The sequence below is a fragment of the Leucoraja erinacea genome, chromosome 27, assembly GCF_028641065.1.
Source record: "Leucoraja erinacea ecotype New England chromosome 27, Leri_hhj_1, whole genome shotgun sequence".
Classification (NCBI taxonomy): domain Eukaryota; kingdom Metazoa; phylum Chordata; class Chondrichthyes; order Rajiformes; family Rajidae; genus Leucoraja; species Leucoraja erinaceus.
Window position 1 is genome coordinate 16,717,020 of NC_073403.1, and position 72,089 is coordinate 16,789,108.

The 72,089-nt window shown below is 42.6% G+C and overlaps 1 protein-coding gene across 1 annotated transcript; it reads left to right on the forward strand.

Annotated features, from left to right (window-relative positions):
* The first annotated feature begins 10,283 nt into the window (after positions 1 to 10,283).
* dhx8 (DEAH (Asp-Glu-Ala-His) box polypeptide 8) lies at positions 10,284 to 53,100 on the forward strand. The gene is made up of 23 exons (XM_055657189.1): positions 10,284 to 10,517; positions 13,620 to 13,705; positions 16,734 to 16,809; positions 18,387 to 18,472; positions 19,555 to 19,655; positions 21,362 to 21,697; positions 24,015 to 24,159; positions 24,885 to 25,088; positions 26,203 to 26,290; positions 27,278 to 27,375; positions 28,923 to 29,070; positions 30,733 to 30,914; positions 31,960 to 32,154; positions 33,359 to 33,544; positions 34,044 to 34,254; positions 35,905 to 36,086; positions 38,239 to 38,379; positions 39,383 to 39,538; positions 41,588 to 41,725; positions 42,879 to 43,007; positions 43,555 to 43,751; positions 45,381 to 45,560; positions 51,564 to 53,100. Exons 3-23 carry the CDS (start codon positions 16,773 to 16,775, stop codon positions 51,781 to 51,783), a joined length of 3,360 nt encoding a protein of 1,119 aa, XP_055513164.1. The 5' UTR covers positions 10,284 to 10,517; positions 13,620 to 13,705; positions 16,734 to 16,772; the 3' UTR covers positions 51,784 to 53,100.
* Positions 53,101 to 72,089: the final 18,989 nt, after the last annotated feature.

A 72,089-nucleotide genomic window follows, 5' to 3' on the forward strand; every position in this document is an offset into this window, starting at 1 on the left:
ATACTCCATCAGCTCACTCTTCCATTAGAAGGCTCCAATTTTTAGAGGGATGGAGAAGTTTGGGGAAGGACAGGGGATTACACTTGAATTCAGAGTTAGCGAAGTAGAGATATCAGAGAGCTCATCACAGGAAGAGGTGATAGACATGGGAGAGTTGAGGCCTGGAAGTCACTTGGAGGAGAGCACGACGTATCTGGCATATGTGAGCATGTCAGGAGAAAATAAAAAGAGATGCGTGTTCGTTTTAATGTAGAATAGATTCTGTTTTGCAAGTTCCATGCAAGTTCAAGACATCAAACAGATGGGCACTTAAAAAAAACTCTGCTCAAGGCTGAGTTGAGTACAAATCCAAGAAACAGAGTTGTACGGCACAGAATCAAACCCTTCAGCCCAAACCCATCCATGCCGATCAAGATGCACCATCTCCTGTATTAGTCTCATTTGCCCACATTTGGCCCATATCGCTCTAAACCTTTCCTATCCATGGAGTGGCTGAAAAATACAGGAAATATGAATACAGGAAATCTGTTTTGCCTCCTTTAATAGAAAATGCTGGAAATACTCTGCAGGTGAGGCAGTATCTGGAGAAAATGAAATTCGAGTTATTGTTCAGGAAGGAACTGCAGATGCTGGTTTATACCGAAGATAGACACAAAATGCTGGAGCAACTCAGAGTTACTCCAGCATTTTGTTTCTATCTTCAGAGTTAATGTTTCTCTTCCTCAGAACCCGCCCAACCTTCTGAGTGTTTCTGGCATTTTCTATTTTTAAATATGCAGAGGACTTTTTGTTTGCAAGAAATGTAAATATTTTGTTGCCATCCAACCTTGATGTGAGATCTCTGACATGCTGCCAGTTTTCAGGGCAATACGCATCTATTTCACATCAGCATAGCATAATAAACACATTCACCATTTCAGGTGACCCCGAAACATCACCCATTCCTTCTCTCCAGTGATGCTGCCTGTCCCGCTGCGATACTCCCAGCATTTTGTGTCTACCTTCGATTTAAACCAGCACCTGCAGTTCTTTCCTTCACCAATTCAAATTCTCCTTGAATACATGCGCTCAAATTTGTTCTCGGAAATGTAATGATGCATTTGCCATTGAGATGCCTTTACTTTTGATTGAAAAGTTAGAATCGATCACGGAATGATACAGATCCTAATTAACACTGTGCATTCCCCATTTTATTTATTGACTTTGCATCGATTTTACCGTGAAGCATGTTTAAACAAGTGGCTGTAGGATTATACCATTAATGTACAATGTGGGCAGAGAAAATTAACTAATGTTTTTCCTCTTTTATGTGACTTTTGTATGTCTTTTCATTTCATTCATTTTGCGATTGACGTCAGTAATGTGAGCTCAGGAGAAACTGAGACCCCTTCAGCCTGTTCCACTCCATAGATCAGGTGCAAAGTGCAAATGTCACAGGCGCAGCTGCTGCAGCCTGTAAGAGCAAATAATACCCTGCCCTCATGCAGACTAAGACCTAATTGAATCCCTAATTAATATGCCAATACCAATAAATTATTCACTGAGGCAGGCAAACATTTTGACATAATCTGCCAAAGTGTAGCAAACACAACGAGCAAACTGGCGCAGAGGCAGAGTTGCCAGAGTGCTGGGTGCAATCCTAACCACGGGTGCTGTCTGTATGGAGTGTGTATGCTCTCCCCGTGACTTGCGTGGGAATTCCCCGGGAGCTCCGGTTTCCTCCCACACTCCAAAGACGTGCATGTTTGTAGGTTAATTGGCATCGGTAAAAAACATTATAAATTATCCTTAGTGTGTAGGATGGTGTGAATGTACGGGGTGGTCGCTGGTTGGCATGGACTCGGTCAGCTGAATGGCTTGTTTCTGTGCTGTATCTCTAAAGTCTAAAGTAAAGTCTAATGCCCCTGTCCCACTTAGGAAACCTGAACGGAAACCTCTGGAGACTTTGCACCCCACCCAAGGTTTCCGTGCAGTTCCCAGAGGTTTTTGTCAGTCTCCCTACTTGCAACCTCCGGCAACCACCTGCAACCTCCGGGAACCGCACGGAAACCTTGGGTGGGGCGCAAAGTCTCCAGAGGTTTCCGTTCAGGTTTCCTAAGTGGGACAGGGGCATAAAACTCATGTAGCAAATGCTGGTTTAAACCGAAGATAGACTAAAAAACTAGTGGAATCAAGGGACATGGAGAGAAGGCAGGCACGGGTTATTGATTGGGGACGATCAGCCGTGATCACAATGAATGGTGGTGCTGGCTCGAAGGGCCGAATGGCTTCCTTCTGCACCTATTTTCTATGTTTCTATCTATGTTTCTATGATTTCTTAGGCTTGTATCCACCAGGCTGTGCATAATGAGCAGTAGTTACAGACTTGTGCGAATTAACAAAGGGCTTACATTAAATCAAAAGGGCACAAAGTGCTGGTGTAACTCAGCGGGTCAGGCAGCAACTCTGGAGTAACATGGGTAGGTGACGTCTCGGGTCAGGACCCTTCCTCAAACTCATATCAAATCACTTCTTTCAAATAGCCTTGACAAGAGAGTCAACCACTTCCAAAAGTAACCATTTGGAAAGGCTTGTCACCTGTCCGATGTGTGCTATGTGACACTGTAATATGTTGATATATTAACACCTGCACATTTATTATATAGAAGGGAGATGCTCTGGAGAAGCCATTTGCTAAGGATGAGCTCTAAAAGGTGTGGATACAAATGAGAAGTTGAATTGGACTGCAGGCATTCCTAGTAAAGAACAAAACTAGGTCCGTTTTAATTGAATTCATGTGTGTAGAAGGAACTGAAGATGTTGGTTTATACCGCAGAGAGTGCTGGAGTAACTCAGCTTGTCAGGCAGCATCTCAGGCAGCATCTCCGAAGAAAAGGAATAGGTGGCATTTCGGGTTGGGATCCTTCTTCAAACATACGTTGCTCTCTACATTATCATCGCACAGACTCATGAGTTCTTCCATTGTTTTTCAGCATCTTATTGTCTACAATGACCTTTCATTTCAGGTGTCTCATAGAGTGATAGAGCCACACAGCACGGAAATGTGCCCCCAGCCCCAACGAGTCTCTGCTGAGCAAGATGTCCCATCCAAACTAATATGCAAACTCCACACAGACTGAGGTCAGGATTAGAGTCATAGAGTGTGGAAACAGGGCCTTAGCCCCAACTCGTCTGTACTAACTAAGATGCCACACCTAAGCTAGGCCCATTTGCCCATGTTAAGCCTTTCCTCTCCCTGTACCTGTGCTAATGTCTTTTAAATGTTATTATTGTATCTGTCTCAATTACTTTCACTGGCCGCTCATTGCATATATTCACCGCCCTCTGCATGATAAAGTTGTCCCTCAGGTGCCAATTAAATCTTTCCCATCCCGCGGCACCTTAAACTGTGCCCTCTAGTTCTTGGTTTCTTACCTGAAGAGAAATGTTCTGTTTATTTATCCTATTTGTGCCGTCATGAATTTTTATATCTTTACATGATCACCCATCATCCTCCAGCACTCCGAAGAATAAAGTCGCAATCTAAAACTAAACACTATCCTCCCAGTGCTGCATCACCAATGTCTTATACAATGTTCTGGTTCCATCATTGCCGGGGCTGAGAGATTTAAAGCTCCCACTCGCTTGCAGATTTTAAAAACCTTATAATGAATTTCTCAGCACAAGCATGCCTCACTTGATGAACACAATATTCATTCCAATCGAAGCCTCGGATTGAAATATCTCAGGTTTAGCCACAGACCTCCACATGTACATCCGTTATTCTTCCTGATGCAGTTAATAGTTATTAAAATGTATTTAATTCTCTCCTTATTTTAGCTGCCTGTGTAATCTCAGTTAGTCTTAAACAGCTTTCCAGTTTCAACTGGTCAAATTCAGGTCTAATTATTTGCAGTTCAATATCATTTGTCAAAAGCTGCAAAATCAACTCAGTTTAGTTTAGAGATACAGCATGGTAACAGACAAAGTCTGCGCCTAGCAGCGATCACCCATACAGTAGTTCTATCCTACACACTAAGGACAATTTACAGAGGCCAATTAACCTGCAAACCCGCATGTCTTTGGAATGCGAGAGGAAACCGGAGCAGCCAGAGAAAACCTACACTGTCACAGCAAGAATGTACATACTCCGTACAGCCTGCACCCGTAGTCAGGGTCAAACTGTGTCTCCGGTGCTGTGAGGCAGCAACTCTACTGCAGCGCCATTGTGCCGCCCCTGTTATTTTTTCCACAGATGCTGTCTTATTCGCTGAGCATTTCCAACATTTTCTGTTTAAATTTCAGTTTTACACCACCTGCAGTTATTTTTGCTTTTCTTTTCCAGTTTAGGCCCCTAATTCCAAAAGGTTGGCACAAACCTTCACATGCTCTCCAACCTACTTTGCTGTTTAAAAGAAGATAGACACAAAAAGCTGGAGTAACTCAGCAGGACAGGCAGCATCTTTGGAGAGAAGGAATGGGTGACATTTCGGGTCAAGAGCCTTCTTCAGACTGGTTAGGGATAAGGGAAACGACAGATATAGATGATGATGAAGAGAGATAAAGAACAATGAATAACAGATATGCAAAAAAATAACGATGATAAAGGAAACAGGTCATTGTTAGCTGTTTGTTGGGTGAACAAACCAGCATCTGCAGTTCCTTCCTACATATTTTGGTTGCTGTTTAATGGGCTCCATTCTTGCCTGAAGGGTAAAAAAAAGGAGAGCTTTCATTGTCCCAGCCCGGCCAATGATGGAATGGACACCTGCTATGAAAGGTCAGTATTTTTACGGAAGCTTTTATAACCTCAGATTATTTCAAAGTGCTTTCGAGGCTGTGTCCTACATTTGCAGTCAATGCTGGACTGTAGCAGATTATGCAACCAGAGTGTGAATAACTTCTTGTCTGATGAACTGAATGCCCCTGGCCCTTTCCTATAACAATCATGGCCATTCCACTTATACTGTAGCAATTTATTTTATGCACAGATAATGCAGCTAACTGTTTAGCATGAAATCTGTATAATCTATCATAGGATGATATTTGTTTAATCTTTGTTCAAAATCTGTAGATTATGAACGCTACTGTAAAATACTGAGCTCACGTTTTATTTGGATATGCAGGGAATGGAAGGATAAGGATTATGTGCAGACAGTTAAGAGTTGGTTTTGACATCATTATCGGCACAGACCTTGTGACTGAAGGGCCTATTTCTGTACTGCTCTATGTTCAATGTTCCATAATCGGTGATTACTCCAGTGGTGTCTATTTCTAATTGTTGCCAATATATAAGTGAGTATAAATTAGTGTTTACAATCAGCAAAATAGAGGAAAAGTCTCAGGAGGCTTCACAGTTAATTAATTATTGAGTCTTCATTAGCTTTAACAAATGGTTCTGATCAGGAAATTACTGGGGGAATTTGACCACGTCCATAAAGTTGCACAGTTGCTGCACTCAGGATATGATGCCTGTATGATTTCACAATGGGCACATGCGCAAGTTAATATTTTTTATATAAAAATTAAAAGGGTTATGTACAAAGGATTGTTCCTGCTTGTAGCAATTTAGCTACCTTTGTTTAACAATCAAAGTTATATTATATTCTCCAACATACTATGGGAGATTAGGGGAGATCAGATGGTATTTTTAAAAGGAATAAACTCATTTTGGATCATTACACATATCTGAGAGTGTACATATCTCAGCTGTAATCTTGGTTTAATTACAATTCTATATTTGTTTAATGCTACTTCCGTTATGCTTGAAGGTGGGAGATTTGGCAATCAGCTGAGATTCTCAGATTTATTTTGGTTATATATTATATATCTATCTCAGAAAAATATTTAGATTTATTTCAGTTGATAGATGAAATGATGAAATGATGAAATTTGAATTAATACCATTTATTGCCATTTAATATCTTGTCACTGATAAAGTGTGTTACAAATTATTTTTTAACTTGGAAGTGCTAAATTAAAACGATTTCAAGGAAATTCAACATGCAAGTGCCAATATCCAATGTAAGGTTAATGAGCTGGGGATCCATCAGCTGTAATTTTATATAAACATATCCACCTCCATCTGCAGGAGTGCAACCTTAAGAAATAAGGAACATAATAAATACATTATATTTTATGAGTCTCAATTATATCCAGTATTATTTATGTGGACATAAGTTAAACATTTTTCTACAGTACTCATTGTAAAAAATAATCTAAATAAATATTTTTAATATCATTGATCTTAAAAAAGTTTAGTCTTTTATGCAGGTGTTTTTAAACATAAATGTACTTCAGTGTTTGATTTTTCTATTTATATTTCTCATAGTCAAACTTTCCTTTCGATATAAAACTTATGTTGTGACTATGGGGATGAGATGAAATAGGTAATTGGCTCGAAAATGAACTTGAAATTCATAATCAACTGTGATTACATTATAGACAGTAGGAACAAGGAATTGCAGATGCTGGTTTACAAAAAAAAAGACACAAGTGCTGGAGTAGTTTAGGGGGTCAGGCAGCATCTCTGGAAACAGGGATCGGCAACATTTCAGGTTGGGACACTTTTTCAGACTGGCTTTAAAGGTTTACATGTGTTATTGTCACTATACCTCGGTACGGTGAAAAGCTTTTTTTTGCATGTTATCCAATCAAATCAGATACTATGCATAAATACAATCAAGCCAAACTCAAGTGTAATAGGTAGAGTGAAGGGAAATATACAGAGTGCAGAATCTAGTTCTCAACTTTGTAGCACAACTGTTCCACAGTCAAAGTCCAGTCTACAATTGGGTAGAAGTGAATCGGACAGTATCCTAACTTATGGAAGGACCATCCCAGAAGCTTGATAACGGAGTGGAAGAGGCTGTTCCTGAATCTCCCTGAGATCAGGGCCGGCCTTAGGAGGTGCGGAGCCCAATTGGGAACAATTTTCATATAAATATAAATAAAAAATTATAAATGAGTCGCGTGTCGTGAGTAATATGATAAAAAAGTCTTAAACCGCGCATGCGCAGTTTGTTCTCCTCATGTAAAAATAAAAATAAAAATAAATAAAGTAGCAATTCAATTTGACCAAGGCTTCCAAATCTCCTTCTTTCTGAATTACTGAATGGGTGGGGTGTGGAGAGGGATGGCAGGTGGAAAGATGGTGGGAAAAATGGGAGCACACGGGGACAAGTTGAATCAGTTGTCATGTTACTGAATGACAATACTAATTCAAGGGACCAATTGGGGGAGAGTTCCTTTCACAGCGTGTGGGGAGTCTGTGTCAGAGGTAAAGCTGCGGGGAGGGCGGGAGCGTTGAGAAGGAGGTGTTCGGGTTTATGCCAGTAACCCACTCACTCACCGCTGCCGCGGTGCTCTGGGCGCGGAGCCACCGCATTGTGGCCGGGGAGGGAAGCAGCTCGCGTGGCTACGAGCGGCCGCCATCACCGGACAGTGGACCGACTGCCATCTCAGCGCCTTCTGCCAGCCCGCTCACCTCTGGCAGTGCTCTCCGTCTGAACAGTAAGTGGACCAGCTCAAGAGTAGAGATCATAGAGCGGAGTAGGTCAGCGGGGATGGATAACATTACAGCGGGCAGTGGAGCTTACTCCTGTGTAAGCACGAACAAGGGATCAATTGAAGTTACTCGCATTGACATATGGAGTAAGCTCTACCACCCACTATCCTGTTATCCATCGCCCGCTGACCCGCTCTTGAGCTGGATGCTGGCTTGATCCCCGACCGCCTCCTTCTCAACGCTCCTGCCCTCCCCGCAACTTTACCCCTGGACAGACTACCCACACGCTGTGAAAGGAACTCTCCCCCCCCTGTCCTTTTACAGCCGCTTCCCACTTTACAGTCGCTTCCCATCAGCTGCTAGCAATGAGGGATAGACTTGGCTATCCCTCAGTACAGCAACATCGTTCTTGATGTTGCTGTACAGAGGGATAACAAAGTCTATATTTCTTGGCTAACAACCTTACCTTCGGCCTCCAAGATGCAGGTACATTGTCTAGCAATGTTACAAAATTTTGAGATTAAAAAAATCAAGTCTGCAATGTATCCCATCGAATAAAGCATAAAAATAAGTTTAATTTGACACCTAATTCACTTTCATATCTTCAGTATTAAAAATGTTATGGCTATTTTCATACTCAAAAATTAGCATCTTGTTCCCTATTGTTTTTCCATTGGCTTAACACAAAAGCTGTGTTCGAGGACAGTCAAAAGCCCATAGCTTTCTTAAAAATTAAGAGAACTGAATGAAATGTTTCAGTTATTATAGATTGAAGCATTCTGAAACAAATATAAAACATCTTACTTGGATGACCTGAAATTAAAGCATATAATTAGGTAATTACCAAATTGTAGCTAATTACAAAATTGACCGTTGTGACGGAAATAGTAATAAACACCCAGACTGCCTAGACCCTATAAGCCCCCCTATGAGAAATTTTATCAAACTCTGGAATTGAAGATAGACAAAAGCTGGAGTAGCTCAGCAGGACAGGCAGCGCAGCGACTCTGGAGAGAAGACCCTTCTTCAGACTGAACTGAACTCTCGTTGGTTGTGATTGTCTGAAGAAGGGTCTCGACCAGAAACGCAACCCTCTTCCCAGAGCCCCTGCCCATCCCGCTGAGCCACCACAGACAGGGAGTTGAAGGTGGACACAGGGGGGTCCATCGGGCCGGGTCTGAAGAAGGGTTTCGATCTGAAACGTTGCCTATTTCCTTCGCTCCATAGATGCTACCTCACCCGCTGAGTTCTGGAGGAACTCAGTGGGCAAGGCAGCACCGGCGGAGGGAACATATGACTAATCAGGAGCCACCAAGGGCCAGGACTCTCCCTCCTGCCCCCCCCCCCCCCCCTCAACAGAAAGGAACCGCAGATGCAGCCGTCACCGCAAAACGTCTAAGAAGGAACTGCAGATGCTGGAAAATCGAAAGTAGACAAAAATGCTGGAGAAACTCAGCGGGTGAGGCAGCATCTATGGAGCGAAGGAAATAGCCAACATTTCGGGCCGGGTCTGAAGAAGGGTTTCGATCTGAAATGTTGCCTATTTCCTTCGCTCCATAGATGCTACCTCACCCGCTGAGTTTCTCCAGCATTTTTGTCTACCGCAAAACGTCAATGATTCCAGGAATGCTGAGAAAGCTAGAGAGAGACGAGATGGGGAGCGGGAGAGAGAGAGCAAGAGGGAGGGAGAGAGAGTGAAAGACAGAGAGACACAACGTGGGTCGGTAGGTAAATTGAATGACTAACCTGCTGCACACCAAGAAGAAGCCATCAATCATGATGGTGAGTTTTAAGAAATTCCCAATGTGTCATCAATGCATCAATCTCATTCCTTAGTAAATGCAATGGTGTTTTGAACAAGTATTAATGAAGCCGCGTGAATTGTATTCAGAGGCACGCAGCGTATTTAATACTTGTTCAAACCACAATTACATTTACTGAGGAATGTGGATTGATGCATTGATGACACATTGTATAACTACTTGTTAACTACTGGCTGTTAACAAGTGCTACAGTAGTAGTTAACAAATCGTTTGTGTCTGATGTCCGTGCAGCGGTTATCCATGTCCATGTTCGTTTTGTAAAAATATCTGTATGGCCAATGTTTTTTAAAAAATCTTTATTTAACAAAGCGAATCTGTATTTCCGTATGAAATACGGGAAATTAATGCAGGGCCCCCCTTAGGCGCGGGGCACAATTGGGAAAAATCTGTCCAATTGGCTTAAGGCCGGCCCTGCCTGAGATACACGCCTCTATGTTTTGCCCCATTGGTGGAGGGAGAAGGTATAACCAGGGTGGGAAAGGTCTTTGATTGGGAAGGAAATCTGAAGAAGGGTCTCGACCCGAAACATCACCCATTCCTTCTCTCCAGAGACGTTGCCTGTCCCACTGAGCTATTTTGTGTCTATCTAAGGTCTTTGGTTATGTTGGCTGCTTTCTTGAAAGAGCAGGAATGTAGATGTGTAGTGGTGGTGGGGACTTTGGTCTGAGAGATGAACTGCTTCATATAATTACAGCTATTATTTATAAACTACAACTAATAATTATAACTTGCAGCAATAGTTTTGCAAACTCTTGGTCATGTCCCATCTAGGAATCTTGCACATGCTAGTCCGCAGCGACCCCTCGCGGTTGCGAATGGGAACTTTCTTCCCGAGGATGTCCGGACGGAGCCGAGCTCTGGGCCGAGGATGTCCGGACGGAGCCGAGCTCTGGGCCGAGGATGTCCGGACGGAGCCGAGCTCTGGGCCGAGGATGTCCGGACGGAGCCGAGCTCTAGGCCCCGAGCGATCGGCGGCCGCTTCGTCAGGAGGTGAGAGGTGAGAGTGGGGTGGAGCGTCCCTGGGAGAAGATGGCGGCTCGGTGAAGACAGTCGGACCTCAAGGGTTTCTGCGGCGGGTAATCTGATCGATGAAGAGCGGGGAGATGGCGCTGGAAGAGCTGGGCAAGCTCGAGTACCTGTCACTGGTCTCCAAGGTCTGGTCTGCACCGAGCTGGACAACCACCTGGGCATCAACGACAAGGATCTGGGTGAGGAGCCGCGCCGTCCTTCCCCATCCCCCCTTCACTCAGAGTCAGATAGCAAATAAACTTGCCCTTTATTCCAACTCGTCCATGCCCTCCAAGTTGCCCCATCTAAGTCAGTCACATTTGTCTGCGTTTTCTCCCCATATCCCTCTAAATCTGTCCCTTTGATCAGTCGTTTTCACACCTTGCCCTTCCATATCTCGGTGTCTTCCCCGACTCTCAGTCTGAAGAAAGGTCTCGACTTGAAATGTCACCCATTCCTTCCCTCCAGAGATGCTGTCTGCTCTGTCCCACTGAGTTACTCCAGCAATGTGTCTATCTTCGGTGTAAACCAGCATCTGCAGTTCCCTCCTACACTTCAAATCTTTTCTAACTAAGTACCTGTCCAAATGTCATTTACATGTGTTTAAGAGGGAACTGCAGATGCTGGAGAATCGAAGGTTACACACAAAAGCTGGAGAAACTCAGCGGGTGCAGCAGCATCTATGGAGCGAAGGAAATAGGCAACGTTTCGGGCCAAAACCCTTCTTCAGTCTGAAGAAGGGTTTCGGGCCGAAACGTTGCCTATTTCCTTCGCTCCATAGATGCTGCTGCACCCGCTGAGTTTCTCCAGCTTTTGTGTGTAACCCTGTCATTTACATGTTGTTACAGTACCTGTCTGAACTACCTCCTCTGGCATCCTGTTCCTTTTACGTTTATCAAAAACACCTCAACGAAACAAGAATTACAAGTTTAACATTGAAACTTTGATTAGTAAACTCTTTACTAATTGAGAAGGATGCCATATCCCTCTAAACCTTTCCTATGAGACCTTGTCCTGTCTCAGCCTCCTGCACTACAATAAACTCCTAGCCTGTCCAACCTCTCCTTAAAACACATACCCTAGGGTCCTGGAAACGTACTCATAAATCTTCTCTGCACTTTTTCTCGCTTAATGGCAACCTTCCTAAAGCAGGCAGACCAAAACTGACCACACTACTGCAAATAATGTCTCACCAATGTATTCTACACCTGTAACATAATGTCCCAACATTTATACTGACTACCCTGATCGATTATGGTCAATGTACCAAAAGCCTTCTTTACCACCCTACTTACCTGTGATACCACTTTCAGGGAACTATATTCTGCTCTACAGCACACCCAAAGGCCCTAACATTCATTGTGAAGGTGCTGCCCTCGTTTGACTTTCAAAATGAAACACCTCGCACTTATCTGCATTAATCTCTATTAGCCATTCCTCAACCCACTTGCCCAGTTGATCAAAATCAAGCTGTAATATTTGATAACCATCTTCACCATCTACTATACCACTTACTTTTGTATCCTCTGCAAATGTACTAATCATATATTTGAGCAGGAGGCTAGTTTATCTTGGCCAGGACATTGTGGCCCTAAGGGCCTGTTCTAGGCTGTACTATTCTATATAGTTAGAACATTTCTTCCAAGTAACTTCCAAGAACAATGACTGGTGGAAGAAAATGTTGGAAGTGCTTAGTAAGTTGGGCAGCATCTGTGGAGCGAGAAACAGTCAATGTTACTGGTTATGGAGACAGGTCCTTCAGCCCACAGATTCCACAGCAACCACCCATTTTAACTGAATTCTACACGTCCATTTTATTGTCCTTCCATTCCCTCTCCCTTCCCAACCAATAGGTAAAATTGTAAAATTTACAGTAATCAATAGAGAGAAAAATAGAGGAAGAGGCAAGGGTATCTCAAAAGCCACTTTGTTAAGGGCTGAAGGACTCTTTGCATGCTGCCTGACCAGCTGAGTGTTTCCATGAATTTCTCACTTTCTGATTTCCTGAATCTGCGTTTTTTTTAACAAAAATTCTGGTCAGAATTTGCCAGGAGTTTGCAGAAAGAGGTTTTGAGCACATCCTTCAGTTAATTCCTCTGGCAGTACTACCCGCTGCACGATGCTACTTGGGAATCTGCATGTACAATTTGCAAGGAGGCAGAAAAGACTGCAGAGGCTGGAATCTGTAGCAAAAACAAAGAGAGCACCTCAGGGCGGCACATGTTCCGCAATGGTAGAGTTGCTACCTTACAGGGCCAGAGACCCGAGTTCGATCCTGACTATGGGTGTTGTCCGTATGGAGTTTGCACATTCTCCCTGTGACCACGTGGGTTTTCTCCAGGTGGTCCTGTTTCCTCCCACATTCCAAAGACTTGCAAGTTTGTAGGTCAGTTGGCTTCTGTAAATTATCCCTAGTGTGAAGGATCGAACATGTGTACGGGTGATCGTTGGTTGGTGTGGGCTCGGTAGACCAAATGACCTGTTTCCATGCTGTATCTCTAAGCTAAAAACCTGGAGGAACTCAATGTGTCAGGCCACATCTATGCAGGGCAATAGGCAGAGCACAAGAGACTTCAGGTGCTAAAATCTACAGCAAAACTGCAGATGCCGGAATATGAATCAAGGCCTTGATGAAGCGTCTCAACCCAAAACAATGTCTGTCCTTTTCCTCCTTCGATGCTACCTGACTCGCTGTGTTCCATCGACTGCCCTGTTTTCTTTTAACACAATTTGCAGTGTGAATGTCCCAGAAATGCCACTGAGCCAGAAGGTCATAGCTTACAGAGATCTGAGCACAAATCTAGGTCTCCAGCCTGGCCCAGTGTGGTGTATAGAGAATGTTGTACCGGTGAAAGTCTTTCATTCGGGTGATGACATCCTGGCTTTTACTGCCTCTCAGATGCTGAAGATTCCTTCACATTATTTCAGAGAAGATTAGTGGGATCATTCTTGATGTTCTCATCAATATTTGTCACTCAACCAACATCACTGAGTTCAGATTAGTTTGTTGCTGATTTTTGTGGGACTTTGGGTGCTGTGACTTTAGCTACCCTTCAGAAAATAGTTAATTGATTGAGTAGTGGTTTGTCACATTGGCTTGTTATGTTTTGAATGAAAGTTTGCTTTTTCTTTGGATTCGATATTAGTGATAGAATCAATAAAGACCATCATTGTTTCTTCATAGTAAAATCATTATTATTTAGTGTTTTCAAACATAAGGATGAATGTGATTTGCTTCCAGTCAGATGTGTGCAATATAAAATGTTGGATCTTTTAATGTTATGGTGTTTTTCTGTTTCCAGCTGAATTTATCATTGATTTGGCTGAGAAGTACATCACTTTCGATACTTTCAAAGGAGCACTGCTAAAGAATGGAGCCGAGTTTACGGTAAGGTCCATACAGGACAATTATAATCTGTTCCTTACTTGTATAACAATCCCTTTTGCCCAAAGGAATTGCAGATGTTCCATCTTCTTATCGAGTCTACATCACAAGATTAGAAATTGTTCAGCCAGAGGTGAACACACTTCTCGGCATCTGCATTCAATGGCGTCTTGCGCTTATTGTGCTTCTTGTGCGTAGTGGTGGAAACAGGGCCGCAACGTGAATGCTCTTTCCTTGACCCTAGATGTTTCATAAATTCCCAAGATAATCTGACAAAAGGGGTCTGATTTCAACTGTCTTTAATCAATACAAGTCTTCCCATAACTAACCAGTCCGCCCTTTAGTGGGACACTAAAATATTTTTTTGGATGCAAGCATTAGTGAAACAGTGCTTTGTATAGTTTAAATATATATTTGATATTTCAAATTTAAGAGTCAAGGGTGTTTTATTGTCATATGTCCCAGATAGAACAATGGAATTCTTACTTGCAGCAGCACAACAGAATATGTAAACATAGTGCACTGTAAACAATATAAATAAAATAGAGAGAAAAGAAAACTTCAATGTGTGTATATATACACATACTCACATATACACATTTATATTGATTGTGTGTGTGTGATTGTATTGATTGTGTGCACACATATGTACACACAAAAAAATGCAAGAATAGTGCAATAATAACAATAACACTCTGTGTAGCTTACTTGAGGTTGTAGTGTTTAATAGCCGAATGGCGGTAGGGAAGAAGATGTTACAGTTTTCAGTCTCCTGTACCTTCTTCCCAGTGGCAGGGGCGAAATGAGTGTACGGCCAGGGTTGTGTGGGTCTCTGATTATGCTGGCTACCTTTTTGAAGCAGTGATTCCAGTAAATCCTTTTGATGGTGGGGAGGTCAGAGCCTGTGAAGGACTGGGCAGTGTTCACAACTCTTTGCAGTCTTCCTCGTTCCCGGGCGTTCAAGTTGTCGAACCAGGCCGAGATGCAACCAGTCAATATGCTCTCTACTGTATACCTCTAGAAGTTGAGGAGAATCCTCTCTGACATACCGAATCTCCGTAATCTTCTCAGGAAGTCAAAGTGTTGAAGTGCTTTCTTTATAATTGTGTGCTGGGTCCAGGAAAGATCTTCAGAAATATGCACGCCCAGGAATTTAAAGTTTTTGACTCTCTCCACCATTGTTCTGTTGTTATAAACGGGATTGTGGGTCCTCATCCTTCCTTTTCCAAAGTCCACAATCAGTTCATTGGTCTTACTGATATTGATAGCCATGTTGTTGTGCTGGCACCATTTGGTCAATCAGTCAATCTCACTTCTATACTCTGACTCATCATCATCTGTAATTCGTCCAACAACAGTGGTATCGTTGGCGAACTTGAAGATGGAGTTCGCACTGTGTCCAGCTATACAGTCATGACTTTAGAATGAGTAGAGCAGGGGGCTGAGCACACAGCCTTGAGGTGGTCCCGTACTGATCGTTATTGGGGGAAGAAGTGTTTCTGCCAATTTGAACAAACTGCAGTCTGTTGATGAGAAAGTCGAGGATTCAATTGCGGAGGGATGCGCAGAGACCCAGTTCCGTGAGCTTGGTAACCAGCTTTTTTTAATTTTAAATCAAAAATATTTATTCAAATATTTATTCAAATAAAATAGTATTTACAATACAATAAACCAAAACACCACCATAATACAAGACAAACAAATATGCTAAGCAACTTCTAAACAACTATATTGCAATCCTTGTACAGGATCCATTCAACCCCCCTCGGTGCCCAGCGGTCGCGGAACTCCGTCAGGGTGCCCGTAGACAGGGCGTATTCCCTTTCTATGCGCACCCGGGCACGGACGTATCCCCGGAAAAGGGGCAGGCAGCCGGCTCGGGTAGAGCCCTCCACCGTCTGGCGCCTTGAATCTCGGATGGCCAACTTGGCCAGGCCCAGGAGCAACCCAACCAGGACATCTTCAGCCCTGGTAACCAGCTTAGAGGGGATGATGGTATTGAACATCGAGCTGTAGTCTTTAAACAACAGCCTGACGTGTGTGTTTTTATTGACAAAGTGGTCCAGTGCAGAGTGGAGAGCTAGTGAGATCACATCCTCCGTTGACCTGTTGTGGCGGTAGGCAAGCTACAGTGAGTTGAAGTTCTTGTTGAGGAACGAGTTGATATGCACCATAACCAACCTCACAAAGCACTTCATCACCACGGACGTTAGTGCCACCGGTCGATAGTCATCACCTTACTCTTCTTGGGCTCCAGTATTATTGATGTCCTCTTAAAACAGGTGGGAACCTCACACATCAGTATTTGAGAGGTTGAAAATGTCCGCAAAAACTCCAGCCAGTTGGTCTGCACAGGTTGTGAGAACTTGACCGGGCATACTATCTGGTCGGGATGCTTTCCGAGGGTTCACGCCCCCCCCCCCCCCCCCCCCCCCCCCCCCCCCCCCCCCCCCCCCCTTGTGACGTCGGTGTCTGTAACTTCTCTCCAGAGATGCAGCCTGTCCTGCTGAGTTACTCCAGCCTCCAGCTTTTTGTGTCTATCTTTGGCAGATAGAACCAGGTGTGGTGAGTGGATGGGGAGATGAACAAAGGGAGAATAAAACCAGATGGCCCGGTGCATCTGTATGGGTGGTGAGCACACAGTATGGATAGCTTGAAAATTGTAAAATTCACTATCAATACCAATGGGTTGTAACTGACCCAAAGTGGAAGGTGAGATGTTCTTTCAATTTGTGTTTGGCCTCTCCATGGCAATGGCAATATACTGGGAATCTTTCCTGTTCCCTCCTGATATAGTATCTTGACCCAAAACGTCGATCTGCAGTTTTGCCTCCACAGATGCTGATTGACCTGCTGAGTTCTTCCAACCTTCTGATTTTGTTCTATATTCCAGCATTTGCAATCTCCTGTGTCTTCACTAATGTATATGTGTTGTACTGATGCTAAGTGTAATTCCCCCCAAAATTTAGTTTTGTTGTAGATTCTAATTCTTCGCACTGACTAATGTTCATAACTTTTGTTGTTTTTCTAGGATTCACTCGTCAGCAATTTGTTACGTCTTATACAGACTATGCGACCTCCAGCCAAACCATCAACTTCCAGCAAATGTAAGGAATGCAGCATGTTCTTTTTTGTACACACACAGTTGATTGGATTTTCATAGATTTATTGAATTTCCAAACACAAAAAGAGGCTGTATACCCATCCCAGCTGCACTGACTCCCTGAAAAACGGTTACTTTTCTCGTTTCCTTTTTCATTCTTTATGTTGAGCAAAACACACAGTGCTGGAGAGACTTAGCATTTCAACAGCATGTGGAGAAAGTGGACAGACGATGTTTCAAATCTGGAACCTTTTATAGACTGATAGGATAGAGGAAAGAAAGCTGAAAAAGAGAGGTGGGGGTGTGACGAAGCCCGGCAAGTGACAGGTGGATACATATGGGGGGGGGATGATTGGTAGATGGGTAAATGTAAGCGACACAGGCTAGAGGTAAGGAGACAAAAATGTCTCCGGAAAACAGGTACTAGCCTGTGACCTGCGAGCTCCCGACGATGTCGCCTGCTGGCCCGCAGCTGAGACCCGGATTCAGGTCGCCGCCGCCTCAGCCACCGGAGCACCGTCCCCGCGCTAGGCCGCCCTCAAGGGAGCGCCGTCTCAGCCCCGCGCCGGACCACCCTCACGGGAGCGCTGTCCCAGCCCCGAGCCGGGCCGCCACAGCCACCGAATCTCTGTCCCAGCCCTGGGCCGGGCTGCCCTCACGGGAGCGCCGTTCCAGCCCCGGGCCGGGCCGCCACAGCCACCAGAGCGTCGCTCCAGCCCCGAGCCGGGCCGCCCTCACGGGAGTGCCGTTCCAGCCCCGAGCTGGGCCGCCACAGCCACCAGAGCGCCGTTCCAGCCCCGAGCCGGGCCACCCCCACGGGAGTGCCGTTCCAGGGCCGGGCCGCCCTCATGGGAGCGCCGTTCCAGCCCCGAGCCGGGCCGCCACAGCCACCAGAGCGCCGCTCCAGCCCCAAGCCGGGCCGCCCCCACGGGAGCGCCGTCCCAGCCTTCGAGTCGTGCCGCTGCCACCGGAGCGTTTCAGCCCCGCGCTGGGCCGCCCTCACCGGAGTCCTGAACCGTGCTGCTGTCCGAACGCCGCCAGCCTCGCGTTAGTGAGTCTTGGCTGGCTCTACCTCCAGAGCCTCGCGGTCGGTTGCAGGTTGGAGGCCGCCAGCTCCGCCATTAGGCCTCAGCGCGGACGGAGGCAGAGAAGGGGGATACGACAAGAAAAAGTCGCATTCCCCCGAAGGGAGAGACAGAAAGCCCTGTTTTAGCTCCCCCCACCCCCCCCGCCCCGCACATAACACAACCTAAAAAACAAAAATTTAACTAAACAAGACAAAAAAAACAACACAAAAAAGTAAAAACAGATGGACTGCAGGCGAGCCGCAGCCGTACAACAGCGCCGCCACTTCCGGATTCAATGTGGTCATGGCTGAAATCTAGGACTCCGGGATGTGTGATGAGCATATGGGGAAGGGTGAAAGAGCAAGGTGACTGGGGGTGGGGTTAGGAATAATGTGTCTGCCCTGAGGGAGAATGGGAGGTGGCAGGGGAGGAGGCAGGGCAAGAAGTATTCTTAACGTTTAACAACATTCTTAAATTTTATTCATTCTTGATTTTTCTTGTTTTTTTTCCACAGTGGAATTACCAAAACAAAAATCAGAAAAAGAGAAGATGAAAGAGTTATACCCTGCCCTTTGCATGCCGGATAACCTATCAATAAGGGTAAGTTTGACATTTGCTTCGCTCTAAGATCCCTTCATGGAAATTTAATTTCTGATTTTTTTCAGTCTATAACTTCTCTCTCATTTAGCTGAGATTGTGACATTCATTTGAGGATAACTTTGCTCGACAGGCTAATTTTCATCTTTGAATGGAAATTGAAACGAGAAATATTGAATGTGGACAGGGTTGGGATTTGAGAGCGAAAATGCATAAACATTTGAGGGTGGCTTTTCATCAGAGCAGAGTTTAGATTTGAAACACTTCGTATTTCTTTACTAAGTACACTTATCTCATTCTCAAATCAGACAGTCGACATCTTAGGTATTTTGAAGGAGTTTTTGGAATATTAGTCATATATATTAGCTAATATTATCATTGATATAATACTAGATTTACAAAAAATGAAGCTTTGGTCCCTGCTTTTGGATCATCTTAGCTTTGTTTCTTGGGTATAATTTTGGACTAAACTCTCTCTCACGCAATGTCACTTCTAGTCTCAGAACTCCAGAGTTTAAGGGGATACCTAATGGAAGTATATAAAATTATGAGAGGCATAGATAGGGTGGACAGTCATCACCTTTCTCCCTGGACGGAAAAATCAAATACTAGAGGGCATAGCTTTAAGGTGAGAGGGGCATAGTTTAAAGAAGATATGTAGGGAAACATTTTTTACATAGAAGGTGAGGAGTTCCTGGAACGTTCTGCCAGCATTGTTGACAGAGGCAGATATGATAGTGGCATTGAAGAGGCTTTTGGATAGGTATATGGATATACAAGGAATGGAGGCATAAGGATTATGCATAGATAGATAAAAGATGGTCTTGGCATCATGTTCAGATGAAGAAGCCTGTTCGTCAGCTGAACTGTTCTATGCAAGTCAAATTGTTGTCTTTTTAGGTGTTCACAAATAAAATCATTGGAGAAATCCCTGCATCTAATGGTATTCTATAAATACAACATCTGCCTGTGCAATATGTCCAAACAATACAATATTCTGTACGAATCGTAGAAAGGTGTTCTCCCATGATTCTGCGTTCAAAGTACTCAGTTGTTAGAAACTAAGCCTGCGATTTGTTTTGCAGCCTTTTATGGATGAAGCTGATATGAAAGTGGCTGCAGATGCATTGAAAGAACTTGAGGCTTTGATGCCAACAAAGAATGATATTAAAAAAAGCAAACACAGGTATTTTTTTGCAGTTTCCTTTTAAATGTTTTTTAATAACTTGCTTTTCTTAATAGATCAGGAGAAACATACATCAAATAATGTGCAATAAGAGTACAGACTGAATGTCCTAGGTCAGTTTACTGTTGTACTGAGCTGCAGTGACAGTGGGGTAGCTACAGCTTTGTACCATGAAAGTTGGGCACATGGGTAACAAGATGGAACTCTGCCTGGATTCCTGTTGTTCAGTGAATGTAATCAAATAGTGTATTTTCAGTCACTGGGAGATGGTTAAAGTTTTCCACATTTGACTAAATGCCCTGCAGAGCATGAAAGTTAGTTCTCTGACACCTCCTCATACTTCCCTATGGACCATTGTCCCAACAGCAAACATCAACCCATTGTCTCACAGGCAGGGTTTTCCCTGGTCCCAAGCAACTCATTTTCACCACAGATGTTTAATTCTTCTACATCACCACCTCACTCTAGAATTGCATAAGGACTCTTTAAACAAAGATCTAACCAGTTCCTCTTCGACACAACTCTATTTTTGCTTGGTTGAACTCATTCTCATGAACAATATAACTTTTAACACCACTCTCTTTAAATCATATTTATTATGTGCACGTAAAAAGTAGAGTGACAGGCAGGGCTCAAGCAGACAGGGACACAAAGTGCTGGAGTAACTGAGCGGGTCAGGCAGCATCTCAGGTGAAAATGCATAGGTGACATTTCTGACCGAGAAAAGCTCCACATCCTGGAAAACGCAGAACATTGATGTGGATGTGAACAGCTGGGGAGGTGATGAGGTGGAATTGGTGATGCTCCTCTTGGCAATAATGGAGTCCCCGGTCTCTGCCACGCAAAGGTCGGGCGCATGGTGAGTTCCAGCGGTGAAGCCTCGGGCCTGCGGGTGGTCGAGTTGAGGAGTGGCGGAAGAGGGACCTGTCCGGAAGGGGGCAAGCTTGTGATCCTTAATAGAGCAGAAGCAGCACGCAGTTGAGAAGCAAAACGTACCAAAATCATATCTGAAGCTTTCTTTCAAATTAAGTCATTTTTGGATCGGGTCACTGAAAGGAAGACATGGAAGGAATAAAATAAAGAAGAAATCCAGGGTGTTATTTCGAATGATAAATAAATTATGATGGTAGACTATTGTTCAACTCAGCAAAGGACCTATTTTGGCTTTTATCAGACAGTTTTTCTTCAATTAATGAGTGATTGGAACATGGAATATAATTTCTTCGAGAGTAGTTGATGCAAATTTTAAGAATCTCACATCTTCTTGTACGCTGTTATTGGGGTGACCTTAAAATGTAAGTACATTCTGTTACATTCTGTGTGCCATGTGGCAAACCTGTGTTGTAAATTTCCATAGAAATATGGATGACTCTAAGTTGAAACCATTTCAGCATGTTCACCTTAAGCACTTGGTTCACAAATGAGGTATAAATCGGTATATGGCTGGTGATCAAATGTTGGCCAACATAATGAAGTTTACCTAAATATTACCTGTAATCTCAGAGATTTTGCCTCTCAATGAGGGTGTTACACTGATTTTCCCACCTTAAACTGGATTTGGAGTTGTTACTCAGATCAGCTACATGAAAGAATAAATGTATATTTTGGACCTTTCGCGTGTCTCTCTAATGTTTTTCAATGTCCTTTCAACGTTGTCATGATTTATTTTAATTTATTAAATGTGGAATTGTGTTTCTCATTCACAGCTCTCATGAAAAGGGAAGGAGAAGGAAAAGGAGTCGCAGTCGTAGTCGTAGCCGAGACAGAGACCGAGACCGGAAACGCCGACACAGGTCAAGGTCTAGATCACACTCCCGAGACCGAAACAAAGGAAAAACCAGCAGGCGGTCCAGAAGCAGAAGTCGGAGCCCGAGCCGAGATTATAAGGAACATGTCAGAGTCAACGAGAAGAGCTCTGAGAAAAGGAAAGAAAGACACGTCGACAGGCCTCCACCTGAGGAGCCATCCGTGGGGGAAATATACAATGGCAAAGTCACTAGCATCATGCAGTTTGGATGTTTTGTACAGCTGGAGGGTCTGAGGTATGGTGTAGCACTAAAGAAGCAATGGGTATCGTTGCAACAGTCTTGAAGCTTGATAAGAAGGATGAGAATGATGGGAATATAGTTTTTCAAACTATGGCGGTGAGGGGGGGAGGGGGGGGGGGGATGAATCAAACATGTTGAGAAATGTTCAAAGATATTGACACTGACATTTAGCATTGCATTGTTAAGACACCACTCAGAACTTTCCTTTTCCACCAGTTTCCTGCAATTGTGTACAATTTGCCAAATCACTTGTCAGTGTTTTAATTTCTGTCAAATAGTTTCTTACAGTTATTGCTGCAAGGAGGAGTGTTTTCCTTTCATGTTTATTGCTCAGCCAATACTTCCCAAATTCTGGATGGTGTAAGGAGGCATCAGAAGCGCTTAGAACAATCAGAAGTGCTTTGTGAAATGACAACCATGTTGCCTCCTTGTTTACTCAGGGTCATTAAAATAATAGATTTTTTTTGAAAATGATGCAAGAACTAATAATTAAAGCTGAGGGTAGTGCCATGATTCTTGCAATTTTATACATTTACAAGGCTCAAAACTGCACAATATTAATTTCTACTTGTATTAAGATGGCGGATGTGCAGGAGTGGGCGCCGTCTGTATGGCAGCCTGCCCGCAGTCCGTCTCTTCACCTTTTTTTATTTTAAGTCCTGTTTAAAAAAAAATGTTTGTTAGTTAGTTGGAGCTCTTTTATGTGGCCTGCCATCGAGAGTGGAGCGGCGTTTCCTGTCGGGACCGGCCGGGACTACAGCTTCGGAGGCGGTGCAGCGCTGGGATACCAACAGGGAGCGGGCGATGCCTTACCGGGTTGCCGTGTGGTAAGCTCCGGAGCGCTGTGGCCGCCGACTCCCAACATCGCGGAGCTGGGGCTGCGGGCGTACGGCCGCGGGCGGCGCTGGATTTGGAGCGCCAGGGATCGAGTTCGCCGGGGTCGGAGCTCCAACCGGCGCGGCCTGAGGGCTACGAGTGCTCCGGTCTCCGGTCTCCAGGGATGAGGCAGCCGCTCCAGACTTTCCAAGCCGCTTGAGGAATTGTTTCACCTGACGCCGGAGTTCCATCTTCACGGCAAGAGGACCCTGAAAATCATCGGACTGGCTGCAAGGCCACAAATGGGCCCCGACCTCGGGTGTTTCAGAGGAAGAGGACTTAACTTTCTGGTGCCTTTCCCCACAGTGGAAATTTTTGATTCTGCTGTGGGGGGACGTTTGTGTTGAACTCTATATAATGTGTTGTGTCCATTTTCTTTATTTTTTTGTTAACCATTTTCTATGGTATGGAAACTTATTAGCTATTTTATGTAAAGCACTTTGGTGTCAATGCGAGTTGACTTAAAACGTGCTATATAAATAAAACTTACTTACTAGTTTTTTTTATTACATTAAAAATATTTTAGTTTCTTTGAGAAACACTGCCTTACATACAAAGCTTCTGGAGGGTGCAGGGGCTGCTGTTAGGGTGTTAGGTGGGGAGTGAGAAAGGGTAGGGTGAGAAACGAAGCATGCCATACTGTGACTGAAGTACATCAGGAAATTATGCAAGTTCATTTCTCCACCATCTATTAATAATAATATAATAAACTTTATTACGGACTCGAGGTCCATACAAGGGGCAACATTACATTAAAAAAATGCATTGCATATTAAATATCATAAAGTACATATCAAATCTTAGTATATCACATAAAAGCATCATAAATTATATATTTTTAAAAACACAATACATAAGTTAAAAATCCAGAATAAAAGAATGATCTATGTCCTACAACGAGACAACGATACCAGTGTCTCCACAGCTGGGATTCGTAGCGTGTAGTGCTAATCCTTATGTTTGACAAGGCCACAATAATTACATTTTTAGTCATTTATCCTGCAAATGAATTTATACATGTGATTTCTTAGGATAGCTTCTAAAGTACTGACTCCTGCAGCCACAAACATATTTTAGATCTATTAAATCTGTTCTTGATATCATGATTGAGATATGGTGTTCTATTCCCATGCTTCTTGAAGCTTGATATTAGAATTTATACAGGATTATGTAGATCATGTCTCTAATTATTATTATTACTAATTTATGGAAACACTTAAATCGCAAACCTACCTATTGATTTTTTTATCTGTGTTTTTCTTGGATGTTTCAGATACCAGCCATTCCTCAGGTCTGTGTCAATGCATGAACTGATTTAAAAAAAATGTAGTTTTTCTGTTTTTATTCAAAAAAGCTGTAATGCGTATTGTATATAGATGTGTATTAATCATTGCGTTGTCGCTGTGCCAATATTTTTTTTTTGCACTTTTTTAAGAAAACGCTGGGAAGGCTTGGTCCACATATCCGAGCTGCGCCGAGAGGGGCGTGTGGCGAATGTTGCTGATGTTGTTAGCAAAGGTCAAAGAGTAAAGATTAAAGTGTTATCGTTCACTGGGTCCAAAACAAGCTTGAGTATGAAGGTAATTACAAATAATTTCTAAATGAAAATCTTTGAGAGCAATTTTTAAACAATGTTCAAAACTAGATAAGGCTTGTTGCATGTGTCAGGGTAATAAAAACATAGACCATCTTGAGCAAAACTTAAAGTACTCGAGCAACTCAGCAGGTCGGGCAGCATCAGTGGAGGGAATGGACAGGCGGTGTTTCATAGAAACATAGAAAGCAGGTGCAGGAGTAGGCCATTCGGCCCTTCGAGCCTGCACCGCCATTCAATATGATCATGGCTGATCATCCAACTCAGTATCCCGTACCTGCCTTCTTTCCATACCCCCTGATCCCCTTAGCCACAAGGGCCACATCTAACTCCCTCTTAACTATAGCCAATGAACTGGCCTCAACTACCCTCTGTGGCAGAGAGTTCCAGAGATTCACCACTCTCTGTGTGAAAAAAGTTCTTCTCATCTCGGTTTTAAAGGATTTCCCCTTTATCCAAAGTTTCGGGTCAGAACCCTTACTCAGCCCATTTTGGAGAAGGGTCCAGACCCAAAACGTCACATGTTCATTCCCTCCACCGAAGCTGCCTTACCTGCTGAGTTCCTCTGGCATTTTATTTTTTTGCACAAGATTCCAGTATCTGTAGTTCCTTGTGTCTCATTAGACCATCGTGATTGTAGCTTGGAGTCTAATTTTGGGGAAAAGAACGAACTTCTGCTCTGAGTTAATATGAATCTGGTTTAATCGTTAGGATGTAGATCAAGAGACTGGCGAGGATCTAAATCCAAACCGGCGGCGTAATGTTGGTGGTGAAAGCAATGAGGAAACTGCCATGAGGAACCCTGATCGACCCAGCAACTTGTCACTAGTCAACACTCCCGAGGTAGAGGATGATGTGCTGGAACGCAAGCGGCTCACTAAAATCTCCGATCCAGAGAAATGGGAGATCAAGCAGGTGGGTCCTCACTAAGAAATTAACCTGTCAGATGGCAAACATAATATTATTGGAGTTTGTTTAATAAATACCTTTTGAAGCTAGTGTTGAGCTGGTATTTCAGAAATAATTAATTAACAAAGAGACGATGCCAACAACTTTCCTGTGGTTGTGATTTCCTTCATAATTCATAATGTATGATCCATAATGAGTGGCACGGTGAGGCAGCTGCCAGAGCCGCTGCCTCACAGCACCAGAGACATGGGTTTGACCCTGACTGTGTAGAGTTTGTAGGTTCTCCCTTTCTCTGTGTGGGTTTCTTCTGGGTGCTCTGGTTTCCTCCCACATACCAAAGACATGTGGGTTTGTAACTTAATTGCCCTCTAAGTTGCTCCCAATGTGTTTGGAGTGGATGCAAAAGTAGAACTAGTGTGAATGGATGATCGATGGAGAGCGTGGACGGTGGACCGAAGGACCTGTTTCCATGCTGTTTCTTTCTTTCAATCAAGTAATCATTGGTTTCAAATGGATAGAAGCCACATGGCCACCTGAAATCTCCAGTTGCCTGTACTTCCTGGAATGGATGCAGAGGGTGTGAGGTGCTGATTCCTGAGGTGTATCAAATAAGCCTCTAGTAGCATAGTGCTGAGGCCCTGCCTCTGCAACACTCTCACAGTGTTCAGTAGAATCAAAGCTGAGGTCTGATGCATGCCTCCCATGAAAACTGTAAAGTTCAATTATATTTAAAAAAAATCAGAAACCTATAAAATTATCAACTTTTCATTGCTCACTAATTTTCATGCCAGGAGCTACCATTCTAAACACTGGGGTCTCTAGTTGTGTGCCGGGTCTGTAGGGCAGAGGAACCGAGGGATGGATACCTCAGAGTGATGTTGGGGACTGCTATTGGGACATGGCTCCACTCTTATGAGTTCAGCTGTGCAGCAGAGTGCTTGATGCACTGGGATCTGTCTATCTGAGTGAGACTGCCAGAGTGTGGGCGTCACTGAATGCCATTGTTTCCCTTTGAAGCTGCCAGCAAAGTTTGATCCATTGTATTTTTCAGGAACAAATTACATTTGCAAGCAAGATTTTTTGTCTAACATTTTTTATGCGTGAACATTTAATATTTTAGATGATTGCAGCAAATGTTATCTCAAAGGAAGAGTATCCTGACTTTGATGAAGAAACAGGAATCCTGCCTAAAGTTGATGATGAAGAAGGTATGATGCATTTTTCCTGGTGCAGGGTCTTATCCCAAAACCTCAACCATCCCTTTGTCTCCCACTGATTTCCTTTTGAAGCTTATATTTTGCTTTGTGATCCAATGTTCATTTCATTGAGTGGAAAATAAGCACTAATTGTTAAATCTCAGTTTTGTGTTTGGTGCTTCATGCTTGGTGATCAGTTCACAGCCATACCTTCAGCTGCCTGAATCTTAAATTCGGGAATTTTAGTCTCAGTTCTAATTGAACCACAACCTCTCCTCCCCATCAGTCTCGTCGCCATGCTGCCTTGATCTTTGCATGACAACTACCCTGTCTGATATGTACACACTCTCTCTTGTCACCTACTTTGCAAGATTTATCTGTGGATCATTGCATTTTCTTGCCGTAATGATCATTTTTACAAACGTTCCTATTAAGTGGCTTGACTTGGAGCTACAAGAAACTTCAGATACTGGGCGGTGAGGGATGTTGTTTGTAGGCTAATTCTCTAAAATTGGAGAATTCAATATTCATACCATTAGGTTGTACAATACCTAAGTGCTGACTATGAGGTGCTGTTACTCTGGTTTTCTCACTCTAGAGGCACTGGACAGAAAGATCAATATGGGAATGGGAGTTAAAATGGTTAGCAACTGGGAAATCAAACCAAACGTAAATGTTTGGCGAAACAGTCGCCTAATCTTTGCTCGGTGTCGCCGGTGTAGAGGAAGACACATCAAGAACACCCAATATAGTAGATGTGGTTAGAGGAGGTGCATATCTTAATGTGGTGGATCATGAGGCACCTGAAAGGACACTGATATATTGATGACTGCCCAAATAACGATAAAACCCTTCTGTCTGAATTGGTGAAGATGGTGAAGTTTAGGTGATTAAGTTGCTCGCTGTGGTTTTGCATTTCAAAGTAAAAATTTAAAAATCCGCGTGTGTTATTTTTGCAGAGCTATGGTTTGTAGTTTGATTTTGTCTTCTGTTTTTTAGATGAAGACCTAGAAATAGAGCTGGTGGAGGAAGAGCCCCCGTTCCTCAGAGGGCACACCAAGCAGAGCATGGACATGAGCCCTGTCAAAATAGTAAAGGTACACAGAGCGATTAAATCCAGGGATTCATTCTTCTGTTTTAATGTATGCTTTGTACAGAGTTTGCAGAATATGTTTTAGACTTTCACTCCATTTGAAGCATTTTGCTACTTAATTTTAATGTAATGCTAGAAATGTATCCATAACATTATCAAAGAGAGAGGGGGGGATGGTGGGGGAAGGGAGGTGGAGGTGGAGGGGGGAAAGAGAGGGAGGGGATGTGGAGGGGGGAGAGGGGGGGGGGGGAGAGAGGGGGGGGAGGGAGAGGGGGGGGGGGGAGGGGGAGAGAGAGGGGGGTAGGTTGTGGTAGAGGGAGGAGGGAGGTAGAGAGGAGGGGGGAGGGAGGGGAGGGGGGGGAGAGAGGAGGAGGAGGGGGGAGAGGTGGGGGGAGCCGGGCGAATGAGCGGGCTGCGAAAAGCGGAGAGAGAGTCCGGGGAGAGAGAGAGAGAGCTCTAGTACAGAGCCCGACTCTCGGCATCTCTCGGGAAACTCGGGGCGGGGGGAGGAGCAGGATAGGAGCGGGCAGGAGCGTTTAGCAGCGGGGGGGGGGCGGTTAGCAGCGGGAGGGAGGGGGCGTGACTTCAGTCGCTGCTCGTGGAACATAGCACAGCAGGCCGCGAGGAGAAAGTTCTTCAAAAGCAAGCTGGGAAGCTCGTGAGTGCCGGTGACCTTGGGAGCTGCAGAACAGAGCCCACTCGCTCGTTCTTTCTGCGTCCTTTGAAGAACGGGGGGGGGGGGGGGGGGGGGCTGCAGAACAGAGCCCACTCGCTCGTTCATCCAGCTCGTTTCAGCGCGTTAGATTTTAAAAAGATCTCAGATTGGTGATCAAGTTTAGTTAAAATCAGGAAATACTGAATCAAATTTTCAGATGAGGCGATTTTCGACATCATGAGGTAAATCTACCGGAGAAGATGCGATTCACAAGCGAACTAACGAAAGATCAGATCAGAATTTTATAAGTATACTAGACCAAGTGCAGACCTGTTGGGTCTGTGTGTCCCCACACCCCCCCCCCAGCGCGAGGGTGCGGGGGGGGGGGGGGGGGGGGTGGCATGCGGCGTCACACACACTAACCACCCACACACACACTAACTGCCCCCCTTGATATTATATTAATATTATACATTTGTTCCTTTTACCCCATAACCGTCCTATCTATTGACGCATAACGCCCAACTCGCAGGCGCGTCTAGGGGGGAGGGGGGGTAAAGAGTGAGGGCAGAGAGAGAATGGGGAGAGGCAGAGAGAGAGGGGCAGAGACAGAGGGAGAGGGGGTGGAGGAGAAGAGGGAGGGTAGGTGAGGACGGTTGGGGGAGGAGGGGAGAGAGAGATGGGAGGGGAGAGAGAGATGGGAGGAGAGAGAGAGAGATGGGAGGAGAGAGAGAGAAAGGGAGGGGGAGATAGAGAGGAGTGGGGGGGAAGAGAGAGAGAGAGGTGGGGCGGGGCGGCAGGTCGCGGTAGATTTCCAACTTCATCAGATTTTTTAACGTTTGCAGTTGTTTAGTGTTTGCTCAAACTGTTAACCTGCAGGTTTTTGTTTGATTTAGAACCCTGACGGCTCCTTGTCGCAAGCAGCCATGATGCAGAGTGCTCTGGCGAAGGAAAGGCGGGAAATGAAGCAAGCACAACGAGAGGCAGAAATGGACTCGATCCCAATGGGACTTAATAAACATTGGGTTGATCCACTACCTGACGGTATGCTAATGGATAAAATATGTTCCTTATGCTGAGCATGGGGAAAGATATTGATTATAAATTGAGGCTTATGCTGATCCAGTTTTTCTGTGATTGGCAAAGTAGTATTTTAATGGTTTTCTAGTCTTGAGTTACTAATTGGGTGAATTATTAAAAACATTTTGTTTTTGTTTTTTAGCTGCTCAAAGTGGGGCTTTTTAATTGCAGGGATTGGAATCTTTTTGGCACTTGATCAATATCGGATGCTCAAAGGTCAGGTGCAGTGAAGTGTTATTCTGATTCACAGTAGATCGTGAACAGTAGCGCCTCTCCCCATTGAGCTTGCATTTTTCATAAACCATTTTATGGCCTTTAAGAAGTAGTCAGTTATTCGAAATTTAACATAGGAAGGAACTGCAGATGCTGGTTTACATCGAAGATAGACACAAAACTCTTAACAAGGTTCTTGACCCAAAACGTCACCCATTCCTTCTCTCCAGAGATGCTGCCTGTCCCGCTGAGTTACTCCAACATTTTGCGTCTATCTTTGATTAGAAATTTAACAACAATTTATTTTCTGACCTACCGAGTACACTTTTCACACTAAGCCTTTAAAGTTGAGTTCAAGTGCAAGTTCACATTTATTCACAAGTTCACATTAAGTTGAAAATGCAGGAACATCCATGCTTGGCAGTCTGACTGCATTTGTACTCGTTTTCCGATTGCAAAAAGCACTGCCACACGCACTGCTACTTTTGCTTCTCCCTTTCTGTCTAATGTTTCATTTTTAGTTAGGTTTAGAGATACTGCGCGGAAACAGGCCCTTCATGAGTGTTTTATTGTCATATGTCCCGGATGGGACAATGAAATTCTTACTTGCTGCAGCACAACAGAATATGTGAATATGTAAACATATTACATAACGGGGGAAGAAAAAAAGAAAAAGTTCAATAAAAAACAAATATAGTGCAATAATAATATAGTCTTTTGCAGTTCAGAGCTCAGAGCTTATTCGTTGTTGTGTTTAATAGCCTGGTAGCTGTAGGGCTGCAGGGAAGAAGCGTTTCCTGAACCTGGACGTTATAGTTTTCAGGCTCCTGTTCCTTCTTCCTGATGGCAATGGTGAGATGACGTGTGGCCAGGATGGTGTGGGTCCTAGATGATTTTGGCTGCCTTTTTGAGGCAGCGACTACGATAGATCCCTTCAACGGTGGGGAGGTCAAAGCCGGTGATGGACTGGGCAGTGGTCACAACTTTCTCTAGTCTTTTTCGCTCCTGGACGTTCAAGTTCCCACGGATCAACCAGTCAAAATGCTCTCTACCTTGCACCTGTAGAGGTTTATGAAAATCCTCTTCGCCAAATCTCTAATCCTGTCAGGAAGTAGGGTTGCTGATGTGCCTTCTTTATAATTGCATCGTTGTGCTGGGTCCCACCGGATCCACACCGACCAGTGATCCCCGCACGTTAACACTATCCTACACACATTTGGGACAATTTACATTTATACTAAGCCAACTAACCTACAAACCTGTACATTAGGATCAAACCTGGGCCTCTGGCGCTATAAGGCAATAACTCTACTGCTGCGCCATCCTGCCAGCGTTTTATGTGTGGTTGAAATAAATTGTCTTAGTTGTGCCAGATACAGAAGACAACTGATGGGCAAGTCCTTTATTTTCCAGTTGATGGCCGACAGATTGCAGCAAACATGAGGGGCATAGGAATGATGCCACAAGACATACCCGAGTGGAAGAAACATGCTTTTGGAGGGAACAAAGCATCTTATGGGCGTAAAACCCAAATGTCTATTCTTGAGCAGAGAGAGAGCCTGCCAATCTACAGACTTAAAGAGCAATTGGTTCAGGTATGATTTTTGTAATCTAATAATTTTCTTTACATAATATATTTTCAAACTGTCGGCTTTCACAACATGAAAATAGCTGTGGCAGTGTTAGCTAAGTAAGGAATTCCTTCTTGTCAACTGGTCCTCCTGTTGCAGTAGTCGTCGACCACCAGGTGGTACTGTAGCTCCATTCTTTGCCACTGTATGAGGAGCAGCATCTATGCATCCATTATATGATATTTATCTTTCACGTCCATATATTTTTCGGGGCTTGATACACTTGGGAACATTGAAGTGACGTTATTAGCACAAAATGTATGGCCTGATGGAGGAAAGGCTGGGTTTTGACATTTTCTGTTATCCATTTGTTTCAAAAGCAGCTCTGAAGTACAAATATATGGCCTGATGTTCTACCTCCTGGTGCCTGGCGCACAACAGGAAGTTCCTATGTGAGGCATCTTTGCTGACAACTGATACTTTGCTGTTCTGTGTAATTATGTCAGTGTTTGAGGCCTTGCATCCGAAAACATAATAGTTTCTGGGTTATTACATTTGACAACTGGAACTTTTAGGATGAAGAGTTAGCTGATTATGTTAAACAAGATCAGTTGCTGTCTCTAAATGTATTGTTTGACATCCGTCAGTCACTGTAGCTATGCAACTAAGGCATTGTTAGGTTAACATTGACTTTGAAATGAACTGGTGCTGGAAGTGGCAATAACTGAATATATGAATTATTTTCAATCAAAATTTGTTAAGTTGATCTAATTTCCTGCATTAGTTATCTCAAAATGTTCAAATGGTTTGAATAACAACAATTTTGAATAAAACAGGCCCATTTTAAATGAGCATTTGCTAATAATAACAATGCTGGGAATCCATAGAATTTGTTCTATTTTTAAGCACATTATCCAGTGTTATCCATTATGAATTACCACAATTTTATTTTGTAAATCGATATGGATATCATTTGAAAATGTGCTTTCCAGAATCCGAACATTGCCTCATGTCCTAAATTATTTTGGAAAACAACTTTCTGGTGATAAAATATCTTCCTCTTTTATAGGCTGTGCATGACAATCAAGTGTTGATTGTCATTGGGGAGACGGGTTCCGGTAAAACGACTCAGATCACCCAGTACTTGGCAGAGGCAGGTTATACAACCCGGGGCAAGATCGGGTGCACGCAACCCAGGCGTGTGGCCGCAATGTCGGTTGCCAAGAGAGTATCAGAAGAGTACGGTTGCTGCTTGGGTCAAGAGGTAAGCTGCCATCAACTTCCACACATTACTGCCTCTCACTGTTTGGATGATTAGCCCTTTGTTGTCATTCATGGCTGAGCGCTTATCAGATTTAATTGTGGAATCGTGTTCTCTTGTCTTTAATATTGGCTGTGTAAAATTATTTGAAAAATTGTTACTTGCTATATATTTTGTTAGATGAGCAACAGCATATAAAATAATCCCAATATCAAATTATCTCAATATTAAAATATATGTGAGAAAAGTTAATTCCACTAGAGTTCTCCACAATCTGTCACTATCTGGACATATATATGGATAGGAAGATTTTGGAGGGATATAGACCAAATGGAAGCAATTGGGACTAGACCAGTATGCCAACTTGATCGGCATGGTGGCTGAAGGGTCCTTTTCCATGCTATACGGCTCTAGGACTCCATTGCTATATTGTTACAGTCAAGCTTTGTGAATCAATCCTGATTTAACGAGGGTGCAGACGGGAATTCTAGGAACAGCACCAGGCACATTTTAAGGTGAGATGGTGAAGCTGCAACTCTGCCTGCTGAAAAGCTGAGCCAAGCAATCCACGATCAGTGGATCAGATTATACCATCACAGCTCTGCCACACTCAGCCATAAACGATAATGCATAATTAAGCAGTTCGTGGGAGAAAGCGATTCCAAGAATATTTCCCTCCTCAACTATGGAAGTTTTAGAAAAATAATCTAAGCTGCTGGAGGAACTCGGCGGGACAAGGAGTATCCGTCAAGGCAAAGGGATGGTCAAGGTTTTGGATTGAAACCCTGTATAAGGAAAAATGGGTCATATTTTCATTGTCAACTTTAGGCAGGGTTCATTTTCCTTCAGTTTTATTACCACTCCATATTCCAGCATCTGGTGTGTGTGCCTCCAATGAAAGGAATAGACTGATGAATGAAAATGTGTTTCTGTTGATCCTGCACTGCCAATCTATGAAATAGTGCTATTTTTGAGTTTGTGCCGTGTGCTATATTTTGTGGTGTGGATCAAGTTGATTTTACCTTGCTTGCTGCAGCACTTACTTCTATTCATCTTCACCCAGCATTTAGTCTCTTTCCTTTGCTATAAAATATGTGACTGGTATATGTCACAAAGGGAAACTTTGAAAAAACTGTGACAGCAGATAGTGGCAATTTTGACATGGGAGAGAGCATTCCTTTTCACTCTTTTCTATTGAATGTTGTAGGTTGGTTATACCATTCGATTTGAAGACTGTACCAGTCCAGAAACGGTGATAAAGTATATGACTGACGGTATGTTGCTGAGAGAGTGCCTCATAGATCCTGACCTCTCACCGTATGCTATCATAATGTTGGACGAGGCCCATGAGAGAACCATCCATACTGATGTTCTGTTTGGCCTTCTGAAGAAGGTAAGTGTTCTGATTTTTTTTTTTCTTCCTTGATTGCAAACCCATTAAATGGTGAACATGACATGAAATCATCAAACAAGTCAGACCCACATTGGATCAACTTATCTGATTAAATACATTTCACTCAATTACATTGTGGCAGGTAGATTAATGGCCCACACAAATCCTTCTAGTCACGTGGTTCAGGTGACATCTGAAATTCTGAAAATGATGTTTGATTTTAGATCCCTTCTCTAAATCTCAGTTTAATTATAGCCTTGAAATGAGCTTTACTTCAAATGTTCACTGATTTAACATATCAGCATATTGTAAGTTCTTGTATTTTTATGAGATAGAGCTAGCATTTTGGAAAAATAAATTCTATAACATTTTATCCTATTCTCATTACTTGAGATGTTATTCTTTTCATAAAGTAAATAATTGGTTATCTTTGCTTCATTAGAACTTGACTTTTTCTTATTTTAACAAGTTATGCTGATCTTTATTTGTTTTTCTCTAGACTGTTAAAAAACGTCCTGATATGAAGTTGATTGTCACATCAGCTACACTGGATGCTGTTAAATTCTCCCAGTATTTCTACGAGGCACCTATCTTCACAATCCCTGGCAGAACATATCCAGTGGAAGTGCTTTATACTAAGGAGCCTGAGACTGATTATCTAGATGCTAGTCTCATTACCGTGATGCAGATTCATCTAACTGAACCACCAGGTATTAAGATGTTTGGTTACTACACTTTTTATACTTTTGATCTACTGCTGTTCAAACTTAGAGCAGTACAGCTCATAAACGGCCCTTCAGATTTCCATGCCTGTGCTGAGCAGGATGCCAATTTAACTTATCCCTTCAGCATGCACATGGTTTTACCCTCTATGCCCTGCCTGTTCACATGCCTGACTAAATGCCTCTTAAACATCACTGTCATTAACTGTTACATTTGTTTAATGTAATAACATTTGGAGATTCTAACCTCAATTGTCCCATCCAAGTAATGATCATAAGGTTTAGATAATGTAATGGTTGAATTCACCATGCAAAATGAATTGATTTGAATTTAACAGTAAAATAAGCAGTGGATCTATCAGCAGTCGATGTTAAAGATTATATTGAACATGAATTTCATTTAACTATATCTGAACAGCAAGATACAGAAATTGGGAGTTTACTTACAGCTTCTGCTGGTCCAGAAGCTCTAATATGCTGTTGCTTCTCCCGATAGACAGTCGTTGTGGATGTGCATGAAGGGGTGAGGTTGTGTGATGAATGTTAATGACTAAATTGGGGCTTGTCGCTTCACATGCAACTGTGTGATGCCTCAACTGTTGTCATACTACTGGTGGCACTGCTAATTATTTGTACTTGTGTAGAACTTTGCTTTAAATATTTAATCTTACTATTCTGGTTCAGATTTGTTTGCCTCTGTACAGATTCTCTACTCCGATCGACTAATTGCTGTCCTTGGTCACATATTGTCACAAGATGTAAAAGGAGAGCTTTGAGGTTATGCCAGCTCTCTGAGTAATCGACTGCCAGACCGAATCCACCAATTATTTTCCTATGACCTATTCTCTCTCTCACATTCTCTCTCATCCTCTCCCCACTGGTCCTGAACCCCAGCATTTAATTCTCCAAATGCCTCCGACTCATAATTTACATTAGCCAATAAATCTGCCGACCAGCACATATTTGGATTGTGCATATTAACTAGAGCACCCGAGGGATCACAAGGTAAACATACAAACTCCACACAGCCGGCACCACAGGTCAGACTTGTGTCTAGGATGCTGGAGCTGTGGGACAATAGTTTGCACTGCTTCACCTTGGTGCTACCCCACACTCCCACTGGAGGGCACATGATGTTCTTGTGTTGCTGATCATTGCAAGTTCCCGTGTAAAATCCCATGTTGCTAGCTAGCAGAGATGCAACAAACTTGGGAGTGCCATCTGTTTGCCAAAGACTAGAAAAGTCGGCCATTTGAATAGCATATTTTCACATCCAACCTGATATACCCTTTTCTCTCTAATCCCACTGCTTGCACAGTGAACTGCAGTCCCTTCCACAGACCACTCTCTTCATTTCTCTGCAAAGAAGGGTCTTGACCCAAAACATCACCCATCCTTTCCCCAAAGATGCTCCCTGATCCGTTGAGTTACTCCTGAATGTTGTGTCTATCTTTGGTATAAACAAAATTTCGGCTGTTCCTTGTTTCTACATATTGTCTAATATAAATCTAAGGTCTAAAATATAATCTAATTATAGATTAATATGTGGGCTACAAACAAAAAAAATGTGTTTACCTTAATGTTTACTGAGATGACTAAAACTTTAAATCCAGTTACTTAAAATATTTTTGTTCCTAGGTGATATCCTGGTTTTTCTAACTGGTCAGGAAGAAATCGACACTGCGTGTGAGATTCTGTATGAACGGATGAAGTCGATGGGTCCTGACGTGCCAGAGTTGATTATCCTGCCTGTGTATTCTGCTTTGCCAAGTGAAATGCAAACTAGGATTTTTGATCCAGCCCCTCCAGGCAGCAGGAAGGTAAAAGTGCAATTTATCAATTATTAAATGGGTGGTGCTGTTTCATTTAAATTAACATCAGCTTGCATTGAATTGAGAATATATTGTGAATAAAACTGAAATAGGAACTTTGTATATCTGGCCATTGCTGCTTCAGAAAAATGGAAGCTTAATTCTTTGAACATGTCTGGTTTTCCTTTGAGTAGCATATTATTGAAAATAAGTTAATATCTGTAAAATTACATGCATTCGCATGTTGCTTAAAGTAACCAGCTGTTAACGATCCTTGAGTAAACCAAGGATAAATAGGAACATGAGTTGCGCATAAGGCCCATTAAGCCGACTCAATAAGTTGATTTGGTAACCGCTCTCTTCTGCCTATTTCTTGTAACACTTGAATCTCTTATTTTCCAAGAATCAGCCTTGAATAGATTCAATGATACTACCTCCGATGCTCTCTGAGTGGAGAAATCCAAAGATTCATATCGATTGGAAAGAGTAAATTCCTTCTAGTCTATCTGAAATTGGCCTTATTCTGGAACCATGACCCCAGTTTTTTAGCTCCCCAGGAGGTGAAACATCCTCTCGGCATCTTCATTGTCCAGGTTCACAACACTCCGGTATGTTTCAATAAGATCATCATCATCTTCTACATCCTGTGATAATGGGCATTGCATGCTCAGCCATTCCTCATGGCACAATCCCTTCATCCTTGGAATCTTCTCTAACCTGCTCCAATAGATGTATTTCCATCCTTAAATAATGAGACCATTAGGCTAAAATATTGTAGATGATGTCATACTAGCAGAGTAGGCAGTCACAGATCCAATCTCTGCAGCATTGTAGTTGTACTTGTTGCCTTTGGTGCTCCAGACCTCTTGCAAAAAATCCCAGAATTGCAGTTGCCTTCCCATTTATTTACGAGACCAATAGACTGACCATGCCTCATTATGAGGACTTGAAGATCTCTTATATTCCCTATTATTTGTACCCTAAAACAACATTTGGCTTTTCTCCTATTTCAGCATGTGAATCTCACATTTCTCCATTTACTCGTATTTAGTTTATTATTATTACGTGTACAGAGACACAGTGAAAAGCTTTCTTTGCATGCTATTCAGACACATCATACAATACGCAAGTACAATCATACACATGTAAAAGAGTGAAACTATTGTAAGTAGATACTTTTCTGGGTCAGCTCGCAATGAGCCGTTAGGCTCCGGTGCCACCTTGCAGCTGTCAAGACTTTGAAAAGACTGATTTTGGTCCAAGGATATATGCAATTTATTATTCTCTCTCTTTATGTCCTGATGACACGATCGATGATGTAGTGGTCAGCCTGGCCCAGCACAATGCTGTTGGTTCCTTTCACCGCCGCCCCATGTAGTTGCTGCAGGTTGTGCTCAGCCTCATTATAATTCATCTGCCAATTTTTTTGCTTTCATTGCTTTCAATTCTTTGCATCTTCTCGAAATTTTCTTGCACCTATCTTTGTACTATCAGCAAATTTGGCAACGATACATTTAGTCATTAATAGTAAGGATAAATAGTTAAGGTAGCAGCACTCGAGTTCTGGTGCAGCTTTCCAACTTGAAAATGAGCCCTTTGACCTAATTCTTGTTTCCTATTAATTTTCCAGTTCTCTGTCCATGCCATTATATGCAACATCATCTGCTGTTTAGTTGCACAGTTTCTTTTTACCTGGTATTTTGTAAAATATAACAACATCTAGTGTCCACCCTGCTGGCTGCATCCTCAGTACACTCCAATAAATTTGTCAAGTATAATTTAATTCTATCATTAAACTCGTGGACTCTGTACCTGATCGTTCATGTCTACATTCCCATGCCATGCGATTTGATTCCCTTTGCTATCTGCTTTTAATTTTCCAAATCTCCTGTCTCCATCACGCCACCAATGCTCATCCCAAGCTTCTGCTCTTGTTATTGCTGCCTGTCCAGCACCTACAGATTATTCATCTTTACACACAAGTGTTTTGAGAGGTCTTTCTTGACGTCACAGACTGTTCTCAGCAGCATCGAGAACCTTGGGGAAATAAGATGGGCTGAAAATAGCTACTTTATTGCTTGTTTTTAATTCAGTCATCCAGTTATATATTTTTCCTTAACCGTTTCCATCACAACTAACTTCAATTATTTTTAAATTATAGGTTGTAATCGCCACTAACATTGCTGAAACATCACTGACCATTGATGGCATCTACTATGTGGTGGATCCTGGTTTTGTCAAGCAAAAAGTCTATAATTCCAAGACTGGCATTGACCAGCTAGTGGTGACTCCAATTTCACAGGTTCTTTAAATATTTTTCATTTAATTTATCATTGGTAATATTACGTTCTTTGTAATTTTTGGTGGCAACAAAGCTGATATTGTGCATTATGTTGACACAGATTAAGTGCTTCTCTATGTTCCCTGCAATCTAAATCATAATTTTTTTAAACCTGGATTAATATTCAGTGTTATGTTCCACCAGAGTGCACCTTTCCCCTGACAAATGTTATTTGCTGGGCTTGCTTCTATTACTGTCAGATGCTGTCTGGGATCTTGCCTAGTATACATTGAGCTTCTGGATCCTGAAGATTTATTCTGGAAAGCATTTAATCTCGGGTCTTTCATACCCAAGCTCGATTCTTTGATGTCCACTGGTGGCTCACAGACATTAGGAACATGTAGACATTCGAGATGCTAGTTGGAAGAGTAACCTCTACCCTAATAATTTTCTGTAAGTTGCACTATTAAGAAAAAATCAGTAACAGACCAGCTATAACATAATGGGGAAACCCAAAGGATTTTGTTTTCAATTATATAATTGGGCTTTAAAATGATAATTGTTTACGATGTAAAAGATGTTGAACAGAAAAGGATGAAAATGTTTCTTACATGAAATAAAACTTCTTAGCTATGTGGCACAGTGGCGTAGATGTAGAGTTGTTATTTCACAGCGCCTGACACCCGGGTTCGATCCTGACTACAGGTACTGTTTCTGTGGAGTTTGTATGTTCTCCTGTGACCGCAAGGGTCTTCTCTGGGTGCCCCTGTTTCCTCCCATATTGCAAAGACGGGCAGGCTTGTAGGTTAATTGGCTCTGTAAATTGTCCCTAATGCGTAGGATAGAACTAGTGTGCGGGTGATCACTGATTGGCGTGGACTCGGTGGGCCGAAGGACCTATTTCCACGCTGTATCTCAAACTAAAAACCAAAACTAAACTATGGTTGAATTTTGTGTAGGATAATTGTGTCATTTTGATTGCTGCCTCCATTTCCAAGATTGTAATACTCTCCGTTGTTCACAGGCACAAGCTAAGCAGCGTGCTGGCCGTGCAGGAAGGACCGGACCTGGGAAATGTTATAGGTTGTACACCGAGCGTGCTTACAGGGATGAAATGTTGACCACGAATGTTCCAGAAATTCAAAGAACTAATCTTGCAAGTACAGTACTTTCACTTAAGGTAAGTTAAATATAAATTGCAGCTATGTCATGAAATATCGGCCTTGGTTTGACGTCTCAAAATACAACACCTCACACTTATCTGAATTGCACTCCATTCTTCATTCCTCAGCCCACTTGCCCAGCTTCTGAAAATCCCATTGTAATTCTTGATGACCATCTTCACTGTATGATGAAGACAAAGACAATTTCAGCACAAAGGAACGCTTCTCTCTGGTGATCTATGGCTGATATCTAAAGCAAACCGCATGGTCTTCCTGTGGCCCTTCAAGTTTATTCACTGGCTACAACGGTCTCTCCCTCTATTACCCCTGATAACAAACATTCAATAATGAGGACTCAGCGCTGGATTAATTCAGTGGGTCAGGCGGTATCTCTGGAGAGCATGGATAGGTGATGTTTCAGGTCCAGACTATTTTTCAGGCTGATTGGACGACTGGGTTGGGGAAGAAAGCTGGGAGAGAGGAGAGGCAGGACAAAGTGGTAGGTAACAGTTGGACCAGGCACTTGCCGTCAGGGTGGGCAAGGTAGGCAGCGTCTACCCTGACTAAAATTATAAAATGGTAATTATTAAACATAAATAGCAAAGGCACGGGAGAATTATGCCTACCTGAGAGATCGATCTCTTTGGTAGATATAATGCTCCCGTGCCTTTCATCCGCAGTACATGTAACATGCTAAAGTCTGTGCAACTTGCGTGCCGTCGATGCTGCTTGAAGCCTTCAATGACAACCGTCTATAAAGGCAGTTGAAATTCTGCCTCAGCACCGTGGACTGCGTGCATGTACTGCGCAGCGTACTGCGCATGCTCAACGCATGTTTCTTGGCTGGGTTTTTCAAACATGGGTTGTTATTATCTTAAGAGTATCTTAAGAAACAAAGAGAGAAGAATGGAGTTTGTGTACAAATAATGTGGTAAGTACATTTCCTTGAGCTATATGTTTTTAAATACTTTATTAAGAGATAAGGCTCTTGAAGACAAATTACTTTATAAAAGTCGACTGACTGCCTACCGGAGAGGAGAACAATCTACGCATGCGCGGTTTTAAAGATTTTTAAAAGCCGACTGATTGCCGACTGAGTAATTACTCACGGCATGTGCCTGAGGTGGACACAGGTGAGGGAGGGTGCTGATAAGCTGGTAGTTGGATTAAAGCAGAAGGTGGAGACAGATGGTGTGAAGCGTTGCAAATTGTGCAGCCAGAGTCAAGAACAGAGGGGGAGGGAGAGGGGAGAAATAGTTATGAGTCCAGGAGGGGCACAGGGGGAGGATGAGGGGAAAGGGAGAGTGAAGGAAAGGGGTTGTCAGAGGTTGCCTAAAATCAGAGCATTCAATAGTTTAGAGATACACCATGGAAACAAACCCTTTGGCCCACCGAGTTTGCACCGCCCAGTGATCACTTGTACGCTAGTTCTGTAGTTATCCACTTTTGCACCCTGAGCACTAAGGGCAATTTACAGAGGACAATTAAACCTGCACATCTTTGGAATGTGGGAGGAAAGTGGAGCACCCGGAGAAAACCCACATTGTCACAGAGAGAACGTACAAACTCCATACAGATAGCACCCGTGGTCAGAATCGAAGCCGGGTTTGCGAGGCAGCAACTTTATCGCTGTGCCGCACAGCTACAGAGCCAATACAAACTTCAACTCCGGAAGCATTCCTGGCATCCATTGGTCTGGTCAGTAATCTGCATACAAAGCTCGCTTGCCCCATTGACTTTCAGTTCGTTGCGATGAATGTCCATTGTTTCTGAATACGCTGAACTTGCATGAACACAGCTGTAAGCTGGGATTGTGAATTCTTGAAGACAAGCCTTTTACATTTAAAAACAATTATTGAAGGAGGTTTATGAGGCTGTTAACATGTCAGTTTATAACATAACGGCTAAGGCAGGTGTTATGAGAAGTAAATTATATCACAATTCTGAATCAAACTTTGTGGAAGTTCAATGGTTGAGATGTAAATTAAAGCTTTCGTCACACTGCCGGTAATTTGTTTTGCTTGCATGATCTGTGCACTTTCACAGTGAAACTTCTCTTTATTTAGGCTATGGGGATCAATGACCTGCTTTCATTTGATTTCATGGATGCCCCTCCTATGGAGACCCTCATCACAGCCATGGAACAGCTGTATACATTAGGAGCACTTGATGATGAAGGTTTGCTTACAAGGCTTGGCCGTAGGGTGAGAGGGAACTATTCATTTCTTGATTTTTTTCTGAGCACAAAAATGTTTATCCCTTTCAAATTTGATCTGAAAATATGTTTTTATCTTTTATTGGCAATGTTTTCATTGATTGTAAGATTGAAAAATATAACATTGAAGGAGGCCCTTTGACCCACTGAGTCCACGCTGACCATTGAACACCCGTTCACACTAGTTCTATGTTATTGCAATTTTGCATACACGCCCTAAGCACTAAGGTCAATTGCAGAGGTCAATTAATGTGTAAACCTGCACATCTTTAGGATGTGGGAGGAAACTGAGGAAACCCAGGCGGTCACAGAGCAAACTCCACGCTGACAGCACCCGTGGTCAGGATCGAACACAGGCCTCTGGTGCTGTGAGCCTCTCTACCAGCTGCGCCACTGTGAATTGTTCCTGGCAGAGGAGGGAGATTTAAATCATTAATGATTCACAATATATTTCACTTTATTTAGTGAATTGGTCCATATTTTGTAAAGGAAAATTTATCAAGTTATTAGGTTAAGTGAACATTAATGATTGGAGTGTGTTCATTTTACTATCGGTACTCAAGTATTAAACAGGAAGTGTTTGAAGTGAGGCGCATCACTTCTCATTTAGGTCCATTTATTACTCAATATGTAGGTCAGTCGTGCGGCTATTAACCTTGCAGTGTTTGCTGATGTCGTTGTGATAATAAAGCTGTCTTCCTTAGAACAGGATGAGATGTGTCTGCACAATTTTTCAATGGCCAAATTGGCTGGGTGGACAAGGTGATCAGTCTTATTAAATTTTCTGTTGATTTAAGTTTTTGCATTGATTTTATTTTGATTGATTGACAGAGCTGAGCTATGAGCTCATCCTGATCGAATGCTTAAGTCTTTCAGGAAAAGGATCTATAACATAAAAGATGTATATAACTCACTGTCACGCGGAGCTTGAAATCTTGTTGTAGATGTGTGGGTGTACACTTGGCTTTTACTGAGCTTGAGCTTGTTTAATTGATAATACGAAATAGGACTGCAAAATAGGCATACAAAAAAAGATTTTTGTTTTAGAACTAGCAGGATGCTGCACGGCATCCTCCTCGCCTTTCAAATCAATAAACTGTGATGAAAGTTGTATTCTGATTCATTTCCTTCTTGTTTCTCAGATGGCAGAATTTCCACTGGAGCCCATGCTGTGTAAAATGCTGATCATGTCTGTACACCTCGGCTGCAGCGAAGAGATGTTGACAATTGTGTCCATGCTGTCGGTACAGAATGTTTTCTACCGACCAAAGGTAAGTCAAATCCGGCTGGCCTGTGGATTAAAAGTGCAGGTGGAAGTGCTGTGAATTGTTAACGTGACCCTGGTAAACATGGATGTGACATTTCTAATACAGGGTTGCTATTTTTTTCTGCTCTAGCTGCAAATTTCTGGGGGGGGGGGGGGGGATTAGAAGAGAGCTGGCTGCGATCATTTGCTTGTGTTTAATTTATTTTCATCCTTAAAGCAAATGAAGGAGCTCAACAAGTGATTGTTGAACTGGTAAAATAAGAGCTACTGGTAGAAGTGAAAATGTTAACTGCATAAACTGCAATGTAGGTCCATCATCATATGTTAAATGGAAATACATTAATATTTCAATTTTACAAAGATTAAGAGTGCTGTACCGAAAGAAGACCAACAAATGAATTGTTGACCATTTATTCCCCTACAGTTTTCTGGTATCTTTGTATTTATTCCCAATTTCAGTATTTTGAAGAGTTTTTCTTTGTATTGAACAACTGTAATTGTCAGTCCAATTTGTTCAATCAATGTTCACGTGCCCCGTTCCTCACAACCAGGATAAGCAAGCACTCGCAGACCAGAAGAAGGCCAAGTTCCATCAGGCAGAAGGGGACCACCTCACCTTGCTTGCTGTTTATAATTCCTGGAAGAACAACAAATTCTCCAACCCTTGGTGCTACGAGAATTTTATCCAAGCACGTTCCCTTCGCAGGGCACAGGACATCCGCAAACAAATGTTGGGCATCATGGACAGGTAAAGAAAAATGGCACACTTGCTGAATATTTCTTCAAAACAACGTGAAACAAAATACTCTATTTTACTTTACTTATTAAGCCAATAAACTAAGATGATATGTGTGAAGGTTAGCGCAACAGGTTAGATAATATGAACTTTTATCTAATTACCAGAAGCATCATCTTGTTCTTCATTTAGTAAAATAGACAGCAAACACGGAACTCTGCTGGCACTTTACCATCAGCTACTGCATTGCAGTTAAAAATAATTTGACATACATTGCGTCCAGTTTTTTTGCCTTTTATGGGGGAAATTGTCTTCCTTCCAAACAGCTTTTTCCCATGTGCACATGGTTTTTACTGATAACTTTTCTTTGAAACTTGAGTCCCTCTGCTCCATGCTATTTAAGCAATGCATTTGCAATTTGTTAAGAGTCAGCATTAATTCCCAAGACGAGTAAGAATAATCTGTGGGAATGGGGAGGGGGCAGTAGATTAATAAATCTGGAACATGTGGGAATTCTAATGGTGAATGCTAATAATGGTGTGCCGTTGGTTAGATTTACAGGCATTTGTTGTGTTTTATACACTATTTGCTTTAATTTTTTGGAATGCAGCTCTACAGCTGCTGCCAGAAACTAATTGTGATAAGCATGGTCTGTCCGTCCTTTCAAAGAAAAGGGGCAGATCGGATTATTGTGGTCTTGTACTGTACGAAGCACGTTATCTGAAAGATTTTAAATAGTTGCTCGCAAACATTTCTTGTACATGCTTTTATTAAATGCTGCCTTCAAATTCTATGCACTACATAAGTTATTTTTAACTAAGAATAGACCCAAACAAAACTTGAGAGTTGCATCTGTGGGCAGTAAAAATTAGTTTTAATCTGCATAGAATCATGAAACATTAATTGTGCAGGAAGAATCTATTTTGCAGATTGTGTTGTCAACTATAACTTCTTTTCTCTACTTCTTGACCGGTCCTTTTAATCTATTCCCCCTTCTAATGGTGCTCCCCTCCCCTCCCTCCCTCATCATTCCCCCCTTCCCTTCCCGGTTATTTATTTTTTCGAGGCATTACATACTCCTGTTGACATGGACATGGCTGAGATCATATGGCCTCTCCATCACCTCCCTTGTTTGTGTAGCATGACTTTTGTCAGGAACGCAGGACAGCACCAGTGCCTTCTTCAATGTATCTCTGATCCCAGAAATAATGAGCAATATTGGCCGTCCTGTTCTGAATGTTCAACCCTCTATCGTTATCCTGTGCAAGCCCACACTCTTGGTGTGCCAACTAGATTACAAAGGCTAGCATAGTCACCTAGATGTCTGCACTGAAGGAGGATCTTTGCTGGCTGTTTGGTGAAGACCAAGATTCAACAGGTGTCTTTTGCATCCAGCTTTCAAGGGATCCAATATATTGGAGTAACTTAGTCATATTTCCACATCTCTCCATCTCTACATCACACGCTCACCAGCACATGGTTACGCATGCTCTCCACCGCCTACTCTGCCCTGGCGTTCTGTAAAAATGAATGATTAAGTGGCTGGATTTTTTTAATTTGTTCCTTCTGATGAATGCTTTCCTGCATTCTGCCTTGTAACCAATTTGCTAATTTACGAGTGTCTCCCCTATTTTCACACAGGCATAAACTGGATGTTGTTTCATGCGGGAAGGCTACAGTGCGGGTTCAGAAAGCAATCTGCAGTGGTTTCTTCCGCAATGCAGCTAAGAAGGACCCACAAGAGGGATACCGTACTCTGATTGACCAGCAGGTGGTGTACATTCACCCTTCCAGTGCTCTCTTCAACAGGCAGCCTGAATGGTAGGTAATGTCGATGAGGTCATTGTAAACCACTGTACCGAGCCACGTAGGAGACCGCTGATCTGGTGCATAGTTTACTGCTGAGGTGTGTTAGACTGAGGAGCAAAAACAAAGTACTTGAGATTACATTTCTTAAAAAGCTTAATTTTGCTCAATGGCCAATACCTACTTCAAGAGTAGAAACAAGGAACTGGAGGTGGTTAATACACAAACTGACACAATGTGAAAAGGAGATAAAAGGATGTCAAATAAGGAAAGAAGATGTGGAGGGAAATGGCTGGAGGGGACTGGGGAAAATAAAAGGAAATATGGGACTAGGTGATGGCGGAGAAGTATATGAGGGGGGGGGGGAGAGAGATGAGTGGGGGTTGATGTAGTACTTAGAGAATTCAATGTGCACCCCGTTGGGTTGTAAACTACCCTACAATCTGGAAGCTGTCGTCAATTGTTATCATTATGCAAAGATATTTTCACTCTTTACACTTTCAAAACCTTCGTGAAAGCTGCTTGGCCTATCCTTCATCTTGAAGAGCTCTGTTTGGAACCATTCTCTGCATCTATACTCTGTCACTTACTGATATTCATCATAAATCTTTTGAAATCTGTAATACTGTTCCAGTATTGCAATGACCAGACCAGCTTAGTCTAATCTGTATTGTTTATAACTTTACTTGTGGTGTCTGTTTTGCTCGCCCTATTCAAGAATATTGCTCGCAAGTTTTCTGCAGTAAACTGTATCGGTTTGCATTTTACTAAGCAGTCCACTCAGCATTCTTCTTAACAGTTTGCCAGCCTTCTTGAAGCTAACATTATCCAAACTGTGTACACTTTTGAATTCATTTTACTCTTCAGTAACTGAGGCAAAATATTTATTTCCATGTTACCACCGGGCCTTTACTTTCTATTATACAATGGTCTTCTTTGTAAGTATCACCAAACCAACCTTGATATTTTTTTTTAACTCTTCCCATGCTTGTGAAAACCTTTGCTATTTTATTTCTTAACTTTTCTCATGCAGTCTTTTACCTACCTTAATCTTCATATTTCTCATCACCTCATTGCCACAGTGTCTTTAAATGTTCCATAACCTGCCAACTTTAGTTTAAATAAACAGGCCCTTCGGCTCAGCGAGTCCAAGCTAACCATCAATCTCTCGTTCACTCTAGTTCTATGTTATCCCACTCTTCACACACTAGGGCCGATTTATAGAGGCCAATTAACCTACAAACCTGGACATCTTTGGGATGTTGGAGAAAACCAGAGCATCTGGAGGAAACTAGCATGGTCACACTGAGCCCAAGGCTCTGGTGCAGTGAAGCAGTGGCTCCACCAGCTGCGCCACTGTAACTTCTCTTATGCTGTGCCTTTCCTCAGCTTACATTCTGTTAGTTTATTTTTCCATTGTGGTTTTCCATCGCAAGTGTGACATTAAGAAGTTTACTGAATGTATGTGTATATAAACTGTTTACATTACCCTACTGCTTGCATATGTTTGGCATATATAACTATGGCCAAGATCTCTTCTAGGCTTGCTGAATAAAGGTATTATTCAATGTCCTGAGCTGTGTAAGTCTTGAAGGTGCTGAGTTTGAGGGGGCTTCCACTGCAATAGAGTTCCACGCCTAAGGGCCAACATGAGGAAAGATTGGCTGGCATTCCTTTACTTAATTGCTGCTCAGATGCAGCATGTGGGGGTTTGGATGCCAGTTGCAAACGACATCTGGCTTGGCTGCCACACCATTCATTATGAATAATATGTGGCCCATCATTCACTCGACTCACCACAAGCTGAATAAAAAAACAGTGGAAAGTTTTGCTGACAGTGGGATTGTGTATCAGCTAGAGTTTGCATCATTTGTGTTGAGAAGGGAGTATTAGGAGGGTAATGGAGAATATTGTACAACTAAGCAATTTTATTGGTGACACGTTTGTGAGGAGATGTAAACTTGTTAAGATTACATTTGAAATGGCAGATAGAGTTGTCCTTTAAATGCATTTAAGGATTGGTATCACCAATAATTTGCAGCTTCACTGTTTTCGTAGGAGGAGAAAGTAAAAGGATAGAAAATAAAATCTCAAAATAGAGTGGAAAAACATAATTGAGCAACAATTAAAAATGTTTGGTAGTCATAACTTGCTTAAATACAGTCCCTGTTCCCTAATAAATCCCAAGGAACTACACAGGAGCACTATCAAATAACATTTACCACATGAAGTATTAAGAGCAGAAAAACCAAATGCCTGATCAGAGTTAGATATAAATGTATTTTATAGGAAGGTGAGGTAGATGGAGAGATAATGTGGAAAGACCAAAAGGTGAAGTACAGCTGATTTAAAGAAATACAGTTTCACTAGATTTTTAGCACCGAAAGAAGCTCTTTGGCCCATTTCTGCTGTGCCGTTAGTCCCCCTTGCCCGCACCTGGCCCATCTCCCTCCAAATGTTTCCTATTCATGTACCGAAGTATCTTTTAAATGCAATTATTGTACTCATCTCAACCACTTCCTCTGGCAGCTCGTTCCATGTACACACCACTCTTTATGTGAAAATGTTGCTCCTAAGGTCCCTTAAAATTGTTTAACCCTCTCACCCTAAAGCTATATGCTCTTTTGATTCCCCTACCCTAGGGAAAAGACTGAGCATTTACTTTATCTATGTCCCTCATGATTTTATATAGCACTATAAAGTCACTCTTTCAACTCCTATGCTCCAGTGAATCCAGCCTCTCCTTATCTCAAACCCCCACCAGACCCAGTCTAAATAAGAATTGATGACATTTGCCTTGTTTTAGAATGCTGTGATTGATTTGAAAGTGGATATAATAAAATCACTAATTCAGCACCTATAATTCTCTGGTAGTTGAATGCAATATTAATTTCTATATATTTTTTCAAAATATGGAGTTCCTTCTGATTGGCTTGCAGATACTGTCAGCCCATATTCCATAGTGAATTGTGGTATGGGAAGCCCTTTGGGCTAAGTGAGTCACTTCCCCCATTTATTTAATTGGTTTGCTACATTTGGCAGCCTGTCTAAACATTCTGTCTACACAGCATGAATGTCATGCAGATGTCCGTTTTAGATCTTTCTTTTACTTGCAAAAGATGTAAACCTTTATTATGGAATGCCAAACATTGTTATGCCTTGTGATTTCTGAAAAAAAAAACAGGTACTAACAGAGTATCGTGTACAGATTTTTTTCTGTGTACAGAAATTGCAGTTTATTTTCCTTTTTATCTGAAGTGTTCTTTCTCCCTTGTCATGTCCTTCACTTAACTTTCACCTAACTGGTTTGGGGCATCCTATTCTTCCATTGCTCCAGTTTTCCATGGATTCCTGCTGTTGCCAGGCCCCATTTCAGGTGAACAGCCCTGCAGAAAGAAACCTCAGTTTTAAAAAAAAACCTCAGAAATGCGAGTGATCCGTTTCCAGTTTCCAGCTTTGCTGCAGGCACCAGAACAAGCCCGGCAGGCGGCCTTATCCTGATCAAGAACTACTTCACAAGTTGGTTCCTGCTTGGGACTTTGCTGGTGGGCTTGTCCTAGTGCTCGGAGTGAAACTAGGACTGGGAATAAATCTTATCTGTTTTTGAGTTGGTGTTTTTATTCTCTCCCTGAAGGCTTTCCTGCGATTCTAGCACTTGACTAATAAATCAGAATTCACAAAGTTGCTCAGTGTTTTTTTAGTATAAACTTCAAATCAAATTGCTCTTACAATATAATACCAATGCAGATTACCCAAGCAAGATTGATTTTTGCCACTACTGCTTCAATGAACTGATAGATTTTGATGTCTCCATCAGTTCTAAGAGATGCCTCAATTCTAGATATAATAGTGGTGTTTACAGATGCAACAGTGAGGTTGAAGAGAGTTTTAGATAGGCACATGCATTTGCAGGGAATGGAAGGATATGGATCACGTGCAGGCAGATGAAATTAGTTTGTCTTTGCATCATGTTTGGCCAGACATTATGGGCCAGAGAATCTGTTTATGTGGTGTATGGTTCTAATATTTTATCAACGTATGTTAAAGTTAGTGGGGAGAGTACAATGTCATGCATTGGTCAGCATAATAGCTAGACAGTACTGCGTTTTGAACTACAAAGGATAGAGAAATGCAGCAGCAACGCAGTTCCATCATGTTTGCTGTGGGCCTTTCAAAGATAAATCCTATCCATCTTTGGCACACTTTACTTCAGAGCATTCATCCCAATTTCATCCAAAAGCCATATATGAATCTACTTGTACCATCCTGTCAGGCAGTTTGTCCTCTATCCCAACATTTGTTACATTAAACAACTAAACTACTGCCAGACAGGGAGAGAAATTTGCAACTAGAGCCCTGCCAGAAGTTGAGGGATTGTTTCCTGTTTTGGAACTCAGTTCTGGCACAGACATGCATCAAGCTAAAAAAAAAAAACAGTTGCATTGCACGTTTCATTACCCAAGGCCTCCTCAAAGTGCTACATAACCAGTTAGCATGTTTGTAATGTGCAAAATATGGTTTGCTTGTGCACAGGATATCAGGAAGATTAGGTGACCTTTTTGACAATATTGGTCCTGGGAGAACTTCCTTGTTGCCCTTTGAGTAGTACATGATATCTCCTTGTTGACACGAGAAGGCTTCCAGGCCCTATTCCCTCATCTGTAAGACATCACTTCAGCAGTACAATGCTCCCTCAACATTGCAGTGAAATGACAGCCAACATTGTGCACTTGGTTTCAAGAGAGGCTGGAAACTTTAGCTATCAGAATCAGTGTTTAGTGTAAAGGCTGGGTGGCACAGGGCACAACTGTTATAGCTGCTGCCTCACAGTGCCAGAGACCTGTGTTTGATCCTGACTTTGGGTACGGAGTCTGCATGTTCTCCCTGCGACTGTGCAGGTTTCCTCAGTGTGCTCCTCCGACATTCCAAAGATGTGCGGGTTTGTAGGTTAATTGGTCATCTGTAAATTGCCGCGAATGTGAGTGGAGTGGGAACGAGGTAGAACATAGAGCTAGTGTGTACAGGTAAAGGTTAGCATGGACTCAAGTGAGCTGAATGTGCCTACTATGGTTTGCTTGTGAAGGATATCGAATTCCTTTTTGACAATTTTTCCTTGTAGTCCTGATACTCCTTGTCCTCCCCTTCCAGGCCCTATTCAGCCCCCACTGCAGCAGTCTCCTCCTCCACATTGCGGTGAAATGACCCAACAGCCTTCGGGCTCCTCTGGAAACTTTATCCAGTGTTTCTTGTCCCACAGGGCCAACATAGCCCCTGCCCCCCAGATCAGTCTGAAGACTTTGGGTTTCGGCCTGCATGTTCTCCCTGTGACTGTGCAGTTTCCTATTTCCTCCGATTTCGATCCATAGGTTATTTGGTGCTGCACCCGCTGAGTTTCTCCATAGCTTTTTTGTATGGTAAAGGTTAGCATGGACTCAAGTTGCTGAATGGCTCTAAACTAAACTAAACTAAACTGAGCTAAAGTCTCCTCTGTGCAATTTGCACTGATGACGATTTTGGTGCATATCCATTTTATTAGCAGATTTCTCAGGACTTTATGCGTCATATGACCACTTTGTTAAGGTACAGGATAGAGTTCATCTGACCTATTTTATATGGAAGCCATGCTTTCAATAGAGGGGAAAAAACCTATGGTATGGACGATCTCAACTGATCTCCAGATTTGAAAGCTTTGTTGGTGGCTCGTTCTCACTCCTGGTCCTATGCTCAATTAACAAGCTATTGTTAAAATTAATACATGGGTAGAATCTATTTATATAAGACTCGTTGTCAACAGGCCCTTTGGCCCAACTTGACCACACCGACCAACATGTCCCATCTACACTATTCCCACCTGCCTGCGTTTGACCCATATTCCTGTATGCCTATCCTACCCATGTACCTGCCTGAATGTTTCTTAAGTATTTATGATCTAGGATGAAACTGAATTATTTCCTTGAATATGAAAAGATGAAATATAAAAGAAAATGGATAACAGCATAAAATATTTGTTCCATTCAGGGTTGTGTATCATGAACTGGTCTTAACTACCAAGGAATACATGCGAGAAGTGACTACAATCGACCCGCGCTGGTTGGTAGAGTTCGCACCTGCCTTCTTCAAAGTGTCTGATCCAACTAAACTCAGCAAACAAAAGAAACAACAGAGGCTGGAGCCCTTATACAACCGCTATGAAGAGCCCAATGCCTGGAGAATTTCCCGAGCATTCAGACGACGTTAGACTGCGGACCACTGGGAACATGGTGCGTTATGCAGTCTCAGTATACCTGGGTGGAATGCAGGTTAAAAAGGACTTTGTATGCACGCAAGAACTGAATGTGTATGAAGATGCTAGTTTATACCGAAGATAGAAACAACATTCTGGAGTAACTCAGCGGGTCAGGCAGCATCTCTGGAGAAAAGGAATTGGTGACGTTTGGCGTCAGAACCATTCTTCAGACTGCTGAAGTGTGAAGAAGGGTTTCGACCCAAAACAACACCTATTCTTTTTCTCCAGGTATGCTGCCTGATCCGCTGAGTTATTCTGGCATTTTGTGTCCATCCAAGAATTCAAAATTTGGACATTGAATCTTTAAAAAGATATTTGTTTATGTCAAATTTGATTTGTTTGAAAGTGTATTAAAAAAAACATGAGCAAGCATCGTACATAAGAAAATACTCCATGTCGCCGTTTATTATTAATGTGTCATGACTTAGCAATCTGTCACATGAAAACTTAGAAGTTGCAGCTTTGTGTGTTTGCATAATATACAATTGTAAATGTCTCAAAGAATATACTTTTCTGCTGCAATAGGTAGATGGTAGGTATTTTTTCAAAATAAAATTTGACATCTTTATCTTTTATTAGTCATTCGAGACCTACACAGTGGAATAAAGGACATGTTTAACTATTTTCAAATATTTGAAGTCGCTCAAGTCTAATTAAATGTGGAGATGTAATATAAACGGTTGAATCTAGGCAAGAACAGAAGAAATAGGATTAGTGACTTAAAACATTCTGTCTTGGCCGTTTCACACTGAACGGTCTGACGCAGCTCAAACTGCGTTCAACCCTTGGTTTTGTTTTAACCAAAACATAATAGAAATTATTTTAATTCCTCGAGTACTTTAATGACTCTTGAGAGCTGTAAATATAATTGAAATAGATGAAACATTTGTTTGTGAAACATGTTGCTTAGCTGTTGCGGTTTTCGAAAACTAGTTTCTTCCAGAGGATATTTGCGTTGTTCTGCAAAGAGAATGATGCAGGTATTTCTTTTGTTTCCATTTAATTTCAAAAGGAAATGTCTAATTCTACACTTACAATGGAAATGTAAGATTTCTATGTAGAGTGTTTAATCCTGACTGGTAGTTTTGCAGAGCAGCTGTTGCAACAGCTGGAATGAGAAACAAGGGATTTTTTTTTTTTTACATTGAAAGTCTTGTGCCAGCTTTATTTGCAAATCAGTTATTTATACTGAGATTAAATGTACATTCTGTAAAAATAGGTTTTTATTATGTTGTAAGTCAAGATTGCAAATAAAAGCTGCTTTTGCATTCCTCAGTATTCCTCTCCATTGTATCAACCCACAGTTCTTTCACACATAATTACAAAGTTATAATTACTATGTAATAACTTCATTCATACAGGCAGGAACCACAAGGCCAGTTCATTACTGCCATGTGTGCAAATATGCGGTTACCGCCAGGAAATGCACCCACACATATAATTCAGCCTGGTAATTAATGGTATAATTTTGGGGATACAGACTTACTGCTTTTTTTTTGTTTTAGGTAATGAATATTGGCAGCCAGAATGTCAAAGTAATTAATGCACATTGCACTATTGAATCCTACGTACTGAAGCATCACAGTGGTGCTAACCTGACTGCTTGGAACTAATGATCAATATTAACTGCCTAAATGTATTCTGCCTGGAAATATCATAGAGTGATGCAGCACGGAAATCTGTTGCACCCGCTGAGTTTCTCCAGCATTTTTGTGTACCTTCAATTTTCCAGCATCTGCAGTTACTTCTTAAACAGCACGGAAATCTAACTTGTCCAGGCCGACTACAATTCCCCATCAAAGCTGGTACCTTTTGCCCACATTTGGTCCATAAAGGGCCTGTCCCACGAGCATGCGGCAAGCACGACCTAACGTGGTCACTTGAGCCTCACGGCCTCGCAGGGCCGGTCCCACTTCGATCGTCGGAGCCGTATGGAGTTGTGCGGAGCTGGTCCCGACATCGCGACGGCCTCCTGAAAAACTGACACTGTTCAAAAATTCCGCGCGGCAACAGTCTGCCGGCCCGCAGCCACATTGAAGCCGTACGCAGCGTCTTGACGGCGTACGCCTTGCGCGAACTTCCCGCGGACTTCGCTCAAATTTCACGTCAACTCATACGGGATCGTTCGACCTCCGCGCAGGCCCCCCCTTCCGGTTTGGTCCCCCACAGTCGCATGCTGGTGGGACAGGCCCTGTACGGGGATCACTCGACCTCCGCACGGCCCCCGCTTCCGGTTTGGTTGCGCTTGCCGCATGCGTCTATAAGATCCCCATTCAACATCCTGTGCTCCAAGGAATCAAAGTCCTAGTTTGCCCAATCTTTTCCTACAGTCGAGTCCTTGAGTCTTTGTAACATCCTCTAAATCTTCTCTGCACTTCCAGCTTAATAACATCCTATCAACAAGCCTTGTACGTTCTTATCTATATCGTTGATATAAGCCACAAACAGCAATGGGCCCAGCACTGTTTGCTGAGGCACACCATAATAGTCACAGGGCTCCAGTCCAAAATAAAACCTTCCACCACCTTCCTCTATTCCATGGCTAATTCTGTATCCAGGCTCCTAGCTTTCCCTGGATCCCATGCAATCTAACCTTTCGGAGCAGCCTACCATGTGGAATCTTATCAAAGGTCTATAGTCCATATAGACAATTCCTACAGCCTTGCCCTTGTTAACCTTCTTGGATACTCCTACAAAGAACTCAAATTTGTGAAACACGATCACCCATGTACAAAACCATGTTGATGATCCTCTGATATCCAAATGCATATATATCTTATTTCACCAAATCCTCTCCAGCAACTTACCTTCCACAGATGTTTGGTTCACTGGTCTATAGTTCCTTGGGTTTTCCTTGCAGCCCTTTTAAATAGTGGCACAACATTAGCCACCCTCCACTCATCCGGCACCTCACCCGTGTCTAACGACAATTTGTATATCTCAGTCAGGGCTGCTGCAATTTCTTCTCTTGCTGCCCACAGTGTCCTTGGATATATCTGAAAAGGCCCGGGAGATTTATCAGCCTGAGGACATCCAGCACCTCCTTGACTGTAATGTGGACTGTCCTCAAGGAGATCTCCATTACCTGTCCCAAACTCCCCAGTCTCCACAGTAAAAACTAACGAGAAATAGTTATTGAAGACCTTGCTCATCTGCAGCTCCTCGTATTGATGACTGCTTTAGTTTTCAAGATAGATAGAAGATAGAATGCCTTTATTGTCATTCAAACAAACAGAGGTTTGAATGAAATTCCGTTCCCTGCAGTCATAACAGCAAAATAAACATAACACACAATTAGCACAGTTACACACAAACATCCATCACAGTGAATCTCCAATTACCTCCTCACTGTGATGGAAAGCAAAAGTCTTATCTCTTCCCTTTATGTTCTTCTCCCGCGTCGAGGCGATCGAGGCTCTTGATGTTAAAGCCCCCGGCGGGCGATGGTAAGTGCCGCGGCCAATTAAGCCGCACCAGGCGATGTAAGGCGCTGCGGTGGGCCGATTCAAACCCCACGATTCGGGGCGGGCAAAGTTTCCGTTGCGGGAGCTCCCGAAAATCGGTCTCCCAACAAGGGGCCCTATTTGCTCTCTAGATGCACTTGTTCCCTAAATGTACATAGAATAACTTTAGATTCTCCTTCAACAGAGCTGTTTCTAGTCCCCTTTTTTCCCCTCCTGATTTCCTCCTTAAGTATGATCTCCTAAACTGCTGCAGGATTACACTATGATATCTATGAGATATCCTATCAAGCTGCTCATCCTAGTGTCCTGTTTCCTACTACTTTCTGAAGTTTTTCTGAAAGTTTATTTGATTTTACTTTCTGAAGATAATTGTGGTTGAGTTTTGTTAATAGCACGAGTCAAATGTGTTGCTTCATGTCCTGTATATTGATCCTAAAATGCTGTCTCTTTGAAGTTGATTCTGGAAGTCGTCAAGGAGGATCTGTTGCTAAATTCTGTCTTGGGGGCATGCGATGAAGAGCAAACGGCTGCCTTTGCTGGGAGCCCTGCAGACGTCCTGTGCTCAGTTGCAAATTATTTTTAAGCATCTATCCAATGTTCACTTTCCACTTCCAAGCAAAATCCAGCCAGGGTTTTACAGGTAAAACATTCCCAAATCACTATGCAACAACAATGTTGACGTAGTGTGATCGTAACAATTGCAAAGATACTGCCTGGTGTTCACAGTGTTTTATGGGATTACGTTGTTTTGGAGAGCAAAATAGGAGCAAGAGTATTCCCTGCCATTTAGGCTGGAGGATCCATGTGAAAAAATCCTGCATAAGGTGTGGGAGGGGGCACATACATGCGTCCATTGGTTTTACTTTGGAGAAATGGGAGTGAGGAGTTATGGTGTCAGTAATCTTAGATCTTAATTGTGTTTAGGTTATTTAAATGAATTGTTTAAAAGCATTGTGTTTAATATTCTATTTAACTATTTTTTTGAAATGATTTTGAATGTTTGTAAGCCCTATTTGCCAAGGCTTAGGGATTGGTCATGGTAAGTGTTGAGCTCACTCATTGCCACAGTTAGCAAACACAGCACAGTCCGCTGCCTTATCTTCCCTCTGACCTTATCCAATTTTCTGTTGTGGAACATGTAGAACCCGGCTGTTGTGACAATCTTGGGTTGGGAATTGTGCTTTTATGCCTGGATCAATATCCTTTACAGGTGATAGACACAAAGCGCTGGAGTAACTCAGCGGGTCAGACAGCGTCTCTGGAGAAAAGGAATAGGCGACGTTTCGGGTCGAGACCCTTCTTCCTCCTTAGCAGGTGATTCAGGAAACTAAAAGCTACTATTCTTGTGAGATGGTATCTTGACCATAAAGATTCAGAATCCTTGGTTTTACAAACATAGAAATTAGGTGCAGGACTAGGCCATTTGGACCTTCGAGCCAGCACCGCCATTCAATATGATCATGGCTGATCATCCAGAATCAGTACACTATTCCTGCTTTCTCCCCATATCCCTTGATTCTGCTCTAATGACTTTAAGACTTTTTGCCTTCCATCACAGTGAGGAGGTGCCTGGAGATTCACTGTGATGGACTGTCTTCATTGTGTGTTAAACTGTCTTCATTGTGTGTTCTGTTACTTTATTTTCTGTCAATACTGCAAGGTACGTAATTTCGTTCAAACTAAAGGTTAAAATGACAATAAAGGAAACTCTAACTCTAACTCATAGTTGAAGAAATTATTCTTGTTGCATTTCTTGATATCCCTAATACCATGCCCACCACAATGCCCCATCTATGCTGGTCATATTAACAAATAGGAGACCAGTTTTTTTAATGTTATTCTTTTAGTCAGCTATAAGAGTAAACTTGCTTTTCACAACACCCAAGAACTCTTGGATAGCTTTAAGTGCAGGAAATTCATCAAGATCTAGCTGTCCTGAAAGAACGAAATGATTTGGGTTTGATCCATTGCCATCTAATGACTGCACTAGTTTGCAACAGTAAGCTTTTAGACAGGACATGAAGCCAGGATTTAAAGGATGCCTGGTTCTTTCTGTCGATAGCTCATGCCATACACATGTTTAATAAAATTAAAGTTCATGTGGTTCATAGTTTAGTAAGTACCAAAGCCTTTAACAAAACACCAAGTGCTGAAGGAACTCAGCAGGTCAGGCAGCTCTGGGCAGGTAGTGGACAGGCGATATTTTGGGTCGGGACCCTTCTTTGGATTGACGCCTGAAGAAGTGTCCCGACACAAAATGTTGCCTGACCATTCCCTCCCCAGATGCTGTCTGACCCGTTGAGTTCATCCAGCATTTTGTGTTTTGCTCAAAATTCCAGCACCTGCATTTTCTTAAAGTTTGCAATAACTAAAGTAGGAAGGAAATGGTCAGAATTTTTTTTGATCATAAGAACGGCATTAGGCACCTTCGTACTTCTAATTTAAAAGCATATGCATATTTATTCGAAGTTATTTTTTCTTGAATTTCACACACTGTGCAGCCCATTCATTTAACTTGTCTCCAGTCACAAATAGCAGTAAATCTTCATAATTCTGTACGGTCTGATTGTTTTAGACAGGAAATCCGTATGCTCACTCCATGAAGTCAATAAATTTGTGACAAAACGAAATGGTGTACTTTGACACAGTCCTGACACTAAGAAATATAAACATTTGTAAGCTAACTGTGTAATTGCTACACTTGTACAAGAAAGTGTTTGGATTTATTCAATTCCTTTCACCTTCTAAGAACCACAGTTCATTGAGTGTGTACCAATATTTATTGCAAAAACAGCATTGGTCAAATCCAGTTGATTTGGTGTTGTTTATATAAAATCAATCAAATAAGCTGGTTTTCTTGTACTGTTGCTTTAATACGTTTTCTGAAACGTAGCATTTGGTAGTTTATGTGCTTGAGGGTGGTTGATTTTTGGCTTTTGCTACTGTTTATCCTGCGTGTGTTCAGTTTGACCGCTAAATATAGGATATTTTCTTTTTTTATTTAGCCCTGTTTTTGCTCCTCCACCCAATTCACTTGGTCACTGTAAACATGCCGTTAACCCGTTACTCCTCAAGGCAAGTCGTTTTCCCTTTCTAAAGAATTACCATTTCAAGTTAGGCCACTTGGTTTCTGAATGAAAAATGGGTTGAAAGAACCGTTTGAAAAACAGTATGAAGCAGAATTGTTCGAAAATCTAGATTTACCTCAGTTTAAAAAAAGGAATTAAAAAACTATGCAGATACAGGAACTGTAGATGCTGGTTTATTACAAAAAAATGCCACACAAAGTGCTGGAATAACTCAGCAGGCCAGGCAGCATCTCTGGAGAACATGAACATTACGGGATGGGGCCCTTCTTCAGACTGATTACAGGCGGGGGCAAGATCGTTGGAAGAGAGGAGGGGCCAGACAGATGGAAATAGGTGGGGGTGGGTTGATAGGCAGTTGGTGGTCAAAGGCCACTGATGAAAAGATGGAAGGTGTGAGACAAAAGGATTGAATCATCCAACCAGTCTTAACGGGAGGGACAAAAAACTGCAGATGCTGGAATCTTGAGCAAAATAAAATAAAGTACTGGAGGAACTCAGCGGGTCAGAGGTAATGTTCAGATATGTTTTGGGCCGGGATCCTCCTTCAGATTGGTGTAGTAAGAGGCACATAGTAGGTTGGTACAAGTGAGGGGGATGGGCAGTGATGGAAATGGGGGGGGGGGGGGGGGGTAAAAAGGGGTACGGAATTCCCCTAGTTTTCAATTTCCAGCTCGGGTTTAATGAGTACCGCAGAAAGATTCGAGCCGTTTCTAACGTTATTAGACTCAGACGAAAACGATTTGTTAAATGCCACTGTTAGCATTTGTTAACAGCCAGTAGTTAACAGTAGTTATACAATGTGTCATCAATACATCGATCCACATTCCTCAGTAAATGTAATTGTGTTTTAACACCGCGTTCCTTTGAATACAATTCAAGGGAGAATTTCTTAAACTCACTGTCAGGGCTACCGGACAGCGAGCACGGGCTCAGGTAAAGTCACGTTATTTTATTATTCCACCTTAATTTATTTGCCTTCCTGCCTCCATGCCTCCCTGTCTTTGTGCCTCCCTGCCTCGCCCCACTCTCGAAAACTCGATGATGTATTTTGGGAGGTCTTTTGGAGAAAGGAGGTGCATAAAATGTGCACATTTAAAAAAAGCAGGGTTCAGAAGCAAATGATACGCTACATTTTCAAATGGGAAATAATGCTTAAGAAGCTAATAGAAAACTTGTATAAATCATTGGTTGTGCCATAGTTAGAATATTGTGTTCAATATTTCTGGAACGATATGTCCTTCAGCTAACAAAAATAATGAATAATTAGTCTGAGTTAGTCAATTAGTTAATGGTGCAGTAACGCTTGGCTAGCTGTCACCGTTGAATGGTATTCGATATACTAGTTAAGAGGGAGAAGGATGAGTCAGAAAACAAGGCTCCAAATTTAAGTAAACTTTGAGAAAGTGAGGCAGAAGAGTAGACTATGCAGAGCATTGACAAACAATGTGAAATGTTCCAAGATCTTCTTGGTAATAGACCTGTACATTTTGAATTGAATTGAAATTATTTGTCATTCAAAAATGAATGCAAAGAAATGAATGTTATCCCTAACAACTAAGTTCAGGTAGACAGTAACATGGATAAGGGAGAGCCAGTTGATGTAGTGTACGTGGACTTTTCAGAAAGCCTTTGATAACGTCCCACACAGGAGATTAGTGGGCAAAATCAGAGCACATGGTATTGGGGGTAGGGTATTGACATGGATAGAAAATTGGTTGGCAGACAGGAAACAAAGAGTAGGAATTAACGGTTCCCTTTCAGAATGGCAGGTAGTGACTAGTGGGGTGCCTCAAGGCTCGGTGCTGGGACCGCAGCTATTCACAATATCAATGATTTAGATGAAGGAATTAAAAGTAACATTAGCAACTTTGCAGATGGCCCAAAGCTGGATGGCAGTGTGAACTGTGAAGAGGATGCTATGAGGATGCAGGGTGACTTAGATAGGTTGGGTGAGTGGGAAGATGCATGGCAGATGCAGTATAATGTGGATAAATGTGAGGTTATCCACTTTAGACGCAAGAACAAGAGGCAGATTATCATCTGAATGGCAGGTAGACACAAAATGCTGGAGTAACTCAGCAGGGTCAGGCAGCATCTCTGGAGCAAAGAAATGGGTGACGTTTTGGGTCGAGACCCTTCTTCCGTATGGTGCCAGATTAGGAAAAGGGGAGGTGCAACGAGACCTGGATGCACTTGTACCTCAGTTACTGAAAGTAAGCAAGCAAGAAACAGCAGGCAGTGAAGGAAACTAATGGCATGTTGGCTTTCATAATGATAGGAGGAAAAACCTTTTCACCCAGAGTGTTGTGAATTAGTGGAATTATCTGCCTCAGAAGGCAATGGAGGCCGACTCATTGGATGTATTCAAAAGAGAGTTGGATGGAGTGAGCAAACGAGCGGACAGACAGATGAAGGCAACGATCATAGAGTGGAATAGATGATATTCGGGTCAAGACCCTTCTTCAGACTGAGTCGGGAAAGACGAACAAGAGATATAGACGGTACTAAGGACAAATGAATGGAAGATATGCCTATATCTCCTGTTTCCTTTTTCACTCTATGATCATTGCTTTCGTCTGTCTGAGAGAGAGAGAGAGATGGAGAGAGATGCAAGAAAGCAGCTATGACATATAATACACAATAAACTATATTATAAATACACAAATAAACAAGCTATGCATTCTTGTACTCTTACATGGGTATGACCGCACATATAAAATCCCCCCTTCCTTCCCAACCTCAGCCCCATGGACCTTAGAATACCCCTAGTTCCTAAAACCCATTTCCATCACTGGGGGTGAGTGTGATTAGTAGATGGGTGGGGTGAGTGACTAAAGCCAGAGGTGAAAAGGAAAAAAAAGGGTGTCAGATATGACAAAAAAGGAACACTCGATTTATCCTAAACTTGGGGTCTAAGGAGGAATGCGTTAGTTGAGGTGATTTGTATCTAAATCTGGTATATTTTCCTTTCTGACAAAGAACATGATGTAATTGATGGCTGTGTTTTAAACCGGATGGAATATTAATTACACGTGTGGGGTAATGGCAATGCGTTAGTGAGTCATGGTCTAATCTATAAAAGTAAAGAATGAAGCTGTAATCTTGTCATTCATGTACTATCTTTAAATTAAATCTAACCTCTTACACGAGATCATAATTTATGTAATTGCATTAACAATTCTAGTTGTGGTGATGCCACATGTCGGCTCTGAGTTTGTTACTGGGATCGATATGCTGGAGTCCTGTGACAGACACCCACTTGTGAATGGTGGTGGTGAAGGGCAATTTATTCAATGAATGTGAACCAGAGGCTCCCCGAACAGCCCCAACTTTAATGATGTAGCACGGTGGCGCAGCGGTAGAGTGGCTGCCTTACAGCCCCAGAGACCCCACATTTTTATTGTTGGTGTGGGTGCATTTTTCCAGAATTTAACAGCCCCAACTTTAATGATGTCACGGTGGCCCGACTACGGGTGCTGTCTGTACGGAGTTTGTACGTTCTCCCTGTGATTGGGTGGGTTTTCTCCGAGATCTTCGGTTTCCTCCCACACTCCAAAGACGTACAGGTTTGTAGGTTAATTGGCTTTGGTAAAAGTGTAAATTCTCCCTAGTGTGTGTAGGGTAGTGTTAATATGCAGGGATTGCTGGTCGGCGTAGACTCGGTGGGCTAAAGGGCCTGTTTCTGCGCTGTATCTGTAAACTAAACTAAACAAGTGCAAAATATGAGATAGGATTAAATTGAACCTCAGCTAAATCTTTGAGAGACAATATACTGCAAGAGCTGCAATCTTGAGCAAAGTTCTGGAGGAACTCAGCGGGATCATGAGTCTGCAGAAGGGTTTTGACCTGAAACACCATCTGTCCATTGCCTCCACAGATGCTGCCTGACCTGCTGAGTTCCTCCAGCACTTTGTGCTTTGGCTCATCGATCTCAGTGATGAAGGTTTGAAAATCATTTTTTATTGATAAACCGTCACAACCAATTCAACTCATTCCGTTCCACATCATACAGCAACATGACAAAGAGGAGTTTTTATTTTAGTTCTTGAGCAATTATTCTCTACAGAAACACGTTACAGCAAAGTCTGAAGATGTATGCCACTGTGGAAATGGCACATTTCCAAGATGGGGCACAATTTATTTTGAATTTCCTACCTGATGACAAGATTTTACTGAGGTTTGGTTGAAATGATGAATGAAAACCTGTGAAACCATATCAGCAGGGAGGAAGGTTGTGCAATACAATGAAAGAATTAGTTATGGTTTTATGAGCATTCCCAGTGCATGTCTGAGCACAGCTTGTCATGAGATACAGTAGAAGAACCTGCCGACGATGGAATCTTGAGCAAAACACAAAGCGCTGGAGTAACCCAGTTTAGTTTGGTTTGGTTTGGTTTAGTTTAGAGATAAAGTGTGGCCCGCTGAGTGCAGAAGATGAGACTGGAGTAGCAATCCCTGACTAGCGATCCCTGCACACTAGCACTATCCTACACACTAGGGACAATTTACAATTTTTACCATAGCCAAATTAACCTTCAAACCTGTATGTCTTTGGAATGTGGGAGAAAACAGGAGCATCCTAAGAAAGCCTACACGGTCACGGGGAGAACATACAAACTCCATACAGACTGCAGCCGTAGTCAGGATCGAACCCGCGTCTCTGGCGCTGCAAGGCAGCAACTCTACCACTGCGCCATTGTGCTGCCCTGGTTTTTGAGTGAGAGGGAACTTAGTGAGAACTTAAATGGACTGCACAGCCTCTTTGTGAGCTCCCACTGTATGTAGTTTAAGAACTCACTTTTACAGATCTCAAATACCAATCAATTCTGAAAATTAACAGTAGGTCGGGATTTAAACACGCTGCTCACGTGTTAATCTCGAGGATAAGGAGGACATTGTTGTAGCATTTAACACCTTAGACTGAAATGATTTTCTTGCAAAGCATAAAAGCTGTTGCCAGATCCAAATAATGATTCATTTTCACCAGGCCATGTAACATTTCACAGACTTAACTTTCTTCTTGTACATTATAGCATCACCTGCCAGGCGAGTGCTGAAATATTCGTGATAAACAAGTAATTATTCATTGTGTGCATTGAATGCAATGTTAGGAATGTATGTTAATGAAAGATGCAACACCTTCTTGTAAAGCGCAGGACCATTTTAGGGCGGCACAGTGGTGCAGCTGGTAGAGTTGCTGCCTCTCAGTGCTAGAGTTCCAGGTTCGATACTGACCTCTGGTGCTGTCAGCGTGGAGTTTGCTTGTTCTCCCTGCGTGTGGGTTTCCGCCGGGTGCTCTGGTTTCCTCCCACATCCCAATGACATGCGGGTTTATAGGTTCATCGACAGGCGATTCATGGCTGCGGCAATTCATTCCCTGCTCTGTATTCCATATTCCATTCTCCCTCTGCCTTCTTTACCTTCTATGCCTCATTGCCTTTCGGCTCCGTGTTTCTCTGGGGGGGGGGGGGGGGGGGGATTTGTCCCCATCTACTGAGGAATATTTAAAATCAGCAATTAATGAAAATTATGCATGTGATGTATATCTAATAACTGTAAACAGGTTCACAATATTTCCCTGTATTCTGTGGGACAGCATAGTGGCGCAGCAATAGAGTTGCTGAATTACAGGTGCAGTTCAGTCTGAAGAAGGGGCTCGACCCGAAACGTCACCCATTCCTTTTATCCAGAGATGCTGCCTGTCCCGCTGAGTTACTCCAGCATTTTGTGTCTATCTGCTGCATTACTGTGCCAGAGACCGGGGTTTGATCCTGACCTCGGGTGCTGTCTGTACGGAGTGTGCACGTTCTCCCTGTGACTGTGTGGGTTTTCTCCAGGTGCTCCAATTTCCTTGTACATCACAAAGACATGCGGGCTTGTAGGTTAATTGGCTTCTGTAAATTGTAGGATAGAACTACTGTATGGGTGAACATTGGTCGGGCCGAAGGGCTTGTTATCCCGCTGTATTACTAAATTTACAATTTAATTAAACTAAAATGCAATCTAAGGAGGTGGATGTTGAGCTAATAATTAACTATTGAGAGTTTAGGATTTTGTGATATTCAACGGAGGAATGGGCCTTTATTGTCACGTGTACCGAGATACAGTGAAATTTGATTTGCCATAAAGTCATATGAAAAGGCACCAAGATACATAACTACATAAAGATTAAAGATAGACTTAAACAGCCACCACAGTGTGTGAGAATCCCCAGGGCACACAGCATAAGCGGAGACCCACAGCCATCAGTTCAATGTCCAGGCTACACACACACGCTCCTTCACCGTGATGTGGCCAGAGTTGTACCGACCGCTATCACTATCTCTGCGGTCCACGTCCGCCGAACAGTCAGAAAGCCGCCCACTCTCGCACCAGACTCCAAGATGTCCTCATGGAGCGATGTCCCCACAAACCCCGAGATCACTGCACTCACAGCACTCCCTCCGGAGTCCTCACCAGCACAGGCAGCACGTCCATCTTGTTTTTTCGGCAACCTCACATTCCCCACTGTGATGGAAGGCAAATAACTTCTACCTTCTTTCCTCCTTTTCACCCACGGTCGGGGCAATTGAAACTTCCATAGTTGGGACGATTGAAGCTCCTGCAGTCGGCGATCAAAGCCTCGATCAGGGTGATCGAGGCTCCAGTGATCGAGGTGGCCGAAGCTCCTGTGGTTGGAGCTCCCGAAGTCGATCCCTAACAAAGGGACCGCCAGATCCACAATGTTAAGGCTGCAGTGCGGACGGAGATACGATATGGAAAAAGTCACATCTCCGACGGGGGAAGAGATTAAAAACGTTTTCCCCCCCCACAGAAAATACAAAAACTAAAAGCACACTAAAACATACAAGTAAAAACCGACTGAAAAAACCGACAGGACAGGCTGTTAGCGAGGCTGCCATGTACTGCCAAAACTGTCTTTGCATTATGTTTTATGCTAAATGATACTGGGATTCAGTGAGAGGGTGTTCAATATAACTGAGGCTGTTAACGTTCCTGCAGACTAATCCAATCTTTCCTTTCTCTCTGGTTTATGTTACCTGCATTTTAAAATGTGATCCATGTGTGATGTTGGCCAATCTGTGTTGTAGATGTGGGATTCCTGAGTTCGACGAAACTACAGACTTGTATTGTGCGACGGTGCCTTGAAATGTGGAGACAGGACTGAACATGCATTTGGTGGTCTCTGACTGCAGTCTTAATTTAGTTTAGTTTAGAGATACAGCATGGAAACAGACCCTTCGACCCACCGAATCCTCGCCAACCAGCGATCTCCGTTACACTAGCACACACAACACACTAGGGACAATTTTACAATTTTTACTGAAGCCAATTAACCTACAAATTTCTATGTCTTTGGAATGTGGGAGGAAACCGGAGCATCCGGAGAAAACCCACGCAGGCCATGGGGGGAATGTACAAACTTTGTACAGATAACCCCCTTAGTCAGGATTGAACCAGGGACTCTTGTGCTGTAAGGCAGGAAACACTACCGCTGCGCCACCACATCGCCCCTAAGTCAAACCTAAGTGGATCATATTCAGGACTCATTGGGTGCTGTGCGTTTGATGGGCTTCTCATTGACTTGCAGGGCAGGGGATGTTTAAGATGGAACACACTTTGCTTGGGGAACTGTACGGAGGAAGTGCCATTTTCCAGGAGAATAATGAACTGATGACAGACAGCTTATTTATTCAGCGCGTCCCTTCAGACAAAGGCCTGTGCTTTGTTTGAAATTATCCAACCTGATTTATGAGGAAATGTCTGACCACAGCAACTAACACACCATAAGTCTGCCATATGTATGATTTATATCTGCAGAAACTTCCGGAGACCCTTTCATTTCAAAGCGCTGCTTGCTGGTGCAAATGAACTCCCCAAGGTTATGGTAATGATATCCTAGCAAAGACTTAATTATGATGTAATGAATTGTTGAACTTGATCATTTTTGCAACCTGTACTAGACAACAACAATAACGTGTTCTTTAAATGGAGCCTTTAACATATTAAAATGTCCCGAGGTACTTCACCGCAGTATTATCAAATAATATTTGACACAGAGCCACCGAGCATCAGAGGATAATGGCAATGAAAGGGACTGTTCAACCCACGCAGTCTATGCTAGCCCTTGGTAAAACAACCCCATCGCTCCATTCCCAGTCTCTTTCACTTTAGCCCAGAAAAATCATTCTCTCTACAGCAACTTTCCAATTCCCTTTCCAAAGTCCAGATTAATTCTGTTTTCCCCACCCTTGTTGGTGGGGAATTCAAAGTCCCAAGTGAAAGCAAAATTGCTCATTATCCTCCATGCCTCTTTTGCCTAATATTTAGAATCAATATCTTCTGGTCATCCAACTACTCATCGTTGAGACACGATTCCATCTACCTGCAGCGGCACAGTGATGCCATTTGTAGAGCTGCTGCCTTACAATGCTCGAGGCCTCAGTTCAATCCCGACCTCAGATGCTATCTGTGTGGAGTTTGCACATTCTTCATGTGACCGCGTGGATTTCCTTCAGGTGCTCGGGATTCTCCCCCTTCTAAAGATGCGCAGGTTAAGCAGCCTCTGTAAATTGCCCCCAGCATGTAGTTGAGCAGTAGAATCTGGGTGGGAATTGATAACAATATGGAGAAAATAAAGTTGGATAGGATTAGTGCAGTTGAGTGGTTGATGGTTAGCCTGGACTTAGTGGGCCAAAGGGCCAATTTCCATGTTGAATCTCCCCACTGATCAACCTTGTACGAACAAGTGAACACCATTAGAAAATGTGAGAACAACTGCCTCAAAGCCTGACTCTAGAGGTGGGTTGTGTGGGGGACGTTAAACCAGGACATGTTTAGTTTAGTTTAGTTTAGTTCAGAAATGCAGCGTGGAAACAGACTCTTCGACTCACTAAGTTCACACCAATCAACGATAACCCATGCACTAGTTCTATCCTATACACAAGGGACAATTTACAGAACCCAATTACCCTACAAACCTAAAGTATTTAAGAAGGAACTGCAGATGCTGGAAAATCGAAGGTACACAAAAATGCTGGAGAAATTGGCGAGTTACATTAATATGGGAAGGTTGTGTGGAATGAGGAGTAAAATGTGGAATTACAGAAGAAAAAAAAACACAACTCTGGAGAATCTGGAGAAAAAGTATTTTAAAGTAAGTCTTTGTATAGTTATTGCAATCGGTAAGGAGTAATATCACGATACAGAATATGTTGGTGACTTGGTGGAACACTGATTAAAATGGCCACCACTGTTACCACCATCATGAAGTCAGATTCATTAACTCTTGACTGACCTGTTTTATTCTACACTCTTTGGAGCCATGCTGAGGACAGTGTGGCGATATACTGCCCTGCCAAGAACCTTGATAATAGTAGCTCATGTTATAGAGCCACAGAGTCACACAGCACGGAAACAGGCCCATCAGCCCAACTTGTCCAGGCCGACCAAGATGTCCCACCTCAGCCTGTCCATGTTTGGCCCACAGTCCTCTAAAGTTTTCCTTTTCCTGGCTTTTAAATGCTGTTAGTGTTCCTGCCTCAACCGGGGATCACTTGATCACATATCTTTTAGTTAATATAGTTTTGGGGGGGGGGGGGGGGTGTTCAATGGTGAGGGATAGCAACCCAGTGGGTAACCTTTGTCACTCAGCTGGCCCTCATAAAGTATATTTGAAGTTTAAAACTTGGACTGTTAAAGGGCAAAAACATCATGGCAGTGCTAAGGGGACCTGGCAAACTCCTGCAGAAAATGCTTTTTTTTTTACTGTTTAACGCAGTTTGCTGCTGAGTATTATGTTCCTGAATCACACTGTGCTTTTATCTTGGTTTTTGCTGGACAGTTTACATGAATGTCATGAAACATTAAACTTAAGAGTGTGTTGAGTACTGCTCCAGTCAGCTTAGACTAATTGTCAACCTGCTTCACCCAAAGGGGTTGCCATCAATCAGCCACACTACTGGAGTTCGGTGTGGAAGATGGTGGTTTGGAACAGTTTCTGTCTCAGCTCCATTTGAGTTTTTTTGTTGGATTAATAGAAACATGTAGAAATTGAAATAAATTGCAGAATTGGGGATGTGGTCCAACCTCCAGCAAGCCAGCCTCTCCTCCATCTACACTTCATGCAACTTTGGAAAAGCAGCCAATATAATTAAGAACTCTTGTCACCCCGGCCATTACTTCTTCTCTTCCCTCCTGTAAGGTCGGGCAGAATATACAAAAGCTTGAAAGGCATGTACCACCAGATTCAGGAACAGCTTCTTTTCTGCAACTATCAGACTACTAAATGGTTCACTCTTAAATTAGGGTGTTGTCCCGATCTTCCAACCTAAATAGGAGCAGGTCTAGGCCACTCAGCCCCTCAAGCCTGTCCTATCATTGAATACGATCAAAGCTGATCTGTACATTTCTTCTACTGTGGCAGTTCCCCATGTCCCAAAAAATCATCTTTTCTATCAAGAAGGTATCTCCTGCTTCTTTTCGTAGACACAATCATCTACTCTCCACAACTCTTTGGGAGAGTGTATTCCAGAAATTCACCACCATCTGCAATAAAAACTTCCTGCACACCTCAGTTTTAAATGACTACCTTGTAATCTTATAACTATAACCCCTTATTTAAAAGTCCTCTGCTAGTAGAAATCTCTTGACACCTAACTGTCGTCAGTTCCTAAGGAACTTATATGTTTCGAGAAGACCACAATTCCGGCATTTGCAGTTCTTTGTGTCTGACTCTTATTTAAGTTTAGATGTCCGTTTATTATTGTCATGTGTACCGAGATACAATGAAAAGCTTTGGTTTGCATGCTATCCAATCACTATACATAGTAGTATCTACATAGTACATAATATATTGTACTATATAATAATACTATACACAAATGCAATCAAGCCAAACACAAGTACAAATAGATAGAGCAAAGAGAAAGATACCAGATTGCTGAATATAGTTTCTCAGCATAGTAGCATAATAGATCCAGAGACAAAGTCCAATGTCTGCAATGAGGTAGGTTAGAGAATCGGGGCTGTGCCCTAGTTTATGGAAGAACCATTTAGAAGTCTGATAAACAAGGGGAAGAAACTGAACATGGTAGAACTCGCTTTTAAGTGTCTGTACCGAGAGCAGAAGAAGAAATGACTGGGGTAGGGATGGCCTTTGATCGTGTTGGTTGCTTTGCCGAATCAGCATGAAGTGTAGATGGAGTTAATGGTGGGGACGATGATCTGTGTGGTGGGCTGGGCTACTTCCACAACTCTCTCCAATTTCTTGTGGTCTTGGGGAAAGAACATAGTAGAATTTCTTTAGCTGCTTGCGATCGGACTACACTCTCATCTGAGGAATTAGCCTAAGGTGAGAATTCCAGAGCTGGATCTCCCCACACTGTTTAGAAGTCTGATAACCAAGGGGAAGAAACTGAAGATGGTAGAACTCGCCTTTAAGCTTCTGTACCTTCTGCCCACCGAGCAGCAGAAGAAGAAATAACTGGGGTAGGGAGCAAATGACGGAGCAATTCAACTTTGAGACAATCAAGAGCCAGAACTGAAGCAGCGTAAACTGCTCTCAAGAGGGTTGTCAATCTGGAGAAGGTTACAACAAAAGGGGCATTCAAAGCCTTGGAGGTAGTTAGAAATAAGATGAAGGATTTGGGGATTTAAGGAATGCCAACAGACACTGAGTGTTGATGCACAGGGATACAAGTTAGGACATGGGAGGCAAAGGTTTTGGATAATCTCAAACATATAGAGAGGCAGACAAGTAGGCCTGCCAAGAGTGCATCAGAGTAGCCAAGTTTTGCTGTATTAGACGATGGTTTCAGCAGCAGTCTAGCCGAGGCTGGGCCAGATTGGGAGATTCAATGGAAAAAGTGGTTCACTGCTTTAAATCACTTGAGCTCCTGCAATAGCTAATTATCTGGTCGGACACCACTGCGATTCAGCTTACAGCTTTCTAACACAGAATAGCGTGGAAAAAAACTTTAACATCCAGGAGTTTGAGAACCCAGGATACTGATACTGTCACTAAAAGATGGGAGCTTACAATTTTTATACACCAAGGATAAATAAGTTCACATCTGTCAATCTTGTTAAGACTTTTTTGAAGCCAACTGTTAAATTGGTGTTTATTCTAAGCATTGGACCACAGATGAAGGCCAGTTGCTTCAATGTTGTGTTTTGGCAAGAGATGGGAAGAAATCCATGCATAATTTGCTTTCATTTAATTTTGTAAACAAGTGGTTCCAGGAACAGCCTGAGTCTTTGGTGGAATTCCAGTCACTGAGAAGCATTGCTGATTTCACATCTATACCAGACCATCACTTGTGCTGTCCCTATTTTATATTGATCTATTAATATCCCGTGTACTGAGATACAGTGAACAGCTACTGCTTGCATGCTTTCTGGTTGAATCAGATCATACTATGCACAAGTTCACATATGAGTGGCACAGTGGTGCATATTATTAAAGCTGCTGCCTCACAGCGCCGGAGACCCCGGTTCAATCCTGACCTCGGGCGCTGTTTTCTGTGGAGTTTGCACATTCGCCCCATGACTGCGGAGGTTTCCTTCTTGTGGCCCGATTTTCTCCCACATCCTAAAGACGTGCAGGTGTGTAGGTTAATCGGCCCACTGTAAATTTGTCCCTTTGTGTGCAGGGAGTGGGTGAATAAGTGGGATAACACAGAACAAGTGTGAACAGGTGATCGATGGTCATTGGGGACTCAGTGAGCCAGTTTCCATGCTGTATCTCTAAACTAAAACTAAAACTCACAATCAAGCCTTAGACAAGTACAACAGGTAGTGCAAAGAGAAAAATACCGACTTTCAGAGTGAAATGTGAGTGTGTGTCTAGTCCTCTATGCTGCTGGCTCCGGGACTGCCTGACATGCATCTATGGACAACATTGTATGAGAGGAATACATTAGTAGCTGCTTGTTCTACTTTGGTTCTGAATTTGAATGATGAGTCTCTACCCTGGGAAGCATTTTAAGTCCTTTCAAAGGGCCGAATGGCCTACTCTTGCACCTAATTTCTATGTTCTATGTTTCTATGTAAATCTGGATGCTCGGATGCCAATTTGATTCCAAGATATTTTATATTATTACTGGATGTATCGTAAGCTTCTGAGGTGTGTGTTTCCTCTGGCTGCTCCAGATTACTCCCACATTCCAAGAATGCGCGGGTTTGTGCGTGAAATGGCCTCTGAAACAAAAATCCCCCTAGTGTGTAGGGAGTGGATGAGAAAGTGGGATAACATAGAACTGGTGTGAACTGGTGAACGATGTTCGACATGGACTTTGTGGGCCGAAGGGTCTGTTTCCATGCTGTATTTCTAACTAAAGAGGCTCCAAACAGCATCAGACTACACTGGATACAAAGACCTCAGTGAAATTATTAGCTTACAAGATATTTTATTAAAAAGCTGTAAACTAATTGGGTGACAAATATCCATGAAGCAAAGTTATCCATCTTTTCCCAAAGCCTTTAAGATTTAAAATATATAATTGTAAGTTATTGTATTAAAAATTGTTACGTAAAGTGTTTCATGCTGGCTGCTGTACAGACAAATCCGAGCTTCTTCTAGTCTCCAAATCGACCGACTGTAGTTTCTCCTGAAGGCCAGCCATGTGGCATGCACTGAAAGATATTTGATTCAGTTCATAAAACGTTGTGAAGCTGTTCAGGCCAAGTTAGACACGTAGAGAGC

Bases quoted from the DNA above. Each gene is read 5' to 3' on its own strand.
- dhx8 (XM_055657189.1), top strand. From the start codon at position 16,773: ATGCGACCTCCAGCCAAACCATCAACTTCCAGCAAAT. The intron at 27,376-28,922 runs GTACACAGAGCG...TGTTTGATTTAG, and splicing joins GCCCTGTCAAAATAGTAAAG to AACCCTGACGGCTCCTTGTC. The intron at 41,726-42,878 runs GTGAGAGGGAAC...CTTGTTTCTCAG, and splicing joins TTACAAGGCTTGGCCGTAGG to ATGGCAGAATTTCCACTGGA.